Genomic DNA, 65841 nt, shown 5'->3' with positions numbered 1-65841 from the left:
GCCTGACAATAAGCACCTCCAAATGTGCTGTTATTTCGTTCTCGCGAAAAATTAAACCCATAGTCTGGAATTATCAAATCTCAAGGGAAACAATTGAAAGGACAAAATCCTTTAAGGACCTTGGACCGTAACCGTAACCTGGGATTCATATACAGAATATCTAGAGAATGGAAAGATCCTATTGTCTACGTTCATTATATTTCTCGCTCGTCCGGTCAGTTCTGGAAACAGTATCGATTGTCTGGAGCCCGTGTTCGTCTTATTGGTCTAGAAGGATCGAATCGGTGCAGTCTAGATTCATCAGGTATGCCCTACGCTTTCTGCCGTGGAACGACCCATATAACTTGCCAAATTATAAGGACCGCTGCCGATTACTTGCAATGCAGACCCTAGCTGAGCGGAGGATCATCGCAAGAGCGACTTTCATCGCGAAAATCTTAAATGGCGACGTCGACGCTCCAGCCCTTCTTCGTTCCATCAACATCAACGTTCGACCAAGAAACTTAAGAGGACAGGACTTCTTTCGTCTCGAATTCCGTAGAACAAACTACGGTCAACAGGAACCCATGCGAGCTATGCAACAAATCTTCAACGCATTCTACGAGCTTTACGGTTTTCATATCACTACTAGCCAATTTAAATCAACGATTAGTGTATCAAACCATTTAAAAACTCTTATGCAAACATTCTGAAAATTAATAAGTGAATAATCTCTTTGTTAGTTAGGATAGGAATTCATGAAGACACTGTAGTCAGATGAATGTAGTTTAATAAATAAATTTTCCAAAAACTCTTGAAATTTAAACTGCTTCAACTTCTGAAGTTCCAAATTTCTAACTTTTTATTTTTATTTTAGGAAGATTTAAAAAAAAGTTGGCTTCTATGGTATAAAATTTATTTTGCTTTCAAATTTCCATTACAAGTGATTAATTCTCCTATAGGCAATTCAGAAGCGTAGAACTTCCACTGGCAGTCTAACTGTCTTATTCAAGGTGTGTATATATAAGAGGTGTAACGATATGAGAAACTCCCGATTCAGCCATTTTGATTTGGCTACTGTGGAGTTCGTGGAGTTTGTTTACCAACAAAGCCCTCAGCTCGAACAAATTTTCCAATGTTTACAGACAAACTCACTGAACCTCACCGCGCTCTCCTAGCCTACTTTCTGACAAAGTCAGAGAACCTTGTGATCTAATAACCTGGGTCTTATCTTTCTTTTAAATATGGTTGCTACTATTTTATGTTTTTGAAATCTGATTTTTTATTTTGTTTTATAAAGTAACAAAATAACAACAGATATGTTTAACATTGAAAAAGCGACAACATTTTTTACTCAATTTGATATTGGTTTGGATATCATTTATGTTAAAAAAGAGTTAAAAAGAAAAAAAAATAAAATTAAGAGTTTGAATTTGTTTGCAATAACTTTTAAATTATTTTCTTTTACAAAATGCTATGTTGAAGATAGCGAAACTTACTAGACAATTCCTTTAGGAAGAAACATTCGAATTTCAGAATACCACAAAATAAAATTTATTAAAAAACCGAGTTTAAGGAACTGACAATTAACTCATATCGATAGAGTATGGCTTTCAAAAACTAATAATATTTTCATTTTCTTGCAAAATATTACAAATATGTAGGAAATAAAGGCTTTAACATAATGATAAATTCTCCCGAAACCTTAAGTAAATTCAACTTCTGGGTCAAAATTATAAAAGTATTTGTTTTTTTCCGCTACAGGAATTGTGAAATCATTTCGAACCAAAATGAATCTTAAATATATCTTGTAAGCTAAAGTCAAAACGCTTTGAAGTCTTCTACAAAGTAGTCAAATAGATTAAAATTTGCTGAAAAAAAATAATCCTTTTTTGATATTAGAAATAGTTCTAATATGTAAATCTGTTTAGTTTTGCTAAATATTGTAAAAACAGTTTTTTCTCTAAACAAGTTTATCTAGGTAAAATATAGGAATTTGCCACAATGAAGGATAATACATATATTCAAAATCTTTTTTTTTTCGTTTTTCATGTAGGTTAGTTACTTCATCAGTTAGCAATGATTGATTTCACTCTAAACTGATAAATTCTAAAACTTCTAAGCGTCATATCGCTAGAACTAGATGTAGTAGTCAAAGTCTGACAAAAAATATCAAGTTCAGGACGCAAAATCTTCCAAAATCAGTTTTTAAAACATAGTCAACAAAAATGAGCCAATGTTTTCATTTTTCCCAGAAGTTACCAGCAGAGTTCCAGCTATAAATTTTAAGTCGAAAATCCATTCTGAAAATGAAACTTTGGTTATTAAAATAGCAATTGATTAAGACTTAAAGATAGGTTTTAACTGTCAGAAATTAAACCTTAATTCCATTTTTTTATTATATTTAAAATTTATACAAAAAAAATGGAAATAGTATGTAAGTACATGAAGAAACAAAAACGGTTTTTTCACTTTTTTCATAAATCATGTGTTACTAATTTGTTGCTTTTTCATTCGTTTTAGTTCAAATAGAATCAGTGTGGATTTGATTTAAATCAAACTGATTTAAATCACGATTTAAATCATGATTTAAATCACTAGTCAGAAAGGCTTGATTTAAATCAATGATTTAAATAAAAGTTTCTACTCAAACTCAGTGAATGAAAAACCGGAAAGTCAGTTAATTTGGAATGGATTTTTCATTTATCTGGTAGATATTCCTCAAGTTGTGATTGACGAAGATTCTGAGCTCGCCAGGGCCCGAAATAAGATTTATTTCTTCTGGGATTGTTTCATTGTATATTCGTGTGACAGAGAACTTTCTGGGTCACAATGAGGCCGGTTCCGAACTTGATAGATTTACGTGAAGCACTTAGAAGCTAATCAAAAATCCCTTGATACGATCGTGGAATTTACATAATTGAATTAGTAAAAACATAGTCTCGTTTAATTTGCGTGAAAATCCATTGATTTGCCAAGTATAGACGTAGTATCTATCATGCATTCAAATCTAATTTTTAGAAACGTAATAAATATTTTTTTTGTGTCGGAAGTAAGTCGGAAATCGGAAGTCTAGATTCCCGAAGTAAAATTTATTTAATTCAGCTTAATTGGTTTCACATTTGTTTTTTTTTTTGAGTGTACGAAGGAATTAGATATAATTTTTGAAACGATCGTCAACTCGATCAGAATTGGCCGCTTTTTTTGTTTCGAGGCGTTGGATGTATACAATGTCGAATTTATGAGCTTTCTATGACTTTCTCTGCTTTTGGTGAATGTATAAAATCATGAATCATGAATGTCACACGTATACGACCTTTATTCTACAGTATTGTTCCGATTTTGTCAGCCCCATCTTGAATTTAGGGCTGACAAAACAGGGTACCTGACAAAATCGGGAAAAATAAATTTCTTGAAAATAATTTCAATTTTGATTTCATAACTGTCCGTTTACTTGTTATTTCGATATTTTATGTCAATACCGTGATAAGGGGTGACATTGACCCCTTTTCTTTATTTTTTACCCTTCTTACAAAGAAGGGTATATATGTCGCTTAAAAAACCAATTTTCGATCCGAGGCCCGGAGGGCCAAGTGTCATATACCATTCGACTCAGTTCGTCGAGATCGGAACATGTCTGTATGTGTGTATGTGTGTGTATGTGTGTTTTTTTTTTTTAGTTGGTAACCACAGGTGGTAAATCCCGGTTTACGGATTGTATTCCAAGGCACGGCGAGCCACCGCGTCCCCCCAGTTTGCTACTCTGGGTCCATGGGTACAATGGAGAGACTCATGATATACTCCGTGTATACCCCCTACTCCCTAAACTCCACCTGGGGCCGCAGACCTGGTTCCCACCTCGAACTGTTTGGTACACTATGCTTCAATAGTGGGAGGTCTATTCGCGCTAACGCGCTCATAGGCAATACTCATTAACGAGACCACTTTCAGCAAAACCTCTCATCCTTACGACTCGACGCCTGAACTCTCCTCTAACGACTTGAGAACCGACATCTCCTCGCAATGACTCGAGATTCCCACACAAACCTCTCCTCTTCGCGACTTGAGGCCTGATCTCTCCTCTAACGACTTGAGATCCGACCCCTCCTCGCATCGACTCGAGGTTTACCTCTCCTCTGCACGATTCAAGGCCCGATCTCTCCTCTAACGACTTGAAATCTTACCTCTCCTCGTAATGACTCGAGGTGACCACTTGTACCCCTCCTCTTGTTGGTAAGGAGCCTGATCCCTCCTCTTACGACTCGGGACCCGACCTCTTATCATAATGACTTGGGGTTGACCGCACAAACCTCTCCGCCTGAAGGTTTGAGGCCTGACCTCTCCCCTAACGGCTCGAAGCCCGACCTCTTATCTTCAGGGTTCGAAGTTTGCCACCTTGCCCGCCGTGTGCCAGATCGAGAGCAGCTTATCCTAGACTCGCGCCTGTCACGGCACACGCGCGGGACTTAACGCAACGACTCGGATGATTCCCGACGAAGACGTCATCCTACACCGACTCGAATGGCTCGCCCGGCGTCGAGAGCCACTCTACCCGTGGGTATTCCCCGAACGTGGAATAACCCTTTCCCAACGATTTCCACTGCGAAGAAGGTCATGTCTTATCCCCGCAGCTTCTGTCGTTGAGAACCGCTCTACTCGGATACTCCCCGAAGGTGGAGCATCCTACTCACGAACGCGGCCTACCCACGGCATCCGCTACGCAGAAGGTATTGTCTTATCTTTGTAACTTCAAACCGTGGGGTCGGACGCACTCTACTCGACAGCCCCCCGTCGATGGGGTCAGTCTACTCCGACCGTTGTCCGGTCTTCTTTATCCCCCTTTGGTTGGCAACCCTAGGATTTTTGGCCCGCGGATTTTCCTGCCCGTTGTGTGCCAGATCGAGAGCAGCTTATCCTAGACTCGCGCCTGTCACGGCACACATTCGGGACTTGGAACGCTAAGAGATATGTGTATGTGTGTGTATGTGTGTGTATGTATGTGTGTATGTGTGTGTATGTTACAAAATAATGTCACACACATTTCTCGATGACCGCTTGACCGATTTGAGTTCTTGAGGCGTTAAATGAAAGGTCTTGCAAATAGCAAAATGGAGGACCTGTTCAAGAACTCAACCCTAAGTGATTGTTTACAAACACCTTCATTCAATGGATTGTGTACATGCCATTTGAAAAACCGTTCGTCCGTAGCTGCAGGATTGATATGCAATTGCAAAACTGCTGAATTTGTTGATCACATAAGTTAGATCACTTTAAACTTAATACATCTTGAACCTATCAGCACGTGTTGACAGCTCACTGCTGCCAACATCACAGAAATGCTTCATGATTAGGTGTCAATATTCAACAACCTCTTTCTGCTTCCAACCGCCGGTGAGGTAAGTTCTAAATGCCAAATAAAATCTGAAAATACTGTTTCCTAATGCATACGTTTACCAATTTTTCCGCAGTAATATCGGAAATACCATCAAGAACCTTCGTTATAACTAACTTTAAAAAGCGTCACCATTAATAGCTAAGCACTGTGTAGAGCAAGGTTTGTACTATCCAGCTTTTTTTTTTAACAATTTACAGATGTCTCCAAAAATAGTGGCTATTGAGAAAAAAAAAAAGAAACTCACTCAGCCTCAAGGAAAAAGTAAAAATCCTTCGGAATCCTGAGGAAAAGGCTGCGAAGAAAGCAGACATCGCGGAGAAGTACAACATCCATCCAACAACCGTCAGAAAAATTCAAAAGAATGCTGACTCCATACTTCGTGCGGCATCCAACACCTCGCGTGGTAAGACTTTCAAATACGTTTCCACAGGTGCGTATAAAAATTTGGAGGATGTTTTGTTCCTTTGGTTTCTTTTAAAACAGTTTCTTCGACCATGCTCATAGTCAAAGCTCAAACATTTGCTGAAAGTTGCAACGTCCCAGATTCATTCAAATTTTCACTGCACTGGATACATAACTTCAAAAGGCGCTATGGTATCCGCAAGCTTAGGAAGTGTTGATGGTTTTTTGGAGAACTTTCACGAGGAAATACTTCATCGAGAGCTTAATGCTCAGATGGAAAATAATGCGGACGAATCGGGATTGTTTTTTAAAATGTTGCCTAAAACAACACTTGTTGGTTCGAAAGAGGAAAGTGCTCCAGGGCGTAAAATTATTAAAGAGCGCATCACTTTTATACCATGCGCTAATGTCACAGCAGATCATAAGCTCTGATCGAAAATCTCGGAATCCCAGAGCCTTTAAGAACGTCAAACTTCCCGTAACGTACCTTGTGTCCAAAAATGCATGGATGACCAGGGACCTGTTCCGTTTCTGGTTTTTTAATAATTTTGTTCCTGCAGCTGCCAACATGAGCCACCCAAGGCCATTTTGCTTCTGGACAACTGTTCAGCTCATCATATGAATGACAACCTGCAGAGTGATGATGGATTAATCACGGTGTTTTTTCTTCCACCTATCGTGACGGCAATTATCCAGCCAATGGATCAGAATGTGATCCAAAACATCAAGCTGCGATACAGGGAGAAGCTTCTACTGCATGTGATGACCCATGATAATGACAATACTGATGGATGTTTGAAGAAGGTTTCGTTGAACGAAGTCTGCTTTTGGGTACATGAGGCCTGGATCGAATTAGGTGACGTTGTCATTCAGCAGTCTTGGAAGAAGATTGGCATGGTGATTGGCGATAAATTTGTGCACGAAGACAACATTCCATTGGCGCAGCTGATGGAGGACCACCGCGAAGGAACAATCGCGATGATAGCATGATTGCCTTTAATGTGGAAGAACGATATGCGAGCAAGGCATACACCAATGCAGAAATCCTAAACCTTTTTCTAGACGACCAATCAGCGACTAATGAAGAAGCAGAGCATCCTGAGGAACCAGACCAGAGTGCATCTCACATCACTGAAATGGATGAATCATCGTATGAAGGGACAACCAGCCATGCAGAAGCTGTGGGAATGTTCGATAAAATCATCGATTGAGCAGAAGAATCATCCCTTTCGATTGATGACATCATGTGTCTGCGACGTATTCGTCAGGTAGCTATGGTAAATTCTTTGGGAAATTGATGTTAAATCACAAGCAATGGAGCGTTTTAATTTGAAGTATGTAATGGTTTTTTTTATGGATTTACAAAAATAAATGTTTTATTTTGAACCGTCCTTTATTTTTCTGAATTAACAAAGAAAGAAAAAATGTTACATGAAAAACCACAAATCCACGTGGTGTGTGGATAGTTCCCTAAGGGACTATCCAGTAGACTCATTTTTGGTCATTTCAGACCCCCCCCTCCCCTTCCCCCCTCGTATACTTTTGTCCATATAAAATTTCGAAAATTTGTATTTCTAATTCGCTTTCTAAGAATGAACGTTTTTTCACCAGATGTTGACGTTCCATTTTATTGAAAATTTTGAAAATTTGGATAATAATCACCCAGTCTTTTTTTTCATCTTGGCCCATTTAAATACTTTGCAGAGTGTGCAGACATAAAAAAAGAAAAACAAAATAAAATTTTGGCTGGGAGCTTATGGAGCTGTCAAACTTTGAACGCGTTTTTCTCGAAGCAGTGATGTTGGCGCATTCGCCGTATTCAAAATTCGATACCGAAGTGACAATTCCAATTTAATAAATTCAAAATAAATTTTCATTCTTAATAATAGTAGTTAAACCTATTTTGGGAGTTTTCCATCTTTATGATATCTTGGAAAACATTTTGATCTTGAAATAACAATATTTGAGCTTATTTTCTCAACAGCTCTCTGGAGCCACTCGATGTTGCTCTATGAATAGTCTTCTAAACAAAAAAAAATCCTGGCAAGAAATATTATTTTCTTTCCAGCTGAAATCAGCTTGAAAACCTTTTCCTGCAATTTTTTTTAATGTTTTTAGAAATTTCATTAAAAGAACTCTAAAAAACGAAAGCTCTCTCGTTACATTTCAAATCGATTTTTTTAAACAAATACCTAGTTTGCTCCAAACGTTAGCAGGTTTAATTTTTCCTCGTGAATCTATGTAACATTTTTTACCTTGGTGCACCTCTCCACGAAAGCATGTTCTTAATAAATATTCGTTATCTGCTAAATAACTACAAAACGTTTGTCACGTGCACTTGTTTTTTTTAATTTTATATGGTTTTCCGTCGTGAACTCGATAAAATAATTCAATTTCAATTTGTTCTAGAGAAATTAAAATTATTTTTACACATTTCTTTAAGAATTTATATCATCAAACAATGGTTATTTTTTGGCTCTTATCGACCTAAAATTTTGAATATCGTTCACAAAAAAATATTGCGTTGCACAGAACTCTAAAAATTAAAATTTTCCCGTGTCTCTGAAAATCATCTGACAAAATCATTTTTTCGCTAAAATGATTAGGGGGAAAAAAATTGAAAAATGTTTGGCACAATCAACATAAAATTGCACAATTTTTCAACACAGTAAATACTATGGCTCCAGTGTACATTTGTTCATATATCCTTCTAAAACAATTCAAAATTAACTTAAACGTTATTTTTCTTTTTCCAGGAAAGCATCATCGAACTCTGCGGTCGGGGGTCATCCTTAGTGGTGTCCAACTTGGTTTTACTAGTGTTGCTTGGCCTGCGGCGCTGCCTGACACTGGCATTCCACTGATTGTAGTAAGATCGGAACCGGGGAATGCACGGAAAGCTCAGCTTTTTTTCTAGCTGATGGTTTAGGTTTTCTTCAAATCTTCCACATCAATCAAAATACTACTGGCACGAACAAACGAGATCAACTGGCATTTAGATTAATCATTCTTACGTCAGCAATATTGCAGATAGGGGGAAATGCTATGGAGGATAAATGAAATGATTAGTTTTTTTTCTATCAGATAGATTACGTCTATGAATTGAAAATCTGAAATCGATTATGATTTGTGGAAATTTCCAGTTGTATACCTGCCATAGCGTTAATTCTTTAAAAATGGAATTTTCGAAAACTTCATCTTAAGCCAACACTGGAGTTTCCAAGCTATATTCTAAACAACAGAATTTGAACATAAAATCCCAAAAGCGAATCAAAATTAGAACCGTACAAATCATAATCGATCAGGCTAAACATTTTCTCAACAAAAAAAAATCTAGGCTTCATGAGAACACAAAACGCATTACTCATTATATTAAGTGCAATAATTACCGTTTAGGTATATTTCCAAACCCAACTAGTCAAATTTTGTTAATAAAAAAGATCGATATTTTACTAAAAAAAACACACTATATCACATCCTGTTGAACAGTTTATCTTACAGATCTGTACTCAACTCAGCAGAAACGCAGCAACATTATTCGCTAGGACATTCCGTTATCTAACGAACACAGTTTTCATATAGATTATCGTTTTATACAACTTATTAAACTAAAGGAAACGTTGTTAATCTTGCATTCAAGTAAAAAAAAAACAAAAAGTATAAAAACAATCCCGAACTACTAGCAGCCAAAACAAATTCTTATAAATTTTCTTCAAACAACAGAACGAAACTTATGTATATTAATTAATTCATGCGGTCACAGCATTAAAAACACATTCTCCTAAATGGAAAAGGAAACTAAACTAGGAAGGAAAACAAATGGAACAAAAACAGGTTGTTGTTAGGTTTGCACTCTTGATACATTGTTTTTGTACGCAAAAAATAGGAACAATTAAACGTGTTAAATGTCGTTTTTACTTGACCATTGATTGATTTGTTGTAACTGTACGCCATTTCGTTGAACCGATTCTTAGCAGTTGAACTTCTAGAAACTCGATACTTATAGATAAATTGAGCAAATTGTTATGCAAACCTAATTTTACGCAAATTTACAAATTTTTGTAAAAATTTTCCCTCACCAGCTAAGCTTAAATATTCAAAGTTATAAATCCGTTGCAGTCGAATGATTCCATAGAATTGTTCAGTTCCGAAGACACACTCTAATCCGAGATCAAATGAATCGTACGATAATTGCCTTTTTGTGCGAATCCAGCAGAAAGCATTGAAATATTTGAAAATAAAAAATCGCAGAAGCAAACAAAAACTTCAAAACTCTCTTGTAAAAAAAAACAAAATTAAAATACAGAAAAAGGGACTCGTCAACCATTAGCCTATACATACATTGAAGGAAATAAACAATGAACTAGCGCGAGTTAGAAACTAAAACCGAAATCATAAGCTGAACAGACAAGCAAAAATGGAGTCAAATAAAAAAAAGAAGAAACAAACAAAATGAGCTGCTCTTCGAAGGGAACGAATGAATTTTTCTATACCGTTATAAAAACTCAATCGAGAAATTTAAAAAAAAAATCAACACATCCCAAACGCAAGTGTTGAACTAACCAAAACTAGCGACGCTGAAAAACCAAATTTATAGTAAATTTTTCCACGCATCGAGAAGGAGGATCCCTAAACGAGACAACAAAATTAATCATTCCTCATACATAGACTTTTCGCGTTAAGAGCCAACAGCTAAATGATAAGAAAATTAAAAAAAAAGGAGATAAACGTGAAGCGCGTCAACTTTTGCTTGATACATTATTGCATGCTGTCTGTACTATATAGGGAGAAAGGGAAACTGACTTGCCCGGAAAAGCTAACAGAAGAGTTGTGTAAAAACAGAGAAACAACAGCTAAACAGTGAGTGCGTCAACAGAAAATCGTTTTTGTTTCCTGAAATTTAGATTGTCGGCGGCTGAGGGAACGAAAGGGATACATTTTTCATTGATCTTTTTTTGGTAATAAAATCTGTGATAAAACAATGCTAAAATCTGGAAGCGATTGATTTGGTGATTTATTTCTGTATCCGAAATACCTGAATTGCGTTATTAGACTGAGTCGATCGATCAATGATTTTTCGCTGAGTTTTTAAGTAACCTTTACATGAATAGATTTGAACTTTTTGTTTGTGTGGGAAAGTTGAATATATTGTACTGGAAAATTAACATCATTTTTGTTGCTTCTGTGGAAACGAGCCTGCAAATGATTTTTATGCCAATTTATAATTTTTTTTTTTTATTTACAAAAGGTTTTATTAAGGCATTTTACTTATAAAGTTTTTATGTGCCGGGAGTATTTTTCCTAACTTTGGGTTAGTAAGAGGGGGGCCGCAATCGTCGCGGCTACTCAACTGTTAATTCAACTTATTATAGGAAAGGAAAGGGGATTAACTGGGGTCACTTCCAAGAACAGATTCCGTTAGGGTCCGGTGGTGGCTTCCTGTAGCTGTGGTTTCGATAGCTACCTCAGGGTTTTCGACTTCCTGGCCAGCCTTCTTTGTGGTGTTGTAGGAACCGTCGGATGAAAGTTTGTTCTAATAAATAGACGAAACGAGCATTAGATAGAGTACAGACAGAGTGGAAGAGGACTAGACGACCAAGTCAGACATTTTAAGATATTTGTATATAGGGTACAAATATTCAAGATCTAAGTTTGCCAAGATGTCTCGAATTGGAACACCAGGTAGTTTACTTCGGGCCCTAAGGGTATCCAGTAGCCAAGCCCTCGATCGATCAAACCGTTCACACGTCCACACAACATGATCAATGTCGTGGTAGCCATCCCCACAAACACAAACATTGCTTGTAACTAGTTGTATACGAAACAAATGCGCGTCAAGCCGGCAGTGATTTGACATGAGCCGAGAAACCACGCGAATGAAATCGCGACTCATGTTAAAATGCTTAAACCATGCCTTCGTCGGAACCTTAGGGATAATCGTATGGAGCCAACGTCCCTTTGTGCCATTGTCCCAGCTAGACTGCCAAGCGTTAATCGCTAAAGTGCGAGGTATTGAAAAATTTTCATTGTAAGTTATTATCCTCTCAAAGATTTCACCTTGTAACGCGCCCACCTTAGCCAATGAGTCCGCCTTCTCATTGCCTTGTATAAGACAATGAGACGGGATCCAAGCTAAGGTAATCTTGTACGAATTTTCGATCAAAGCGCCCAATATCCCTGAAATTTCCAGCAAAAAATGGGAAGAGCGCTCCATCAGTTTCATCGATCGAATCGCCTCAACGGAGCTGAGACTATCCGAATAGATGAAATAGTGGTCTACGGGCAGTGTGCGAATGTGTTCCAAGGTACAATAAATTGCGGCTAGTTCGGCAACGTAAACGGAGCATGGCTCTCGAAGCTTGAACGAAGCTTCAAAGCGCTCATTATACACTGCGAAACCAGTCGCGCCGTCGATTCTAGAACCATCAGTAAAGAACATTTTTGTAGGGTCAATTTCACGTACTTTTGATGCAAAGATTGAAGGAATGACGTTGGGTCGGACGTGATCTGGAATTCCACGGATGTCAGCGGTCATAGACAGATCGAATTTTATTAAGGAACTGCTGATCGGGTAAAAGTGACTCGTGTCCGAATTTAACAAAGAAGGGTTTATTTCTAACTGACTAAAAGTTTGATAATTGTTTACATATTTTACTTGCGAATTAATATTCATAAGCCTTTCCGAATTTTCTATCACCAAAGGATTCATAGTAACACTTCGAATTAGGAAACGTAGCGATAAATCGAAGAACCGATTTTTCAACGGCATTATTCCCGCCAGTACTTCGAGACACATCGTATGTGTCGACTGCATACAACCCATGGCAATACGCAAACAACGATACTGTATTCGTTCTAGTTTAATCAAGTGGGTTTGCGCGGCGGACCCAAAGCAAAAGCTTCCGTATTCTATGACCGACAGTATCGTTGTTTGGTATAACCTGATGAGGTCCTGTGGATGAGCACCCCACCAGGTTCCAGTAATCGTTCGAAGAAAATTGATCCTTTTTTGGCATTTTTGTGTCAAGTACCTAATATGTTTTCCCCAGAGGCATTTAGAGTCGAACCAGACACCCAAATATTTAAAACTAAGAGATTGAGTTAGAGTTCTACCCATCATAAGGAGCTCTATTTGAGGAGGAGAATGCTTCCTTGAAAAAACTACTAACTCGGTTTTACTAGGCGAAAACTCGATGCCTAGGTTCCTGGCCCAATGTGATAAATTATTTAGAGTTTCTTGCGACGGAGGTTTAATTTGAGTGCCTTTTTTACCTGTGATATGAACAACACAGTCATCCGCAAGCTGTCTTAGCGTGCAATTTTGTGCCATACAAGCATCGATTTCTTGGACATAAAAGTTGTATAGCAGGGGGCTTAAACATGAGCCTTGGGGTAGACCCATGTAACTAATTCGTTCAACGTTTGTTTCTCCATGGCTAAAATGCATGTATTTTTCAGACAACAGGTTGTATAGAAAATTGTTCAATATTGGTGAAAGTCCGCAAGAGTTAAGATTACTATATAGCACTTCTATGGACACCGAATCGAATGCCCCTTTGATGTCCAGAAATACTGCCCCCATCTGCTCTTTTTGGGCAAACGCCAATTGAATGTCTGATGAAAGTAATGCTAGACAGTCGTTCGTACCCTTGCCTCTACGGAATCCAAATTGTGTACTTGACAACAGATTGTTTGATTCAACCCATTTATCCAGCCGAAAGAGAATCATTTTTTCGAGCAATTTCCGGAGACACGAGAGCATTGCAATCGGCCTATACGAATTGTATTCAGAAGCTGGTTTTCCCGGTTTTTGTATGGCAATGACTTTCACTTGTCTCCAGTCATGCGGAACAATGTTCAGTTCCAAACACTTATTGAATAAATTCAATAGACGTTTTTTAGCGGAATCTGGCAGATTCTTCAACAAGTTGAATTTGATTCTGTCCAATCCGGGAGCTGAATTGTTGCAGGACAAGAGCGCAAGTGAAAGTTCGACCATCGAGAATTGATCTTCCGTTACGCAACAATTCTCTGTACCCCGATAGTTTTTCTGAGCTGGTGCTGCGTCCGGGCAGACCTTTTTCGCGAACTGTATCAACCATCGACTCGAGCTTTCCTCACTTTCGTTCGAAGGAGTGTGATTTCGCATGTTTCGTGCCGTTCTCCAAAGCGTGTGCAAAGACGTTTCTCGAGATAACCCATCCACGAATCGCCGCCAGTACCCCCCATTTTCTTGCCCTTGATCAAGTTCTTGAACTTGTGTTCCAAGGCCAAGTAACGTTGGAACTTCTCTGGCAATCCGGTCCTGCGAAACTCGGCAAACGCCTTGCACTTTTCTCCTCGCGCACGTGAGCAGTCTCCATCCCACCACGGAGTGGGAGGCCGTTTTTGTATCGTTGAGCTTTCATTCCGTCTGACCTGTGCCCCGATTGCACAGTCCACAATTGTCCCGGAAATAAAACTGTACTCTGCCTCCGGAGGCAGTTCGTCTGTTGAGTCGATGGCTTCAATGACACCCGATGCATACTTTTTCCAATCTATATTCTTAGTGAGGTCATAAGGAATATTGATTTCTTCGGGTGGACTACGACCACTGGTGATAGAAATATTGATAGGCAGATGATCGCTTCCCTGAGGGTCTTGGATTACCTTCCACGTACAATCCAAACTCAGAGAGGAAGAAGCTAATGAAAGGTCTAAAATACTATGCTGTGATTGGGATCCATTAATTCGAGTCACTTCCCCATTGTTTAAGACAGTCATGTTGAAGTCGTCGCACAGCTCATATATCATGTTAGCACGATCATCATCATGTGAGCTACCCCAGCCCACGCCATGGGAGTTGAAGTCTCCCAGAACTAGTCGGGGTTCTGGAAGAAGTGAAATAATATTCGCCAATTGGTTCCCGCTCACGCTTGAATTTGGCGGAATATATACCGAGGCTAGGCAAAGGTCTTGGCCTTTAATTCTAGCTTGGCAACTGACGACTTCAATACCTGGAGATGGTTGTAGTGGAATACGATAGAAAGAGTAGCATTTCTTGATCCCCAAAAGAACGCCACCCCCTCTTTGCCCATCTCGATCCAGGCGAATAATATTGTGGCTATGGAAGTTGAAATCAGTGTTTGGAGAGAGCCAAGTTTCGCATAAGGCGAACACATCACAATTCAAATTGTGTACCAATACTTTAAAGGAGTCTAATTTTGGTAAAATACTTCTGCAGTTCCATTGCAATACAGAAACAATTTCTCTTACCTCAGTGGACGAGTTATTCATCAAAAGAAATTGCTTCTGCGATGAGGGTCATAGTACAAGCTTTCTTTTTCAAGACTTCTCTCAAAAGAGGTACAAACATATTAATCATAGTCCTCCAACCTGCTGGTACACTGAAAAAGTCCAAGATGAACGCAACAATTTCTGAAAATTTCATCTTACCATCAGATGAAAAGCTGGGCAAACTGTTCGACGATGGATCAGATGCAGTTTCTCTGGGAATTGTTGCATTCCTGTTTGCTACTGATGGTCCTGAATTCTGAAGGGAAGTCTGGGGTTTTGACTTACCAGAAAGTGGAGGGAAGTCCTTCGGGGACGGATTAAAACCCGGAGGTCTCTGAATAGGAGGGGTAGAATAACTATTTCCACTTCGAGGATTTTTTGTTTTATTAACTTTGCTGGCAGCTGATCGGGGTTGTGTGTTAGTTGTGCGTTTCCTTTTTGGAGCCTGTGAAACATTATTTTTAACAAATGGCCCAGCTGATGTTCCTTCACATGGATCCTCCCCTTCGGATTCATACTCACTTAGAAGGCCAAACTGGTTCTCTGAGACGATTGGCAAAGACTTCATCAGCATGTATCTATATGATTTCTTAGAGCGGGTTTTTAAAGAAGTCTTGATTTTTTCCCGGCGCGATATGTACTTCGGACACGCCGAGAGAGCATGAGATTTCTCGCCTGTGCAATACAAACACTTGCTTACTGCTTCTATTTCACACGAAGCTTCCTCATGCTTCTCCCCGCACTTAGAGCAGCGTGCCTGATTGCAACAGTAGGCGGCCGTATGATCCAACTGCTTGCAATTTTGGCAGTACATGACCGAAGGCACATAAAGTCTCACAGGTAGACGAACCTTCCCGATCGCAACGAAATCAGGAAGTGCAGTGCCGGAAAAGGTAACACGATAGGAGTTCGACAGGGAAAATGTTCGTTTTTCCCCCTCGTCATGAGCTGATTTTAGCCGCCGCGCGTCCAGCACCTTAACCGTGGGAAGACCAGGGTCTTTGAATCGGCCAACCCCGGACTCCACAAGATCATCGACGGTCAAACCCTCTTCGGTTACCACTCCGTCAATTTCCACGTCACGAGCGGGAACGTAAACACGATACTCGATCGTAAACTACGGGTCACAAGCAATGGCATTTGCTTCCTTCAGGCTACCAACAACAATGCGCATTTTGTGCGGTCTCATCGGCTGGTAGCTGATTACGGAAGGGTAAGAACGATCAAGGTCCCGGGCGATTGAAATCACATTGGGTGATTTCCCATTAGTTTTGGACCGGATGTAAACTACCCAAGGTCCCGTCGATTCAGGTTGGTAAACCCGACGGCGAGGGGCAGTTTGAAGCAACTCATTATCTTTTCCAACGGGGGAATTCGCTTGAGGGGTTGATGCTGGCGTGGAGTTTCCAAACACAAAGGGCATTTGTGGGGAAAGGGTCTTTGGGAGAGGAGAAGGGTCATCTTCCGTGTCCGTGAGGTACATCGGGTGGACCTGTAATCTTTCTTTGGAAACAATTTCCTCGGAAATATCCTCCCGTAAAGGGGGATCTTTGCCCGTCTCGCCGTCGTCATCCATCAGCCGGTGACTTTCCGAACTAACGGGCACAGGAGGAGATGCAACCGCAATTTAAAATTAAATTAGAAAAAAAAAATTTATATATAATATAAATAAAAAAAAAAATCTTTTAATTTAGAATAATAATAACGAAAGAGAAAAGCAAATAAAGAAAACCAAATAAATGAAAAAAAAAAATAAAAATAAAAACCCAAAAAACTTTTTGGGAAAAAAATGAACCACTCTATTAATGTGGACCACTCTATCAAACCTGATGCCAACAACGTGGTCCTTTGTTTGATGGCGAATGGATGCTGAACCAAGGCTATTGTATTCAGCCGGGATAATGATTTGCTGGGTGATTTGACGAACCAGCCGTTCTGAACTTAGCTATCCGGTGTAACGGTACATAAGTCCGGATAATTCGGATAGCGGCACTACACGGTAGGTATAAGGGGCAAATAATGTAAACTTTTGCCACACACGCGAGAGAAAACAAACTCGAGTCTCGACCGTCTCCAGTGAGTGATGCGAAACGAATGAATTTATAAATTCTCTGAAGGAAATTTTCCGCTGAACTATTTTGTCAAACGCCGTAACTTCAAATCTTATTAGGCAAAAAGTCGTTAGCTGTTTAATATCTTTTAACATTGAAAAATAATAAATTCAACTGACATCACTGCTGATGCCTCGCGAAGTATTGCAAGAAAAGTTAGTCTTGCAATACCTCGCTAGACATTCAGCAGTGATGTCAATTGATTTTTTTATTTTTTAATTCCAGAAGATGTGCCACTATTCAACACCTGATTATTTTTTTGTCTAATAAGATACGAATTTACGATCTTCGAAAAAGTTGTTCAGCGGAAAATTGCCTTGAGAAAATTTATAAATTTGCACAAAAAAAAAATTACAGGCTCGGTTCCACAGAAGAAACAAAAATAATGTTAATTTTTCAGTATTCAATATTCAATTTTTCCATACAACCTAAATGTTTAAATTTACTCATATAAACGTTACTTAAAAATGCTGCAAAAAATCATTTATGAGTTTTGAAGCAAAACGGAGCTTTTCAGATCCCAGGGTTTGAGAAATTCATAAATGACCCCAAATCGACTCAGTCTGCGCGTCGAATCATCGGAAGTTCTGAAGATATTCCTTCTTCGGCACAAAAAAAAGCCAATTCCAGATCATACCTATACGAAGTATCGCTTTCGTCGAACCTATGAAAAGGAAGCGATAGCTTTTGGAGTCATTTTTTCTCACATATTTAATGGGTCATCGACAAATCATTATAAACTACATACTTACTGGAATTGTCGCATCGGTAGATAGCCATCCCATCAAGACACGTAATATTTTTTTTTCATTTTTGTTACCTTTGGAACTTCTAGTGAAATAGTTAATTTTCGGCTATCTCTGGATCTACTAGGGAGACTTTCCTGAAACCTTAAAAAGTTTTTTTTTTGGTTTATTAATGACATTTTACCACCTTGGGGCATTCGTGTCTATTAAAAAATTATGAAACATGTATATTAGAGTAGTTTAAGAATTGCTCATACTCGAATAAATATTCTTCTCACTATTTACATTTACATATTTTACGTGGTAAAAATCGCCCAATTTGGGCTGTTTAAGCCGAGTGATGGACAGGATGTCATCTTAAATTCCACAAATCCAGAACCTTTTTATATTTCATTTCCACTTAATGTCTGTATCACTTTATTTTTCAGTTTACAATAGGCTATTAGTGTACGTGTTGGTTTTTTTTCTCTTGTTGTATTGTTTTAGTGTGAATGCATTTTGAGGGAATTTTCGCATCTAGGAGCTGTCTTACCATACCACACAAAGAAGTTTTGAAGGTCCAATATGCCGAAGAAACAAGTTAGTAAACGAATAGGTTTATGGAAATTGCTACCACAGCTACTAGACTCTGCGAATTACAATTGCAATCTTTAAATATTACTCTATTGAACGCATTTTTGTTTTCTTAGTCTACATTTTCTTATTTCGGGACTTACTTGTTACTACAAAAAGTATGTTAATTGGTTTATCAAATTTAATCTTTATCTGTTGGCATACAATGATAAAAACTGAACACGGGTGAAATTCGGCTCCTGTTTGCTACTTTTACAAAGCACTTTTATTCTAAACGATACATTTTAGAGACCGCAAAAGTAAAACATAAATAAATTTCTTTCTCAGATTTTAATCAACAAAGGCTCACATTCTGTTAGCATTATTACGAATCGTTTTGCTCCTAGCAAAAACAAACAAGAAACAAGGATAAACTAAGCCATTCTTGTAAAAGTGCTTTCTTTCTCATTATTTTTAAACAATCGTTTAAACTTTTTTTTTTCGGTATATACAAAACTAAAATCACTAATCGACAAAACAGAGCGAATCATTACATATTGTCTAATAAAAAAAGACGAACCTAAGTCTATTAGAAATAATCAACTAAATATAATAACTCCTACAATAATACTATTCCTTTAGCTTGCTCTTGAAAATCCTATCCCACATGTTGCCAATTTCTAGTCCAGCCAATCCGAATGTTGTCGGGTGATAATGTGTATTTCGCCGTCTCGATGAGTTAGAGATTTCTTCTTTGTTTACACAGCAAAATAGTTTATTTTATTTTCTACGTTATTCCTATCAACGCTAGTTAAACCATTAAGAATCAAAAGGAGAACGGAATTCTGTTAGTAAATTGTGTCACCTTCAATATACGAATACCAAATAGCACAAACGATATTAAAATCCGCAGCTTCTGTGGAAGGGCTTGGCAAACTAATTCTTGGTCTTGTATCACACGCCAAATTTTACAAACGAATATAGAAATAGAATTATCATAAGTCGCTGTGTGAAGGATAGTAGACAGTAAACTTTTTTTTGAAAAAACCTAACTTTAAACGGAAAAAATAGGCATTTACTAAACTGTACCGGAACAAAAAAATTGCTAACATCTTCGCGTTTTCAGCAGTGTATAGCTTTAGGGTATAGCTTACAGGTTCTCAGTGATAAAAATATTTGTGAATATCAACATCTGTTTCGTTTCGATAGAGGATACTGTATTACGGGTTGCCGTTGAGACACCTACACACGTCAATAAGAGGGCGTCAAGCTTGCAACGTTTCGACGGGTTGATAATAGTTCATCTGATTTATTGAGTCATCGAAAACCTCCGGTATTCGGACTATTTCTGCAGGGTTGTCACAATGTTTGCTTATCCTACGATTTTTAACCATATCGGGCAACTGTCACGTCTGACTGTGGCGAAGCGTGAGATTAGATTTTGCAAAGTTTGTTTGGTTGTTGTTAGGTGGTGGATAGATAATTGATAAAATCGAGCGTAGACCGGAAGAATTGTTTGCAGCAACAAATGCGATGTTCTCGTCTTACTTTTTGGTCGGAGTCCCACGCTGCGTAAGGCTCTCGAACCGTCTGAAGGTGTAGTTGATAAAGACCCAATCCTTGAGCACTTCTCCTTCCGGTGTTGGATGGGCAGCTAAAAGACGAATAAAGTTAATAAGAATTCAGTTGTAAGACTCTCAACTCAAAATTGGAATCCAAACTCAGATTCAGAATCATTATCGAGAGGGCATATGGTTGAAAAAAAATGATTGCCCTTTTCAATACTTACGAATTTCGAGGGCAACATCGGGGAAATCGTCGAAGTTGGATGTGTCGTCAATCGAGCGAACCTCAACCGGTATGGCAGCTGGCCGTTCTCGGATATGTTCCCAATCGACACCCCGGAAGAAAGAAACCAGCTTAAGGTCCTCAATGCCACGTTGCGATCCCAACCTACAACCAAAGAAATAATGTTAGGACGTAATCAAAGATTGATGAAGCGCTTGAATAGAATAATTTCCGTACCTTCTTTCCGCTTCACAACAAAACTTGACAATCGTGTCTCGAGCTTCCTCCGAGATGGGTGTTTCCGGTGGGAAAATTAAAGTCTCGCGCCAGTTCATCACCTTCCGATATGTGTCCTGAGGGTTGTCCGAACAGAACGGCGGATAGCCCATCAACATTTCGTACATAATCACACCGAGAGACCACCAGTCACAAGCCGGACCGTACCCTGTCTGCAAAAACACCTCCGGTGCAATGTAATCCGGTGTTCCCACCGTACTGTAGGCCAGAGCCCGTCGATTCCGCTTCCAGCTTTCGGCCCTTCTTTTGGAGTCCATTGGACTGGCACAGGTTCCGATGAAGTCAGATGGTTTGGCCTGGGACAGATCTCGATAGAAGTCGGTTCGGTGCGATTTCTTCAGCCCGGTACAGAGACCGAAATCAGATAATTTCAAATGACCACGGGCATCCAGTAGCAAGTTGTCCGGTTTGATGTCCCGATGGATGAACCCGAGTCGATGTATCGAATCGATAGCCAGCGCCGTTTCCGCTATATAGAACTGTGTACATTCCTCGGATAGGGTATCTTTCTTCATGAGCAACGTCATCATGTCTCCGCCAGGCAGGAATTCCATGATCAAATAAAGATTAACAGAATCCTAAAAAATAAAAACAATAATGTTAAATTACTATAGAAATTTAAAAAAAATAACTCGACCTACCTGAAAACTATAGTACATTTTGACAACCCACTGATGGTCGGCCTCTACAAGCACGTCTCGCTCTGCCCTTACGTGTGCCACCTGCTCCTTCTCCAACATATCCGCCTTCCGTAAAACTTTCATCGCATAAACATGACCGGTGTCCTTTTTCTGTACCAACCGTACTTCCCCAAACGCACCCCTTCCGATGACTTTCAGGGCTTCGAAATCCTCCACCCCTAGTCGGGATCGTTTCAACCGTAGGAATTCGGTCTCCTTTTGGGCGTGCTGCATCCGCTTTTCCTGTCGCTGGGATTCCGAGAGGCCTTCATCTTTGAGCGATGCCTCCAGCTTGGCCTGCCGCTGCTTGCGTTCCCCATGCTGGGCGATCAAATTACTGTAGTAGTTCTCGAGTGTCACCTTTGCCTTGGTCGCTTTGTCCAGCGTGTGGTCACTGAAGCGTATCGTGTTGTCCGTTGCGGTCATGTTTGTTTAGTTTGTTCTAATGTTGCCGCCGTTGGTGAATGCGACTGGAAACAATCTAAAATTCGAAATACGGTTGAGAAAGTGTTTGAATACACGCAGCGAAAAGATTTTTTATTTCAAAGGAAAGTGCCGCAAAAACAAAGGATTTTTTCCTTTGATTTTGAGATAGATAAAAATTCCTTTGATTCAAATGCAATTTCCTTTGTTCCGAAGAATTTTTCTTGTGAAAAATCTTTGAATCAAAATATCAATGCTTTGAAACAAAAAACAGTTCCATTTGATGCAAAGTTGTTCTCGTTTGCTACAATGTAATTTAGACTTAGATTTAAAAGGATTGGTTCATTGAACCATTTCCTTTTATTCCAATTGGAAGAAATATTTTCTGTTGTCAGAAGTTCCTATAAGGAATTTTGAATAATAAAAAGAAAGAATATAGATTTCAAATTCATTTTTATTCACAAAATTAACACTTGCACTAGTTGACTATAATTGAAACATCCGGTCCTAATTTTGGCCTGAGGGCATTCTTTTTGGGCCGCTTAATAGAGCTCCGGAAGCAGCTCCAGTTGCTAGCTTTAGTGGTCATCCAACTGGTGATTGCCGCTGAAGATCGGGCCGAAGATAATCAGACCGCTGGATTTGGGGCGGAATCAGCCGTGGTCCTGTAACAATGCAAGAGTTTATATAAAATCCTAAACATTCACTTTTTGATTAATGGATTAACACAAACTTACCATTCTTCATCCTGAATCCTCCTAAATAGCTATCTCTGATTCACTAGTTTCGATTTTCGAAACAACCGGACAAACTTTATTCGAAATTCGGTTCTTGCACAATCCAAAATATCTTCTAAGTTTAAAATTTTAAATTAAAGAAATTATTCTTTTCTGTTGAAAACAATTTTCTTTGGTTGAAAGAAAATTCACTTTGTTTTAAACGAAATATGCAATTGAACAAATTTCTTTTGAATCAAAGAATTTGTTTAAAATCAAAGTCCAAAATTATTCAGTTCAAAAAATTAATTCTTTCTTTCAAAAATTATTCATTTGAATCAGAACGATAATTCATTGATTCAATGAAAACGGGAGTTTGATTCAAAAAAATGAATGTTTTGAGTCAAAGTCAGTTTTGTTTTGTATCAAAATCCAAGTTTTCTCTGCGTGTATCTAAATTGACGTTCAAAACATATGATCAACATATGAAAAAATTTCAAGTTATGAAAACATAATACAAATCATACTTAACATCTATTAGAGATGAATCACAAACACAACACAATGGATGATCGTAATATTTTATCAGACATCAGATCACCATATAGGGGGAAGTCGTCTATGGCCGGACATCGCCTATGGCCGGACAACATAGATTTTTCGAAAACACAATATCCTTATAATTTTTTAACACCATGAAAATAAAGTAAATAGAAGCCTGATATAGTGTTAGAAATATGATAATCCAATCTGAAAAGGTAAACCAAAGATAGGCATCTAAAGGTTTTGTCTAGTAGTACGGAGAGAATCGCCTAAACTTTGCATTTGTATTGTGGTCAGTTTTTTCGGCTTGTAAAATTTGAACTGCACATGAACGACATCGTTGATTGGTTATCTTCCGATTACAGTAGATGTGAGATAACAAAACGGAAGTTCAAACGAAATATTAGGAACATTAAAAAAAAATGCGATTTGTCTATGACCGGATACCAAATTGTTGTCTAAAGTCTGCTTCATTTAATATTGGAACAAATTATTTTGCTCATTGTGGCGCTCCTAGTGGACGGATTTGGAAACTTTTTTCACCCACGTGTCGGGAAATTCATTACCTTTCACCATGTATTTATGTCATAACACCAAACGATAGCATTTTGTAAACAACCGCCATGGAAGCCGAAAGGAGAGATCAAATTGTGCACAGTTTTCTTGAAAATCCATTGTTGTCGGCATCGAAGCTAGCTAAACAGCTTAAAATGCCCAGAAATACCGTATGGCGTGTTATCAAGCAGTACAAGGAAACATTGACGACGGCTCGGAAGCCGCATTCGAAGCGTCGGAGTGGAACTGTCGACCGGAAACTGCGTGGGAAAGTCATCAAGGCCGTCAAGAGGAATCCCAATCTTTCAGACCGCGATTTGGCCAATAAGTTCCAGGCCGCACACAGTACGGTGCGACGAATTCGCCTCCGGGAAGGAATAAGGTCATTCCGAGCCAGCAAACAGCCAAATCGGACGCTGAAGCAGAACAATGTGGCCAGAATCCGTGCTCGAAAGCCGTACGACCAAGTGCTGACCAAGTTCGACGGACTTATTCTGATGGACGATGAGACCTACGTGAAGGCGGACTTTGGGCAAATCCCAGGTCAAAAATTTTATTTGGCGACGGCTCGGGGGGATGTACCTGCAAAATTTAAGTTCGTGTTTGCGGATAAATTCGCCCGCAAGTACATGATTTGGCAGGGGATATGCAGTTGTGGACAGAAAACCAAAGTCTTTCTCACTGACAAGACAATGACATCAGAAGTCTTCAAAAAAGAGTGCCTACAGAAACGGATTCTGCCGTTTATTCGTGCCCACGACCGTCCAGTAATGTTTTGGCCGGACCTCGCAAGCTGCCATTACAGCAAAACGGTTATGGAATGGTACGCAACGAACGGGGTCAGCGTAATACCGAAGGACCTCAACCCCCCAAACTGCCCCCAGTTCCGGCCGATAGAGAAATACTGGGCAATCACGAAGCGGAGGCTTAAGGCAAAGGGAAAACTTGTTAGGAACATGACTCAAATGAAGAACTGGTGGAATCAAATCGCCAAAACGGTGGACGAAAAGGGTGTGCGCCGCCTAATGTGCCGTATTACGGGAAAAGTACGAGAATTTCTTCGAAACAGCAATGAATAATTTTTTTAATTTTTTTTTATGAAAGAGTAAAGAAAATGCTACATTTGTATGAAAAACAAATTATGAATTCGTTAATAAATGACTGAACTACACGCAATTGTTTGTGTTCCAATATTAAATGAAGCAGACTTTATGACCGGACAAGAAAATATTCAAAACTATAGATGATTTCAACTTGAAACTGTAATTTTTTCATCTCTATAGCACCCTCAAATGGTTAGCAGAAGATAAGGATTCAATAACGAAACTATTTTGGTCCTCTGCGAAACTTTGGATTCTGCTGTCCGGTCATAGACAATTTTTATCTATTTTTTTCGAAACAAATGTTTCATTCAGGTTTGTCCATAAACTTTTATGACTGGCTTCATAGAACGTTCAGTATTGTAAAACCCATACTCACAAGGCCTGTGCAAGTGATGTCAGTCATTTTGCTACGTTTTTGTGCCATTGGTGACAACTTTGGTGAAGTAATTCGTAGTGTCCGGCCTTAGACAACACTTTTTGAAATGAGCGAAAACTAACATGAAATGATTTCTCTTACCACATGAATATGTTGTAAATTAATTTTTTTCTAATATAGTTAAGTGATCATAATATTGGTACTCTTCAAATCAGTAGAGGAACCAATATTTACAAAAATCTATTTTTGAAGTAATTGCTTGAAAATCTTAAGTGTCCGGAAGTGACAACTTCCCCCTACCATCCATTTATGTGATTGTTCAACTTTAAACATTTGTAATAATAATCATAGAAGATTAGCCTGTTTTCCTGTATAACCATTTACCTAAAAAAAATCTAGTATTTATTAAATAAAAAGTGATATTTTGATCGTAGAAAGGCTTTTAGCGATCTGGCGCTGCAGCATCCTGCAACTTTTGTGTAAAGCATGCTAAAGCATCTTCACTACTGCTTTGGAACATCCTATTGACTACATAACAGAGGTACGACTAAGTTGAAACTAGCTGAACCGATTTTTCACGGTCGCCTAACGAGAAGCACCACCGTAGTAGAAGAGAAGACTTTCGAAAGACTTTTTCAGAAGTCAGATCCTACTCAAATTTGCATGTCAACTTCTGCTAGGCAAATAATCAATTTTGGCCTGTAGTGCGAGAGATTTTTTATTCTTCCTTTACTCAGATCACTAACTCATCTTTACACTTTGGTATTTCAATATTTTTTAGGAAAACAAGCATTAATGTTATGCAATCATGATTTTGACCATTTTAAACCGATTTTCAAAAAAACCAGCCTCTTGAAATCTTAGTTTTAAATTGACATTTAAGGTTCATAGAAAATATTTTTTTTTCAATGTCCAGTCCAAAATCATCGATATTTTTTTTCGTTTAAAAAAATGCTTTTTTTTCGTTTTATATATAAATCAGAATATAAACAATACAACATTAAACTAGTCAAACGCAAAAGTAACGTTAACATAATCGATAGCAAACCTATGTGGTTTATTTATAGTTGGGGCCAACCAAAAACTTTAGTAATAGTTTGTTGTATCTAGTAAAACTACATGTAGGAGAAGCGACGTCTAAAACACAGAATTACAAACGATACAAAACCAACTGTCAAAATCGATTCCAATCGATTCGAGCTATCCGAGCTTTCATCGTGGAGCTTTGAGCTTTGTAATTGAAAACTCAAACAAGAAGAGTATTGTGATTGCTGTTTTAGTTAAAGCAAATAATTTTAAATCTCGTCATACGAATTTATGATTATGAGCTTTTTTTTCACTGCTCTGATGGGTCGTGTTCGTAGTTAGAAAACTATGTGTTTGTTATCAAAATTCAAGTCATTCATACCGTTTATCGCTATCAACTGGGCATCAAATTCAATATTGTTTGATGTTTTGTTGGATTTACTGAGCGTTCACTTTAGAGTTTGAACAGAGCTTCTCTTATATGCAGGTTCACTAGGTACTGAAACCTAGTGAACCTACATGTTAGAGAAGAGACGTCTGATTTCTGAAACCAAGGAATATTTAAAGAAGGTAGTGCAAAGGCAGACCTGCTCTAGTATTGCTACATACTGCGACGTCACAATCACGGAAAATCTTTTGATTTACAAGGAAACTTACATTTTTCGTTGATAACTCGAAGGATCTGCTGGAAATTTTCCACTTTGTAAGCCTGTTATTATAGAACGATTCTTGTTCTTCAAAATTGGTACTCAAAAGTTGGATTTTCTAGTGATTTTTCTATAAAAAAGGCTTTTGAAGTTCGAGAAAATGCTGAATTTTCCCAACTCAAATTTGCAAAACTTTAGAATTAGTCCCAAATATGCCATGAAAATGTTCAAATCTGTTCAGTTTTAGCTTCTGATTACAAAAAAGTAATCAAAAAACAAGTATTACTAACGAAACCATAATTTTTCATAGGTATTTTATTAAACTGAGGTAACAGTCATTTATTGATGTTAATTGTTCTACAAAAGTATTGTATATGTTAAACCGGTTGGATAAAAATCATGCCAATCAGTTCAACACTCGAAAATTACCAGCTAGATCTTGTAAAATCTGATTTTTTTTTTCATTTTAGCACGTTTAAGCTTCAAGATGCATCAAAAAATAATACAAGAAAAAGTACATAATGGAATCTTTAAAAGACAAAAAAAAACTGTATAACATATTCAATTGCAGGCTGCCAATTTTCCTTTAACCCTCATCCGCACTAGATTTCGTTACCCTTATCAGACTTAGGAGTGTCAATTTAACGCTCCAAGCTAAAATCGTTATAACTCTTTTCATATCTAACCAATTACAACTAAACTTATATCACTAGAAACCTTGTAATGTCATTAAAATATGTTTAGAACATTATATACAGCTACTAGTTTTCTCGTTATTCAGCAGGAAAGAAAAAAAAATCCGGAAAAACATGCCTCAGAAAAATTACTGCAGCTCATGCATAACATACTCAAAAAATATCTATCTTATGCATATGAAAGCTTGAATTATGGTTTACATAATGAAGTCAAGAAATATTAATTTAAATTTTTTGAATGAAAGAGTCCCAAAAAGTTCAAAAAGTGGTTGATACTTACGGTGTCAGCAGAGGAAATCTGCCGCTCCGTCGGCGAAACCAAAACAGTTTGTTTTGGTTCCGCATGCTTTGAGTCAATTCACAATTGAAACAATAGCCGTGATCAGTGATGTCAACCTTCCAGATTTTGTCTGGATCTTCCAGACTTTTTGGACCAGACATTTTTTTAGGTTTCCAGAATTCCAGACTTTTGGCATTTCTTCCAGACAATTCCAGACTTTTGTGTTTGGACATAAATTGTTCTAAGATTCTATGAAAATTCAATTTTGTCATGGTGTAATATGGCAGGAAACAGGGTGGCCACGCATTCGGGAAATGCGGGAAAAAGACAGGATTTGGAATCCACCGGGAAAAATGCAGGAAAAAGCCGGGCTCGGTGAAAGTCTGTTCAATGAAGTTTGAACGAAAAAGGCGAAACAAGTAAAAATTGATACACAGTTGATCATCAATCTCTTTCCGATTGGCTTCGACCGATTTCTACCAGGTCGAAATGGATCCTGCTACCGTGTTGGATCGGTTTTGACTAGTTTTAATTTGCTTCATTGAACAACGGGAATAACCGTAACGAAATCGTTAATCCAGTATGCTCGTTATACTCACTCGAGAGATGTCGAGTCCTATTAAAACAAAAAAAGGAAAACAATCTGTTATTGAAACTTTTGCAAATCGGAAGCGAGAGGCGGCCGAGGAGGCGAAACAATTGAAGCTTCTATCCGACGCTCATAGAGAGGAAGCATGATGGACGAAAAAATTTGTACTCGGCCAACGGCCAAATACCGAATATTGACCTTTTAAACTATTCGGCCAAACGAATATTCGGTCGAATACTCCAGAGAGTTTTTAATTTTAAAACCAAGAGCGATTATTTCATTTTCCTTATATTTGTTCCATTGTAATACCCCTCATGTTTTGAATCGATCATTTCCAATCAGATAATATTACCGTATGATGTATTACGAGGTCTTTTTCAGGTAGGGGTTTCTATGATATTCAAAATGTCTCAAAGAAAAGGAAAGGACATCAGATGACTTGTCGCTGCTAGGGCGTTGGTTACTAAAGATATTTGGATCCTGTGAAATCTGGATCAAAACATGTCAGAGCAGGTGCTAAGCAATTTGAAATTGCTTATTTGATATTGAATTATTTGAAGGTCGAATTTGAGCAAAATATCTTCAAAATAGTAGTTTCAAAGAACGATGATTTTTAACTTAAAAATACCATACTTTCCATCACACGTTTCTACATGGTCGGGCAATTCAGGACGATTTTTGAAAAAAATATAAAAACAAAGGCAAATCTTAGAAATCTAGGTCTAGGTAGGTGGTTTCAAAAATAAATATTCGGATTTTTGTTTTGTTTCCTGTTTTACAAAACCGGGAATTTCATGTTAACATGCGGGAAAAAGTCGGGAAAAATGCGGGAAATCCAAAATGGATTTCGAGTGGCCACCCTGAGGAAATGATTAGTAGAACCTATGAACTATGAATTCAATAAGGGTTCGAAACCTTGGCAAATGCTTTGAGGATGTATGTTAAATTGAGATTCAGACAGAGCACGTGACTGATTTAGTGACAGAAAAATACTATTGTAACATTGAGATCTGGGGACCAAAAAAAAGGTCGCCACCTTCAAAACTTAGGTTTCCAGACATTTGCAGAAATTTCCAGACATTTTATAAAAATCTTCCAGACTTTTCTGAAAAATAGTTGGCAACCCTGGCCGTGATGATTGATGATGACAGCTGATGATGGTAAACACGGTACAAATGTTTACATCATCACACTGTGAAGCCAAACAACTCAATTTAGGTTCGTGGTAACTCACCAGTGTTGCCAGATATTCTGAGTGGTTAGCTCAGAATATCACACGAAAATGAGAAAACTAATAAATGCGGATATCACTTCAGTGAATAATGTAAATAGCTATCGCTTATGTTATAAGTAGTTATTAGAGGACTGGACGAACAAAACAAATAAAGATTAACTCTTTTCCACCACTGAAACCTGCGTTTTCAACACTAACATTTTGTTGTTTTTAGATTTTTAATACAACGAAAAATGATTTACTACAATTTTTTAAAGTTGACAACTTTACGCGACTTTTTTACGTATTGAAATTTCATCTTTTTTTTTAGTTCAGCGTTAGGTTGCATCCGGATTTTCAGTCCTTTCTCGCCGTTTGAAGCAATTAAAGCTTTATCCGTTGGAAAGGAAATTTAATTTACATTCTAATGAGACGCTGCTGCGAGATTTCACAAAAATATGGAAATTATAAACGTAAAATCATTCCTGAATGTCTAGAACCACAAGCAGAACGCGTCCAGCAGAACGTGTTTGTTTGCTCTTCGAGTCCTACGGTGGGAGGCTAGGTAGAATGTTAAAATTAGAATAAATTTTGTATTCATATTTTTAGTCTTTACAAGCAATCGAATGAAAAGAAGGTTTTTCAGACCAATTTTTTGAACTTTTTGTGACCCTTTCATTAAAATTTCTTGACTTCATTATGTAAACCAGAATTTAAGCTTTCATATGCATATGATGATATTTTTTTGAGTATGTAATGCATGAGCTGCAATAATTTTTTTGAGCCATGTTTTTCGGATTTTTTTCTTTCCCGCTGAATAACTAGAAAACTAGTAGCTTTAGCTGTAAATAATGTTCTAAACATATTTTACTGACATTACAAGGTTTCTATTGATATAACTTTCATATGAAATTCATAATAATTCAAACAACTTAGATAGATTTTACTTTTGGAGTGTCAAATTGACACTCTCAGCCGGAAAAGGTAGTTTTTCTGACCAGGCCTACCAGGGTTCGCCCATAAAAAAGTGAAGATGCAATATTAAAGAACTTTTGAATTCATTTAGGGTCCCCGAAGAAATTTTTGTTTTTTGAAGCTTCTGAAAAAAATTACAAGCATTCAAACTTGCAATAGTGTCAAATTGACACTCTAATGCGGATGAGGGTTAATAGTGTATTGATATAATAGTGTATGGATGTATTGCAAAAATGTTATGATCGAATTTTAAAATTTTTTGTGCGCTGCTCTGCGCGATTTCATTCTTTTTCTAACGCAACTGTATGTAGGTACTTTTTTTAGCTTGGTAAATAAAAAAACAGGATTTTTTCAACAAATTTGTTAAAAAATATATTTATACAGTTTCACATTACTATTTTTGAAATGCTTATTGTTGCCGTGATTTCCTATAATGTTGTTTGCTTTCTCCAAATGTAATTAATTGACAAACTTTCACAAGATTTTCACACAAATAGAACAGTCTAATGTCGTTTTACTTGAAATACACTCTTTGACTTTTGCCCAGCAAGAACACGTTTGTTGTTGATTTGACGCTTAGCAATAGCAGCGTCTCAGCTTAGCAATGGTGATCTTTGTTCTCTTTGCGCTTGGCGCTTATTAACCTGGACTGTGACCGACAATTACTCACCGACTTGACGCGCAGCTGAAGCGAATTTGAAGTCGAACGGCCTATTTTTATGGTAGCTGATCCTACTGTGGCCAAACAACTTGAACAAGCTCTCTGTTGTAAGCAGTTTAAGGTGTTTGGAATACGAACGAAACAAACAGTGGCATTCAAAAGAACGAAAAAGAACGATTGCGATACGGACAGCAAACTAGTGGTTCCCTCACTCTAGTTCTCATATCAAGACGCATATTTGCGTCTATTTGCTTTCTTCAGCTTGTTTCTTCCAAAGCAATCCAACAAACCTACCGGTAGCAAACAAACGCTGATATGGGCTCCATGCCTCATCCATCCATCCATACATGAAACTTCACTTCGCTCGTCAACATTTGAAATTAAAGGTCAAATCACTTACTACCCATCACAGAGACAGCTGAAGTTGGATGATGGCAGCAGCGATGGAACTTTCTGGTTCGAAGCTCTATCGATTGTTTTGAGACCAATCGTAAAGTTGGAACAACCCGATTCGGATAGGACTTTTGCTGTTGATGCAGTAAATTGGGTTTGTCTTCTCACATGTTACTGTTACACTTACAGACACAGTTAAGGTGCGGGGTAATCGCAGCAAAGATACCGAGATTTCTAAATTTTTAACAGATGTACCTTTAGCATGATTTTAGAAACTACTGGAACTAGCTCATCCGCTAAACTTGGTTTTACCCTGAATTTATTAAATCACATTAATTATAAATATCACAGTAAAAAAAAACTGTGCTCTACTGTGAACTTTCTGCTTTCAAGATAAAATAGCTATGCTCCTTTTTTAAGAGCTTATTAATTGCTATCCAAAGTTATTTCTAATCCGCAATCAATCACATTTAACTAAGTCTGTCAGTTATAAGTTCACACTTTTGTTACACAGACTTGTGGAGTATTAAAAAAGGTGCATTCCAGTATTCCTGTTATCTCTGTTTCTAGAGCAACTTTGTGAAATAAGGAGTTTATTTGAATTTTTTTTATGTTTTCCAAAATAATATAACGAAAAGATTCATGCCAAACCAATTCACCAAATAACTATTTGCCATTTATGTTATTTAAGTTATAAAAAAAAATTACAAACAAGGTCAAGGATATTGCAGTGATAAAATATAGGTCAAGGAGTTTAATTTCAAGAAACCTTTGAAAAAGTTGTATCAAACTTACCACCCTTTTAAGTTGCTAGTAGATACGATTGATCCGGATAAGTAGCCTATGCCTTCAACCTTGCAGATCTGCTGTTGGTAGGTTACTTTGGTTGTGTTGTGTGGTGTAAACAATATGCCTTCCACTTTTACTCTTCTTGCGAACCCACTCAATCAAACAAAGCACTCGGGAGAAAAATCTATTCAAGCGTGTAGACCGCTGCGATTCACATGAATCGCTTTTCTCAGATTTCCACTGATTCTGTACAACACCAATCGATCGGGTCGTAGCTTACTGAAATTTACATAGCTTTGAGATTGAACTCACTTGTGGTGACCCAATCTTCTTGTACTTCAGACCTTAGTATAAAATTCACTTCCGGCTGGATTATTTTACTGCAACACAGAAAGTACCATGACGTGATACTTTGATTCGTGAAAACTTTCACATAACTCTTTCACTGCCCCGATGTTATATTGCACAATAGTTTCTCCAATACCTGCGACACACGAAAATGATGTCAACAAAATACAATTTTCGCTTTCCGCACTTCCCCCGACATGTATTTTCACACAATCCTCGCCACCCTCTCTCTTGGATTCAAGTATACCAAATTATGTGGAGCTGACCGAGTGTGGCCTGTTTTCTTTATATAATCAAATTTTGAACCTGGAAACAGCACCAGGCCACCATTTCTTTGTTTAAAAATGCGATTTTCTTCCTCCTTGGGGGACGAACCTTGGGATTACAGTTCGAGATCAACCACTTACGGATTCTCAATTTTTCACCCACGGTAACGGGATTTTCACACGATGGCCTCCCCCAGCAGAAACGAAGAAAAAATAGTTTTTCCTGGTACTCCACACGGAATAGATGTGATGGCTTTCCCCTCCCGCTTGGCTCACAACTACCCCCACAGAAATCGAGTATGTTACTCGATCGATTAGCACTGATTTTCACCGTTTCGCGTAAATAATTATTGAAACCGTAATCCGCCAGATTTGATCTATCCAGAAACAGTTACCGAGAAAGGAAACTATCTATTTTCCGGACGCAAAAACCTCACGAAAACGACGACGACGACTTTCGATAGGAGCAAAGTGTTGGACGTCTGCGTATTTTTCCTTCTTCTGTCTGGCGATTTCGTTTTCTTTTTCAGGCCCGCCTGCAGCGCTGCTGACGTATTGGCGGACAGCACGAGAACTGCAAGCGTATGAAAAGGCTTTTTTACACTGAAAGAAAAAAATAACTACAACTCGAAGGAACATCCATAATTTAAAAATTTTTAAAGCATCGCCAAATTTACAATTTTTTTAACCACACTTGCACCTCTTCACAATTCTGCTGGCTTTCACATCGGAAAAATTTTGCCATATGATTTTGTAAAAAAAATACAAATCCTTTTCCTAAATTCTATATACAAATTTATTGGTCCGATAAGTTGATTTCAAAGTTTATTGTCTATAATCCAAGGAATATTCAAAGCTGGGGGAGGAAGACTGAAATTCGCTGTATCGTTTTCGGTATCGTTTTTTTACTGTTTGGCAAAAAGCCAGTAATTGTTGAAAAGATTTGTAATCGTTCAAATTTCAACTTTAGATGATCAGTTTCGTGTAGCGAGTCATGTAACTCAGTTGTTAAGGTGCTAAATTTAAGTCCTCTGAATTAATTGCTGCAGATTCAAAAGTAAACATTGAAATCGAATTCAACAGCTAGATTATTCAATACCAGTCTGTCAACTCTGTCGTAAATATAAACTTTGAACTATATAAAAATGTTATTCGGACCATGGGAACTACCCATAATGTTATTCAAGCTGTTTTCAGAACAATCATTAATCAAACAATTTTTATTTATCAGCTTCAAAAACTTTAACGAAATTTGAGCGACTCAATACGCCTTTTCATGCAAGAATTTGCCAGAGCAAAACAAAACCTAATTAAATCATTGTATTATGCAAAACAAGTGCTTTTCAGCATCAAACATTTTTTATTGAAATTCACTTAATAAGAAAGTAAATTTTTGAACCTTCGCACTGGTCGGTAGATTGATGAGAAAAATTTGACGTCTGAAAGATTTTTTTCTTTTTTTATTCAGTCTTCCTCCCCCAGATTCAAAGAAGGTAGTGCCAGCGTTGCCAGATTGAAAACCGCTTAAGTCCGTAGATTTCACGAAAATCGAAAAATGTACTGTTTTCGGCTAAATAAAACTTGATGACCTTTTTTTTTTTGGTCGTCAGGTAGAATTTTCATTTATCCGCAGAATCCCTTGAATTTATTCGATAATCCGTAGAAAATCCGTAGATTTGGAGCATCGATCCGTAGCTCCGTAGAAATGGTCAAAATCCGTAGAACTACGGAGAAATCCGTAGATCTGGCAAGGCTGGGTAGTGCCAAGGCAGCCCTGCTCTAGTATTAGCACAGAGAACAGACATACAAGCACAGAGAACAGACGTACAAGCTAGCCCACGAAAGTTGTGTAAAAATTACAACGACCGTTTTTAACCAATTTCTGTTTTTTGGCTGGGCCACCAGATGTCTCCAAACACACCAAAGAGAACTGTCAAAGCCAAACTGAGAAAAAAAAACAAAATTTTAGTCAGTTTTGAACAGGTCGTATGAACCGTTTTTCATGTTTCGAGAGAATCGCTTTTGATGTTTCGTAACACTTTCGTCACGTTGCATAATGAAAAAATATCTTAAAAGTAGATCGCTATTTCTTTCAAGGTAGAGGCACAGAGAACAGACGTACAAGCTCGAACAAAAAATCGTCAAAAAAGTGTGTAAAATTTCAAATGCTGTCACAAAAAAATACGTTAGAAATTCACTACAAACAGTGCCATCTATTGCGCCGTTCAAAAGTTACAAATCAACTTCAAAGTGCCCAGTTTTCAAAGAGGCGTAATCGAATATGAACTCACAAAAAGTCAATCCAATGTCTCAGTAAAATGGACGGCTTTAATTTATTGCTAAATAAATGAAATCAGAGTTACTTTTTTTTTTTATTAATTCTTTATTTGAAACGGCTCATACCTTTAGGCTTTAAGGAGCCAAACTCTTTTTGTTTGATTACAATAGTTTGCTTACTTCTAGTTCACTTTTGTTAAGATAAGAAAATAGATAGGGAAATATGAAAATAAAAAGAATTATAGACGAAGATCAATAGCTTTAAGGAAAAGATATATTTCGAACATGTAGTCCAAGTCTATCACTGCCAACACATCTCTCACTGGAACATAGGGTGGTTTTATCAGAGTTACTTATAACTTTTAACTTCACTTTCTTTATTTTTGCACTACTATGACAGTTAAGATAACTTACAGCTTTGGTATAAGTTTTCGCACTTCTTGAACATTTAAGTATGTTAGAAAATGCGTCACCTATGTCCAGTCAAATACAAGAACATTCTTGACAATCAGTCTCACCCAGCAGTACTAATTCTAGGCATCTCAAAGCGGGTTAATTTCACATATCACTTTAGCATCCAACTGTTTTAAACATATTTCTAACAAATTTGATGGAAAAAGCTTATAACTTTTGTGATTATTTATTTCATGCAACATGATGAACGTATTACGAAATTTCAACAGCGATTTTCTTGAAGCATGCTAAGCAGCTCATACGACCTATAGAAAACTGACTGAAACCTATAGTCAGCTTTGTTTTGACAGTTCTCTTTGGTGTTTTTGGAGACATCTGGTGGCCCAGCCAAAAAACAAAAATTGGTTCAAAAAGGGTGTTGGAATTTTTACACAAGTTTCGTGTGCTAGCTTGTACGTCTGTTCTCTGTGGTAGAGGTACTGAATTTTGAACAATGGGATGCAAAAGTGATACTTGAAAGTAACCCGCTTTGAGATGTCTATAATCAGTTCTGATGGATAATACTGATCGTCAAGAATGTTCCTAATTGAATGGAAATAGCAGACTGTCTTCTGTCTGACGATAACCGGTCAAGAAGTGCAAAAATTTATTCCAAAACTATTAGTTATTTTAATTGCCTCATCAGTGCAAAAATAAAGGCAGTGAAATTCTGTCCAGTCGAAAGTAACTTTTCCAGCAATAAATCGAACCCGTCTATTTTAGAGCGGCATTAGTTTAATTATTAATGAGTTCATTAACAATTACGCCTTTTCGAAAACTGGGTACCTGAATATTTGATGTGTAACTTTTTTTTGTAAATTATTTATTTGAAACGGCTCATACCTTTAGGCTTTAAAGAGCCAAACTCGTTTTGTTTGATTACAATTGTGTACTTAGATCTAGTTCACTTTTTTTTTTTGAAGAAAAAGAAAGATAGAAAGGGAAATATGAAAATAAAGAGAATTATAGTCGAAGATCGATAGCTTTTAGGAAAAGGTATATCTCGAACATATAGTCCAAGTCCATCATACCTAATACATCCCTCACTGGAACGTCGGGTGGTTTTCCTCGGGCCCGAAGGGAATCTATAAAGTTCGCTCTGGCGAATAGGTGGTCCTCACACGACCAAACAATATGCTCGATGTCATGGTAACCTAGACCACATCCGCATAAATTGCTGCCAGCAATATTTAAACGATAGAGTACCGCATTCATGGAATAATGATTGGACATGAGACGGGAAAATATACGAATAAAATCCCGAGTCAGGTTCAATCTATTAAACCAGGGTTTAAGGCTTACCTTTGGGATAATCGAGTGGAACCACCGACCCAACTCATCCTCGTCCCATCTACGCTGCCAGTTGACAAGAGAGTTTCTTCGAGCCAAGAAGTAAAATTCGTTGAATACGATTTCACGCTGGTAAATGTTGCCTTCCATCGCACCCACTTTTGCAAGGGAATCTGCCCTCTCATTGCCTGCTATTGAGCAATGTGAGGGGACCCAGATAAAGGTGATAGAAAAGCAACGTCTTGATAAAGTGGTCAATATATCTCGTATCATTTCGAGGAAGTACGGCGTGAATTTTCCTGGTTTTATAGAGCGGATTGCTTCAACAGAGCTGAGACTATCAGTTATAATATAGTAGTGTTCAATAGGTCGTGTGGCGATACTATTCAAAGCCCAGTGAATAGCTGCTAACTCTGCAACATATACAGAGCATGGTGACTGGAGACTGTGAGATGCGCTGGATATTTCGTTGAACACTCCAAATCCTGTTGTTTCCTCTATAAGTGATCCATCGGTAAAGTACATTTTATCAGCATCGACGTGTCTATATTTAGCTTCGAAAATTCTTGGAATCAGAAGAGGACGATGCGGATCCGGGATTCCACGAATTTCCTGCTGCATAGACAAATCAAACTGGACAGAAGAATGATCGTAGTCTGGGCTACAAACACGAGTTGGAGAATACGAAGAAGGGTTTACCTGCATTGACATGAGGATATGGTATATAGACATAAATCTGGTTTGAACATTTTGCTCAAGTAACCTTTCGAAATTTACAATCACCAATGGGTTCATGACCTCACACCTGATGAGGAACCGAAGTGATAGTAAATTGAATCGATCTTTCAAAGGGAGTATTCCTGCCAAAACTTCAAGACTCATGTTGTGTGTTGAGGGCATACAGCCCAAAGCGATACGGAGACAACGGTATTGGATACGCTCTAGTTTGATGAGGTGAGTTTTGGCAGCTGACTGGAAACAGAAGCTACCATATTCCATAACGGATAGAATAGTTGTTCGATACAATTTGATAAGATCTTCTGGATGGGCTCCCCACCAGGTGCCAGTAATTGATCGGAGAAAATTGATTCTTTGTTGGCATTTTCCTTTCAGATACTCAATATGGGCTCTCCAGGTACACTTGGAATCAAACCAAACCCCAAGATACTTGAAACTCCTCGATTGAGTGATCGTTCTGCCTAGGAGTTGAAGCTTAGGTTGAGCAGGTCTACGTTTCTTAGAGAAAACAACCATTTCCGTTTTCTGAGGGGAAAACTCAATCCCAAGCCCCAAAGCCCAGGAAGACAATCTGTCTAAAGTATCTTGTAAAGGCCTGTGCAGATGAGACTCAGTAGATCCTGTGACAGACACTACTCCGTCATCTGCAAGTTGTCTTAGAGTGCAGCCTTCAGAGAGACAGCTGTCGATGTCACTCACATAAAAGTTGTACAAAAGTGGACTCAAACATGAACCCTGTGGGAGGCCCATGTAAGATGTTCTTCTAACTGCAAAATCTCCGTGAGCAAAGTTCAAATGTTTCTCACAAAGTAAGCTGTATAAGATGTTGTTCAATAGAGGAGGCAGACCCCGGGAGTGCAACTTGTCTGACAAAACCTCTATTGAGACTGCATCAAAAGCTCCCTTTATGTCTAGAAACACTGAAGCCATTTGCTCACGTTTTGCGTACGCCATTTGTATCTCTGAAGACAGCAAAGCAAGGCAATCGTTTGTCCCTTTGCCCCTTCGAAACCCAAATTGAGTATCTGAAAGGAGACCATTTGTTTCTACCCATTTGTCCAAACGAAACAATATCATTTTCTCCATCAATTTGCGTATACAAGACAACATCGCTATTGGACGGTAAGAGTTGGGATCAGACGCTGGTTTTCCGGGCTTTTGGATAGCAATGACTCTCACTTGTCTCCAATCTTGGGGAACAATGTTATGCTCCAAGAATTGGTTAAATAAATTTAACAAGCGAAATTTTGCAGCATCCGGAAGGTTTTTCAACAAGTTAAATTTGATTTTATCAATTCCCGGAGCTGAATTGTTGCAAGAGAGGAGGGCAAGTGAGAATTCGACCATCGAAAAGCTTGAGTCTAGACCACTATCAGACCTATCAGGAGGCACGTTCCGGATTATTTTTTGCACAGGTGTAGAATCTGGACAGACTTTCCGTGCGAATTTAAATATCCACCTATGTGAATATTCCTCACTTTCATTTGTAGATGATCGATTACGCATGCTTCGTGCCACTTTCCACAAAGTACTTAAGGATGTTTCACGCGATAACCCACTAACAAAATTCCTCCAATACGCCTTTTTCTTCCCCTTGGTTAACTTTTTAAACTGATTTTCAAGGGAAACGTAAGCTTCAAAATGGACAAGAGTTCCATGTTTTCGAAATTCTTTAAATGCTGTTGATTTGTCCTTATAAAGCTTAGAACACTGAGGGTCCCACCATGGATTAGAAGGCCTTCGATGAATAGATGATTCTGGGATGGGTTTTGTTTGAGCGTCAACTGCACTATCGTGTATCAGACAAGAAAGAAAGTGGTACTCCTCCAAAGGAGGTAAAACGTGCATAGAGTCGATGGTGGTTTTAATTGTGTCCGAGTACTTTTTCCAGTCGATGTGTCTTGTAAGGTCATATGTCATATTTATTGTGTTCGAAGAGCTGACCCCATTGGTGATAGTAATTTCGATAGGTAAGTGATCACTACCATTCGGATCATGGACTACCTTCCACTGGCAATCAAATGATAGTGAATTTGAGCAGAGTGAGAGGTCAATTGCACTTTGTCTTGCAGGAGGTTTAGGTACCCGTGTTTTTTCACCCGTGTTCAATACTGTTAAATTGAAACTGTCGCAAATGTCATAGATAAGAGTAGAACGACTATCGTCAATTTGTTCTCCCCAGACAGTTCCATGTGAATTGAAGTCACCCAGGATCAACCTTGGCTCAGGGAGCACTGAGCACAGGTCCTCTAGGTGATTTCGATCCACTGCAACTCTCTGAGGCCAGTACAAACTGACAACACATAAGTCCTTACCTCTTATTGTTGTATGACATGCAACAGCTTCAATTCCGCCTGATAAAGGAAGGTGAATTCTATAAAAAGAGTGGCACTTATTGATCCCCAAAAGCACCCCTCCATAAGAATCGTCACGATCCAGACGGATAATATTAAAATTGTGGAATGAGATGTTAGATTGAGAAGATAGCCAAGTTTCGGACAATGCAAAGATATCACAGTTTGTTTTATGAAGTAAATAATTCAATGAATCCAATTTTGGAATAAGACTACGACAATTCCACTGTAGTACAGTGATATCTCCGACCTCTCGGCGTAAATTAGCCATCGAGAGATACAAACACTGAAAGGAGGGGCCAAGTTTGCATCAATTGCTTTAAAAATGTCTTTAATACAGGAAGCATTGCAAATACAATGTCTTTCACGGGTTCTGATACATTAAAACACGAAAAAAATCCGTTCAAAATGTCAGTCAACTTAAAGAGCCCAGACTGAGTCGTTGATTCTGGCATCACGTTTGGGGTTTGGGTTTGCGAAGCTCCCGCAGCTGTTGGTTTATTCTGCAGTGGTGCATTTCCGCGGAAACCTGGAGGAACTTGTTTTTCCTTTTCAGCAGCAGTCGACTTTTTCTCGTTTCTATTTGAAGAGACAACCGTAGCTATTTTAGCTGGTATTTTCGGAGAAGGCGCCTTTGTTCGCTTCCGAGAGCCTCCTGCAACGAAGACTGGCTGAACTTCATCAGCCGTATCTGTGTCTTCATTGTCAACTGACAGCACAGAAAAAATGTTACAGGTCTGAGGTTGGACCGGTGGAGAGGCGCTCTTTAATATGGCGGCATAAGAACGCTTGGAGCGTTCTTTTAAAGAGCGCCTCTGTTTATCCCAGCTTGCCTGAAATGCCTCGCAGGAGGAGATATCATGGGGTGAGCCCCCGCAATAGACGCATTTTTGCTCAACTGCTGAGCATGCTCCTTCCCCATGATTCTCCCCACAATGCAAGCATCGCTTCTTGTTGCAGCAATGCGAAGCAGTATGCCCCAACTTGATGCAATTCTTGCATTGCATTGGGCGAGGCACATAAAGGCGTACTGGAAGCCTTAAAATTCCGTCAATCAAGACGTAATGAGGGAGGGCTGTTCCTGCAAATGTAACCCGAATCGAGGCTGAAGGCGAATACTTGGTAACGCCATCAACGACGGAGGCAGTCATGAGTTGGCGACAATCCAAGATTCCAACCGAAGTCGAATCAAGGCTCTTGAACTTACCTACGCCGTGAGACTTAACGTATTCAGCCTCCAAACTCGATTCGGTGATCACACCCTCGATCTCTACGTCTCGAGATGGAATATAGAGCTGATACTCTAAATTAAAAAAATTACTGGCAAGAATTCCGTTTGCGGCCTTCCGGTCGGCCACAACAACGCGCAATTTGTTCGGACGTACTTTGGAAACACTGGTAACGGAGGGCCACCTAGCCAGATCTTTCGTGATCTGCACTAAATTTAATGGTTTTCCGTTAGTTTTGGGCCGGATGAAAACCACTCCCGGCCCAGAAGAGGATGAATTATCAGGATAAACTCGGAGTCGGGTTGTTTTTCCCGCAGCTGCAGATGGAGTAGCAATATCAACTGGCGGAGAAGGATGAGCATTCGAAGAACCAGCTACAGCTGAATCCTCCAGATGCTCCTCATCCTCATAGATGATTTGCTCACCATCCACCTCTGGCGGGTCCGACCCCCCGCCTTCGCTCATATTTCATGAAAATAAAAGTGAAGCTCAATTTGATCGAAATATATAATAGAGAAAAAATAGAATTAGAAATAGAGAAAAGTAAGAAAAGTATAACAAACTTGATTTTTGTTTTGATTGGCTCCTTCAGTGGTGATCCCAACCACGTGGTCCTTCTTCGAAGATGGCTGCCACGTCAAGTCTCGGCTCGAGCAAGAACGACCAGATTGATGATGATGATGAGTCAAACAATGGCGGCGGCCCTCGTGGTGACCAGTTGAGGGCAGTCAGCTAGCCAGAAAAAAACCTTTTTTTTTTTTTTTTTTTTTTTTTTTTTTTATTTCCTACATCTATTTGGCTTAACCTCTGTTACATAGCTGGCCAAGTGGGTATTGGAAGCAGAGAAAATTACAAATCTATTTTACATTCTACGAAAAATTTTGCTACTGTTTTATAAATTTCAATATCACGTTTCTTCAACAAAATTTGTGTATCAGGAACAACGCCTTTGTTCACAAGAATCCTCCATAGAGCATTTCTTTTCGCACTGAAGTTCGAACAAGCAAACAGGAAGTGATCAGGGTCTGCGTTTATCGCGCCACAGTTGCAAACATCACTGGGGATTATCCTATTCCTAAACAAATGTGCAGGTAACCGTGAATGGTTGCTTATGAGTTTTGACAAAATAACTATTTCTCTCCTATCGAGTTGCAGTTGATGGAACCATGGATGACTTGTAACGCTGGTAAGGATACTATGGCAGAAACGGCCTTTGGCTCCAGCGTTCCATGCACTTTGCCACCGTTGTCTAGCGTGTTGAACAATTGGGAAGGAGACATCATGCACAGTGAACGTGTAATCGTCCGGCAAACCATGTCTGCAGGCCAGTTTTGCTTCTTGATCAGCCCATTCATTCATCTGGATTCCTCGATGTGATGGTACCCAAAGAAAATGGATTTCAGAACCTTGTTGTTGAGCCATTGTGGTCATCTTTTTAATATCGTACCATGCAACGGGGTTCGATGGACTCATTTTGTTGTTTTGAAGGCTAGAAAGACAACTCATACTATCAGTGATAATCACATATTTACCTGCTGGCAGATCAGAGATGATAGAAACTGCCTTCCTGATAGCAAGCAGTTCCGCCGTGTAGACACTCATTGTGGAAGGGAGTTTGATACTACATGTTGGAGCACCAAAATTGTTGACGACTGCATAACCAGTGCCTAGTAGATCCTTGGAACCGTCTGTTGCTATAATAGAACTTTCTGAGTATTTTTCCTCTAACAAAGTGTCTATTAAAGCAGCGGTAGAAGCTTCTTGTGATCGTAGGTCCATCACCGAAAGATCGATAGAAAGCACTGTTTTCCGTACATCCGGTTTGTACAAAAAACAGGGCAGTTGTTCCAGCGTGTTTTGCAGAGGAAAAAAATCGTTGACGTGGTGGAGAGCTCGTTGCAAACCGGTGGTGAAGGATCTTGTTTCCAAATTTGGATTTACAAACTGCTGGTGCCATGTGTTCAAACAAGCTCTTCTGTTAACGAACCGCAGCGCCGAGGAATCTCTTCTTATGCTTAGAGGACATAAACCAGCTAAGACATCTAGCGATCCTGTATGAGTAGTTTTGGTTGACCCTAAACATACACGGATACCTGCCCACTGAATTCTGTCCAGCATTAGACCATCCTTATAATTCAGTTGTGTCATAAATATTGAACCATACTCAATGATCGACCGAATACATGCTTTATATATGTGTATCATTGTCGAAGGGTGGGCTCCCCAATATTGGCCGGCAATACTGCGAAGGAAATTGAGATACGGTGCTGTGCGTTTTTTGATCTGTAGAATATGATGTGACCAGGAGAGATTTGTCGATAGATTCATTCCCAAAAGTTTTATAGAATTAACGAATTCTACAGGTTCGCCATGAATTATTATATCCGGTACAAGTTCAGTTTGTCGTTTCGAAATAAGGAGGCACTTACTCTTAGTTTGAGAAATTTCAAACCCAAGAAGCGTTAAACCGTGAACCAATGTGTCGATCCCTGATTGAAGTGCTCGGTGTAGGATACAGATGAATCGTGAAAAAATGAACAGCTCAAAGTAATGGTTAAAGATTTTGATCAATAAACACATTCGATTGAATGTTTCTTTTATGAGCGTGTAAAAGGCTTTTGTAGAAACGGTTAGGAAAGAGAGAGATGAAAAAGTCAGTCGATTAACGAATTTTGGCGTGAACGGACGCGAGTGCATAAAACCAATTGCTATTGTCCGGAACAATCAATCGACGAATCCGACATGGCGCAGTAGTGGCTCCCTGATGAATAAGTTAAGTATCTTTCGTGAAAAATGATGCAAAGTGTCAAATAGTGTATTTTATTCTGGATAAGAAGTTTATTCCCACATGTGTTTAAGATATTAAAAATAAAAGTGAAATCTAAGATGCCATTTTTTAAATCAGGACTTCGATGGGAAGGCGAAGATCCTAAATGAATAATTGAGTAAGAAAAAGAAAGAAATTTGATGTTATTTTGCTAATAATTGGGGCTTCGATGGGAAGGCGAAGTTTCCCAGAAAAAAAAATATGAAAAAAAATAATAAAAGGAAATTGAATGGACTTCGATGGGAAGGCGGAGTTCATAGTATATAGTGTTTGACTTCGATGAGAAGGCGAAGTTGAATAAATTAAGTAAATATAAAGGAATTTCGATGAGAAGGCGAAGTTCTTATAAGAGAAAAAAATAGTAATCAGTTGAAAAATAATTGCATCAAAAAAGGCATTAATTAAAAAAAATGGCTGCTTAAATTTTTATGAGAAAAAAATATTAACAATATGCTGAAAAAATAATAGTATCAAAAATGGCAATAAATTAAAAAAAAAAATGGCTTCTTAGGTTTCATAAAAGAACTTTTGAGAAAGAAACATACTGTGTGCGTTAAACAAAAATTGAATTTGGAGAAACATGTGTTTAAAGTTGTTTAAAAAAAGATCCTCTAAAGATTCGAAGGAGCTGAATTCGATTTTTTCAAAATTCAAACACTTCATAAAATAGTGAAAATGTTTAATGTGATTCAAATAATAACGTGGTTTTAATTTTTTTTGTTTAAATGAATCAATCATAATTGGTTTGAAATCCATAAAACAATGTATCGATTCAGAGCTAAAAAAATAAAAATCCTGAAACAAACTGTTTTTCACTCAAAGTATCAAAACATATAGGTCAAACGCAGTTTATTTTCCAAGCTACTAACAAAGAACAGAAGAGAAAATATTTATGAGAGTGCACTTGTGATTTAAGCCAAATTTTATTAGTTATATCTGATAATATTTCTATATTTGTACAGTAATTAAAAATTAAATTAAAGGTTGATGTGGCGAATGTTATGGAGTATTAATTTTTTGTCCTAAAAAGATGAAAAGTATTGTTACATCTCAAAATCAGTATTCAAAAATGAGATAGAAGTTCATGAAACAATAGCAAAAATTACTGCTGATAGATGAAAGCATTCTAAATCAAAGACCGCAGAATCATAAAGCATTGAGTATTCAAAGAATTTAAAGTCATAAATTTAAAAAAGTAATCAAGCAAAAAAAAAAAAGAAAACATGAAGCTATACTCTAGAGTGGAAAAAATAATAATAGCCAATGTTGTAAAAATCTATAAGTTTAAATGTGAAAGTTTTTGATAGGAGTAAGGAGTTTGAAATGAACATTAATAATCAGGTGAAAAATCAATAAAAAAAAAAATAATCAATGAAATGATACAAAAGGCAAAAAAAAATATATCCTTAAAATATAAGGAAACAAAAAAATCCAGACTCAAAAGTAGAAAAAGTAAATAAACAAAAGGATTCCAGAGTCAAAGTGAAGGTGTCATTCTGGAGCAAGAGCGAGAGTTCAAAAGTAAAAAATATATAAAAAGTAATGAGTAAAGAAACAATTATGAAGAAAAAATAATAAAAATAGTGAGGAGTCGAGAGTCTAAGGTCAAGAGTTAAACAAAAAGTCAAGAACTAAGAGTGCGAAAGGTAATATTTAAGGGTTAAGAAGTTAACTTTTTTTGGAGGTGGAATTTCAATGAAAAGGCAAAATTTGAAAAAAAAAAAAGAAAAAAAAATTAAATATTTACCAATCCGAAAAGATATAAAAAAAAGCTACTAAGGTTTTCAAATTTTCCATAAATAAATCGAGCTAAAAGCTGCTCTTCCTAAAAAAAAAAAAACTAAAATTACACTCTATACATTTCTATTCTCAAGTACAAACGATATAAATATTCTATTGGAACTTTATTTTTTTAAATAAGAATTTGAGGAAAAGAAAAAGTTTTGTAGAGTCGATACATTTGAAAGATTATATGCTATTAAAATGATTCATAGTAGAGCAGTCAAACAGACAACTACAAAAGTGCAAGTATTCGGCAAAAGCAACTTGGGGAGGAATATTGATAGAAAATTTATGGAATAGTAGAAGCAAAGGTAATAAAAGAAAATTATTTAAAAAAAAAAATTAAAAGGACGTCAAAAGAAAATGCTGTGACATTGAACAAATGAACGATGAAAAATAAACGAAAAAAAAGAAAAAAAGCAGAACGGAAAAAGTGGAAGCAAAATAACTAATCCTTGAAAAAAAAAAATGGAAGTATGAAAAATGATGAATGCTGAAAAAAAAGAGAGCCAATGAAAACGATGATAAAAAAAAATCAACTTTAAGACAAGGATGGAGCAAATTAAAGATTCAGAACTTTGATGTCCAAGATTTATGTAAATGGGCTCAGACGGTGAATGTCTTAAAAAAATTTCTGCTGTAAAACAAGAGGATAACATTGAAAAGAAAAAAAAAATGAGTTATGAAAAAATAAAGTTTTACATGAATGGAAAAGATTGGAAAATAATAATACAAAAGAAATGAAATTCGACACGAATGCCATATGGATGGTATTGTGTTACTAATAGAACTTGAAAAAAAGGTAATGATAAAACAATTAATAATAAAATTTATGGTAATTGAACATTCAATAAATATTTTTTTAAATAAAAATAAGTGAATTAAAATGGTCCTGAAAAAAGAAAGCCTAGTAAGAAAGTGTTAAAGTTAATATAAGTAAATTAAAATAAATTGAAATAAAAAAAAAATGAATAATGGGAATTGAATTTGAAAAAAAAACAGAAACCAAACCAGTAATCAACCCAATTTTCATTCAAACCAATTTAAAACTTACTCATATTATACAAATTTCCAACAATCAATAATAATAAAAAAATGGTGCGTATCACAAGTAAGAACAAGTTCTAAAAATCGAGCGCTACCCGCGGGCCACAGGTTGCTCATCAATGTCCTAGAAGTATTTGAAAAAGACTAAATATATAAATTCAAAACAAACCCTAGCTAAGAAAAGAATCAAGAATATTAATTTAAAAAAACTTATGAAGGAAGAAGAAGATAATAAAACAGAATTATTTGAAAATAAAAAGTCTTTAGACGCAAAAATATGTTTAAAAAAAAAGTTGCAGAAAAATATGCAAACATTAAATTGATAAATAAAAGTTGAAATCTAAAAAAAATCAACGCAAGCCTGATTTCAGTACATGCACAGGTAACCAAAGCGACCATGAGACCTCTGAGATGGAATGAATAACTATTTCTTGAATATTTTTTTATGAAATGTACTTTAACAGAAGAGATTAAAAATAATGATATGATACGTGGAAGATCTTTTAAAAGATAATTATATCATCTTCAACCATTCTCTTCATTTTTGTAAGAACTAGTTTTAATATTATGAAAGTATAAACCTTTGGAGAGTAGGGGCAAAGGAGATTGTAGGATACAGATGAATCGTGAAAAAATGAACAGCTCAAAGTAATGGTTAAAGATTTTGATCAATAAACACATTCGATTGAATGTTTCTTTTATGAGCGTGTAAAAGGCTTTTGTAGAAACGGTTAGGAAAGAGAGAGATGAAAAAGTCAGTCGATTAACGAATTTTGGCGTGAACGGACGCGAGTGCATAAAACCAATTGCTATTGTCCGGAACAATCAATCGACGAATCCGACACTCGGCAGCTATTATTTAAATTATTTCCTCTGACAGCAAGCGTTGTATCATCGGCGTAGTTTATTTTAATAACATCATCTGGTAAATCACGCAGAAGTCTTGTCAAAACGACGTTGAAGCAGATAGGGCTGAGGGGTGAACCTTGCGGGAGGCCTTTCCAGGTAGTCCTTTCTATCAAACCAGAATTCCCAGTGATTGACAAAATTCGTTCTTCAAAAAGTTTGTAGATACTTTGAGTTAAGCATTCAGGAGTCCCTAGTGCTCTCAATTCTTGAACAAGTATTTCAATTTCAACATCGTCGTAGGCACTTTTGATGTCCACAGTGCACACGACAACGTGTTGTTGCATGTTCAGAGCTTTTGATGACTCTTCTATGAGTGGAAGCAACGCGTCCATAGTGCCTTTGTTTTTCCTGAAACCACAAATTTCATTAGGAAACAAGTTGTTGCTTTCAATGAACCATTCTAATTTTTCCTTAACCATCATCTCGTAGATTTTGCGGAAGCATGATGCTAATGCTATTGGGCGAACACTGGACACTGTAGGTAAATCGTGATTCGGTTTAGGAATGGCTACTATTTTGAAAACCTTCCAGGTGGGAGGGATCGTTCCATTGGAGAAGATATCACTGTAAATTCTGGCTAAACATCGAATGGCGACTAAGGGGAGATTTTTTTTGTCGACCAACACTATAATAGCACCACTTTAGCGAGCTGGGGTCTGCCTTTGGCAGAAAAACGTATAGCGCGGTACAAAACACCGTATTAAACGCCCGAACGGAACGAAACACCCGGATATATTGGACGAAATCTCGAAACGCGACTGTTCACTATGAGCGATACGAGACGAATCTCAGATGTGTAACTTTTGAACGGCGCAATAGATGGCACTGTTTCAAGTTAATTTTCAACGTATTTTTTGGATGTCGGCATTTGAAATTTTACACACATTTTTGAAGATTTTTTGTTCGAGCTTGTACGTCTGTTCTCTGTGATACAAGCTAGCCCACGAAACTTGTGTAAAATTTCCAACGAAAGTTTTGAACAATTCGAATGTCAGCATTTGAAATTTTACACACTTTTTGGAAGATTTTTTGTTCGAGCTTGTACGTCTGTTCTCAGTGGTATTGGTACAGACTGTGACATCATAATCACGAAAAAAATTGTTAATTTACTAGGATACTTGCCTTTTTGATGATAATTAAAAAAATCTGCTCGAAATTTTCCACTTTGAAAACATGTTATTTTCTAGAAGGATTCTTGCTCTTCAAAATCAGCACAACAAAAGTTGAATTTTCGAATAATTTTCTATACAAAAGACCATCGAGATAAAAAACATCTGATTCTTCATAAAATGTTATAATAGTTGATTTAAACCTTTAGAAATTATTTTTCCGAATCATAATTTCAGCACAAGCAACAAAAGTGATGGAAGGTTTCGAACTAACAGCGTGTTCGTAAACTGATTTGTTTGGGTGATGCATCGATTTGTTTGGTCCATCACCTTCCAATGCTTTTGCATACAGTTTGTTTAATTTACGAACGCCAGCATCGATAGAAAAAATCACTTCGATACGCCGTAAGTGATCGACATTTACTCAGTTGTCGCCCTCAAGCACTCGAATTCGCTGAGTAGCAATATTCGGGTCGTCTGAGTAGCCGCTTCTAAGTAAAAAAATGAGTCGTTTTAGTTAAACCGACGGCTGCTTCAAACTCATATGTACTCATTTATTCAAAAGACAATGTCTTGAATGAAATGGAGCCGGGCTCTGGGTACTTCAAAATAAGCAAGTATGTTTGTGTTCAGCGTGTCGGCCTTTTGTTTACAAACACCAAACGGTTTCAAATAATCTGAAATTTTGTCAAAAAATTTATGATTTCTACGTAAAATCGCTAGTTTCCCTTCGTAATTTCTTGTCTCGTGCCTTGTATCCCGGAATCAATATTTTCGAAACATTCCCAATGGAAAACATCCTTGAACCAAGCAGTTCGGACGACAACATGCCCTCGGACGGCGGAAACAAAAAAGATATCCAGTCGCTACTCTCGTCAGAGGATGATCTGTTCGATGGACCGAATCCGGTTTCCACCATTAAGATCGAACCTAGCCAAATGCAGGACTATCATCATCATCATGCCGGATCTTCCAGCTCCCGTGGTGGCGCTTCCTACTCGATGAGGACGGAATTCGAAGACATTATTATGCCGGAAATCGGTCGGGAGAGCGCCATGTCTTTAAGCTCCACCGAACTAAGCAAAGCTCAAAAGGAACTTGAGCGAGCAAAACGGAAAGAAATGAAAAGCAAACGTGTTATGGAGGAAGAGGAGCTGGAGAAGATGCAGTAAGTGTGCAATTATATTAACTTGAATGCAATATGCCCACATATTGATTTAATAAAACTTCTTCCCTCAGGGTTCTAGTTTCCAATTTCACCGAAGAGCAACTGGATCGATACGAGATGTACCGGCGAGCGGCGTTTCCAAAGGCGGCAGTCAAGCGACTAATGCAAACCATAACCGGCTGCTCGGTTTCGCAGAACGTTGTCATCGCCATGTCCGGTATAGCGAAGGTATTTGTCGGGGAGGTTGTGGAGCTGGCCCTAGATGAGATGGAACGAACAGGGGAAACTGGCGCCATTCAACCGAAGTATCTGAGAGAAGCCGTTCGATCGCTGCGGTCACGGGGACAGATTCCGAACGGTCGGGGGCATAAGCAATTTTTCAAAATGAATTAAATGGGTGGGTTTCTTGCGATTTTTTATACATACACTAGCTGACCCGGTGTGCTTTGCTACACCTTTCAAAGACAAATGGTATTTTCAGAAATTATTCAAATTTTTATTGTTTTGTTGGCATTATTTTAAATCAAATTATAACATAATTCAAAAGCAGCCGCAATAAGAGCTGCAGCTGGAGTTTTGAATTGCAATACAAAGATGACTTAAACTATTTTTTTGAATCTTAATCTATAAATTTGTGTAAAGATCTGATAATTTTTATATGTTTCTTTAAGCTTCGCCCTGAGCTGGAAAGGTCTCAAATTAATCATACGCAAACAATCTAACTTATGAATTATGGTTATGTTCTGAATTTATGCAAAGAAACTGATAAGAAAACCCCCCGCTGTCCTTCTCGTCACCCCCTGCTGAATGGAGGTCGGGATCTTTAATAATCATACCCATTTTTTTCGAACCCAAAAATCCTCTTATATCAACTATAGTTTCATTGGTTGATAAGTTTTCAAGCTTTACAACAAAATTTATATGACCCCTCCCCTCTTTCTTCCTCTCTCTACACTGTAAAGCGTAAGGGTATAAGGCTATAACAATCGTAGAAATATATCTCGTAACCAAATACCTTTCCATGCCATATGGACCTCCTCCCTCCTCCTATGTACCTACTTACTGGAAGGAGGATGGTGTGTCAAATAATCATAGAATCATACCAAAACGATTTCCATGTTAAGTTTTGTCCATTTTTCGGATTTTGTTAAAAAAAAAATGAAATGTTAGCTTTCCTCTGCTCTTTCTATATTCCCAATTCTACCCTGCTGCAAGAAAGGAATTGTTTCACATAGAAATATTTCTCGTTTTGAAATACCATCCCAGGCTCAATTTGGTTTTATTTGGGGAGAACCATCCCTCCTTCCGTCCTCCCCATTGAATGGAGGGGTGAGAACTTAATATTCATAGAAGTATTTTTCGTACTCAAATACTTTTTGATGCCAAATTTGGTTTCATTTGCTCGAATAATTCTCGAGTTATGCAAAAATGCATTTGTATGTAAGCCCGCTTTCCCCCTTTATCTATATTTTTCCGCTGAAAAAAAAAGTGGGGCTTCAATTTATATGGAAACCTTTCTCGTATCCAAATACCTTTACATACCAAATATGTTTCCCTTCGCTCGATCAGCTCCCATTTATACTGAAAACTGTAATGATTACCCCTCCTCCACCTTTTCATTCGCCTCTTTGAAATAATGAGGTATACCAAATATTCATAGAAGCATTTCTCGTACCCAAATATCGTTCCATGCCAAATTTGGTTCCATTTGCTGTTGTAGTTCTCGAGTTATGCAGTAAAAATTGTATGAAACTCCCCTGCCTCTTTCTTTTCTCCACACTGGTAGAAGTAAGAGGTCTCAAACAATTAATACATGTCTCGTTCCCAAATACTCTTCCATGCCAAATTTGGTTCCATTTGCTTAATTAGTTCGCCAGTTATTTAAAAAAATATAAAAAGCCCCCCCCCCTTTATATGTTTCTACTGGAAAGAGGCAGGGGTCATAATTAATCATAGAAACATTTTACGTATCCAAATATCCTCCCATGTCAAATTTGGTTCCATTTGCTCAATTAGTATTTGAGTTATCTAAAAAATTATAAGAAGGCCCCTCCCCACTTTATATCTTCCTACTGAAAAGCGGAGGGTTCTCAAATAATCATAGAAATATTTTTCGTATTAAAATACCCTCCCATGCCAAATTTGGTTCCATTTGCTTTATTAGTTTTTGAGTTATGTAAAAATTATAAAAGAGGCCCCCTTCCCTTTTCTACTGGAAAGAGGGAGGGGTCCCAAATAAACATTGAAATATTTTTCGTATCCAAATACCTTCCTATGCCAAATTTGGTTACAATATATTGATTAGTTTTCGAGTTATATGAAAAATTGTAAGGTAGCCCCCCTCCCTCCTTTCTATCTCCCCACTGAGAGGAGGGAGGGGTTCCTTATATTCATAGAAACATTCTTCGTACCCAAATAACACCACATGCCAAATTTGATACCATTTACTTGATTGGTTCTCGAGTTATGCAAAAAATTGTCTTTTGTTTGGGAGGCCCCTCCCTCCCTTCATGAGAGAGGGAGGGGTCTCAAACCATAATAGGAACCTTCCCCTGCCTTTAATACCCCCATCTGCCAAGTTTCACGCAAATCGATTCAGTAGTTTCCGAGTCTATAGGGAACAGACAGACAGACAGACAGACAGACAGACAGACAGACAGACAGACAGACAGAAATTCATTTTTATATATATAGATTAGACACTTAGAGAATTGAAAGAATAATTTGTCACTTAAAAACTTCGATAAATCTATATCTATTATATAAAATTCTCTTGTAACGGTGTTTGTAGTACTACTCCTCCGAAATGGCCCAAACGATTCGAATGAAATTATTTTTGGAATATTCTGTAGGCATGCGAATCGGTTTATATTGAATAAAAATAACAAAAAGTGGCATCAATTGTCCGTAATAATTAAATTTGTAGTTTTTTGAATCAAATTAAAGTCATGGCCTTCAATTTTTTTCGAGATTTTCTTTCCATTGGGCGCCGGGCGGGCGGTTTGTTTTTCATCTCCATGGTTGAGGCGTCGCCAGCAAACGTCGAGAAAGGATAGTAACGAAGGCATAGCATACTGATTAGTTGAAATATTTGGGCGCGCATTTCTAAACCAAGCATAATTTCAATGCATGTGGTGGCGATATGAAGCCTAGATGTGTTTTTATCTACACGATTCCTACATCATTTGTACAGCACATGGTAATGCATGACGCCCAGATTGATATTTTACCGATCAAATCAAAACCATTTAAACGATTAAAAAAAATGAAATTATTTTTAGTTCAGAAGAAATTGTTGTCTGAAAAATATGAATTTAGTACTGATACATATAAAATAATGGTACGACTCTTTGCGGACATTTAAAATAATGAAAGTGGGAAAATTTACAAACAATTTTATTATCCAATACCCCTAGAATCATTTTTCGAACATGTACAACTGTGCTCAACTGAAGATATATGAAGTGCTTACAATTTACCGAACAACAATAAAATCCGTTGAAGACACACACTTGAACTGAACAAGAGCCTGTCCTTCAAAATGGATTATACACGATTGAAGTTTATGAAGGTCTAATGCATAGATTTTTTTTGATTTTATGCAAGCTTTAGTGAAAGTTATCAATAAAATAAGAAGAATTTTCAGTTAAAACATACATTAGAGGCTTTTATTTAGAACAAGTGCAAACGTTCAACATTTACAAAAAAAAGGTATACATTATTTCTTCATCTATAAATGGTTGAGCCCAAACAAAAATCGGACTAAAAAAACTCAACTTTTTTGTCAAATCATTCACCGAAAAACTGTTTACAGGTTCACTGTTTGTACGTACTTAAATTAAACGTGTGTTTTTGTTTACTATATTTTGACTACAATGACAAGAATTTAGAACCGCTTTTTTGTGATTGATATTCCAGAAACATTATTTTTTGATAGGAGAAGCAGAATTTAATTTTTTAATTATAACCTGCCGAAAATAACATTCTTTCCTGTCATTTCACACGGTGAAGCAAGTGGCAATGCGCCTTTCAGCCATTAAAGATATACCTTTCAAGAATTTTTTTTTCCAGAAGGTCAGAAAGGGTATCCCGAGTGTTAAATCTGAAGCGGATATTCAAAATTTTTAAATGTCTTTGTAAATGAAGGTCATATGGTAAAACAGTATTCAGTGAAATTGAAGTACCAAGCATTATTTCATTTTGGAGAAAAACTGCAGATATATCAATAAAAGTTGATTAAAAAGACAAACAGGAACAAGAATTTAATTCATTTTGAAGTCTTTACACTGACGCATCTAAAAAAGAGTAAAGTGTTTCCACTTGCGTCAATAAATGGGACAAATGTATACTAAGATATTTCTTTTTGAAGGAATATGAAAGTTGAGCTGTGATGATAGCCGAAAGACACTTTAATGTTTTCAAAGATTTCGAGGTATATTTACATGAAAATTTCCAGAGAAAACGAATGAACTCATGAAGTCATCGTAGCCTTAACAGGTTACCTCTTTTCGGTCTTTTTAATTTTTAAATTGCAGGTTTTGCAGGGTAAATTTGCAGGTTGCATTTCAATCAAACTTTATTGAATCTTGAAAATATCACATGATCTTAAGGGGGGGGTAGGGTCTAACGGGTATAAAAAAACACCATTTTCACGATTTTTTTTCTAGAGCTATCGTTCAAACAAATGTATTCAAATTTTTTGCATTATACAAAGCATTGTTAAAAGAAGATTTAGTAATTTTTTCGTAGAAAAATATTGAAAAATGAGCCGGTGACGGAGCATTTTCGAGGATGCCTTTTAGAAAACAGGATTTGCGGTGGACACTTTATCTCAGCACAGAATCATCTGAATTGAAAAAAATCAGAGCAAAATATTTTTAATAGATGTTTTTCTGGACCCCAACGTTTTTATTTAACTTAAAAATATTTTTATGAAATTTTTGTGGCTGTTTGAAGTAAAAACTACGATTTTTCATTTAAAAATCCGCCATTTTTCACCTATAAAATCTCCCCAAAGTAAAAAAAATCAAAAAGAAAAACGTTGGGGTCTGGTATTTTATATGTAGAAACTATGTTCCAAATTTGAAAAGAATCGGATAAGTAGTTTTCAAATGACGATGTCCACGGACTTTAAAAATGTGCTTTCGAGAAAAACGCGTTTGAAGTATCTGCTCTTGCTTTCTTGCAGTATTAGATATTTGGAGATAAAGGCCTATAACTTCTACAGTTTTGCTTCAATTGACTTGAAAATTTGACACAACATTCTTGAAATGTTTTACAATAAGAAAATAAAAAAATAAAAAAATCGATTTTTTTAAAGTGTTAGACCCTACCCCCCCCCTTAAATAAAATAGCAGATCACCTCCAACACTGTTCAGGAAATTTTAAAATCAGAACACCCCAATGCTTCAGTAAGAATCTTTAAAAACAATGGTTTAAATTGGCAGATATGTCCATTGGGATAAAAATCCAAATAAAAATGCTGTAATTCGGTTTAAGTAAAAAATCTAAACACTTTTTCCCCCATTCAAAACTGATCGTTTTCTTGATAAATTGGGTAAATGTATAAAGAATTTTTTTGCTTAAACAAATAATAAAACGGCGAACTTTTTTTTTGGACATGGTTTTGATGAACATATGGATATTAATTTCCACTGCTGCTTGAAAATGGTCAGTAAAGAATCACCTCTAATGTTTTTTCATTTCTGCAGTTTTAAAAAATATACCATCCAAAGTTACTCGGGAGCTGAAAGTGCTGCGATAGGTAGAATATTGGGCAAATACTCCAAAAATGGTCCCAAAATTTAAAATTCTTTTTCCATAAAGTATCATATGCAATAAATTTCAATTATTGAAAAACTTTTGATTTTGATTTCAACCTTAAAGTGAACTCGAGCAAAGCGGAGTAAATCAACTAAATAGTATTCAATAAATGAAACATAGATATTTTCAACATATAGTTATTAATGGAGCAAGTTACAAAAAGTGGATTTTTTTAGCATGAGTCTTGCCAAGTTTGATGGTTAGGTTGAGTGCTGAAAAAATCAAATTTGCAACGGAAAGCTGATACCTGATACCATTCGGGAATATTCAAAGCATACAAATCAAAGAAAAGTAAATGAAAAGTATTCATGTAAGATGCACGTAAGATTCACTGAAGGTTATGTTTTGATAATTTATGCAAAGACCCGTAGAATTGAGTTAAAATTCTTAGGTTTGATTCCAATAGATTTAAGAGGGACAATTCGAGTAAACGGAAAAGAAGAATATGTAGAAAAACTAGGACATGTTCACGAAAGCGAGACGATTAACAATCAAGATTTGATGCTTTTTTAAAGTCAAACAGCGAAGAAAAAAATGAAAAATGGACGCCAAGTTTCACATGGTAAGACGAAGTTTACCGGGTCTGCTAGTCTATTATATAAAATTCTCTTGTAACGGTGTTTGTAGTACTACTCCTCCGAAATGACCCAAACGATTCGAATGAAATTATTTTTAGAATATTCTGTAGCCATGCGAATCGGTTTATATCGAATAAAAACAACACAAAGTAGCATCAATTGTCCGTAATTATTAAATTTGTAGTTTTTTGAATGAAATGAAAGTCATGGCTTCCATTTTTTCGAGATTTTTTTTTCCTTTGGGCGGTTTGTTTTTCGTCTCCAAGGTCGAGGCGTCTCGACCTGACGTCGTTAGAAGATAGTAACCATAGCATAGCATACTGATCAGTGAGAATATTTTGGCGCGTATTTCTCAACCAAGCATACTTTCATTGCAAGTGGTGGCGATATGATGCCTTGATGTGTTTTTTTTTCCTTGATTCCTAGCTCATTTCTACAGCACATGGTTATGAATGTCGCCTAGATGTGACTCAGGTTGGAATTTTGCTGATCGAATAAAACATATAATATTTGTTTTGCCAAAATCTGAATTGAAAAGTCAGGCATCCATTTTTAGATATGTTCTTTTCTTCGAGGGGTTTGTTTTTCGTCTCCATGGGCGAGGCGTCGCTAGCAAACGTCGTTGCAAGATAATAGTAACCAAAGCATACTGTTCATTGATCACTGGAAAAATTTTAAAATTAGGCGCCTATTTCTCAACCAAGTACCTATATTTCTTAAGCACGTGGGGGCGATATGCAACCTAGATGTGTTTTTTTTCTTGCTTATTTGTACACAGCACATGGTAATATATAACGCCTAGATGTGACACGGATTGATATTTTATCGATCAAATCAAAACCATATAAACGATTTCAAATATTAAAACCATTTTTAAATTCGTGTTAATTTAAGTAGTAAATTGTTGTCCAAAAAATATGAATTTGGTAAAGATAAATATGAAATAATGTTATGACACTTTGCGGACGTTTGAAAATAAGAAATTGGGAAGCTTTACATTCAATTTCGTATAATTCAATACGCCTAGAACGCTAGACACATTAACTGAACAAGAGTCTATTCTATTCTATTTTGTTTATTTATAGAGGATTTTAACCAACTTGGTCATTCGTCCTCTCAACAAGAGTCTGTTCTTTGAAATGGATTAGATAGGATTGAAGTTTTAAAAGACCGAATTCGATTTTTTTCAAACGTAAATTGAAGTTATCAATAAAATAATCTACTTTTTAATGACAAAAAGTGAGGATATGCATTTTCTGGAAGAATTTTCAAATAAGAAAGTAGACTAGAGCAAGTGTAAGCTATCAACTTTTACAAAAAATATATACATTATTTCTTCATCTAAATCATTGTTGGGCCAAAAAAAAATTTAATTAAATATACTTAACTCTTTTTTTAAAATCATTCACCAAAAAACTGTTTACACGTTAACTGTTTGCTTACACACAATTCAAGTACAAACTTAATATGAAAAGCGTGTTTTTGTTTTACATATTTTGGCTATATAGAAGAGACTTTTGATTCACTGTTTTGTTGAAAAGTTGTTTCGTGATTGATATTCCAGGGGCAGCAGATTTTTATGATGAACTTTTAATATGACCTGAAAGTGTTTAAAATAATATTAATTCCTGTAATTTCTTAGATGGAATAAGTGAAAACGCGCCATTTAGCTATGAAACATCTACAATTTAAGAATTTTATCTCCAGAATGGCCAGAAAGGATATCCCGAGTGTTGAATCTGAAGCGGATATTCAAAATTATTATAAAGGTCTTTGTAAATCAAGGTCTTTTGGTTGAACAGCAGACAGCATTCAGTGAATTTGAAGTACCAAGCATTAATTTATTCCGGAGAAAAACTTAGGATATAGCAATGAAAGTTGATAAAACAGACAAACAAGAACATGTATTAAATTAATTTTAAAGTCTTTTCACTGACGCATCTGAAAAAGACCTATGTGTTTTCACTTGCCCCAATAAATGGGACAAATGTATACTTCGATATTTCTTTTTGTCAACATAACTTTTTTTTTTAAATACCTTTTTTCAGAGAATATGAAAGTTGAACTGTGGTGATATTCTTTAGGATTTAACCGGTGTTTAAATTTTCAAAATTGAGATTTACAGTGAAATAGACACATAATTTTTATTAAGGTTTTGTTTATATGATAATTTCCAGGAATTAAATGAAACCATCGAAGCCTGAAAAGATTATTTCTTTTCGATCTATTAAATTTAAAAAAATCTGCTTTTCAATTGAATGTTATTAAGTCTTAAAAATATAACGTAATCCTAAATGAAATCACAGATCACCACCAACAATGTTCACGAAAATTTGAAATCAGAACTGCTTCAATTAAAATCTTTAAAATAATGGGTGAATATATCTAAAAATATATTTTCCTCTTTTCAAAACCAATCTTTTCTTTGTTCAAAGTTCAAAGGAATTAAAAGGAATTAATTAGCATTTTTTGCTTGAATAAAAAAAAAGGAATTTGTAATACGCAAAATCGCCAGATTTAATGCCATGACAAGTGCTGTTTGGGAACACTTTAAGTTGAAATGTGTTAAGTCTATAACTTAAGAATCAGGCGAATCTTTTTGGAAATGATTTTGGTGAAAATATGGATTTTAATTCAAACTGCTTCGAAGGATGAAGATGGTGAATAAAAAGCTGTTTGAAAAAGTTTAGTAAAATTTATTTTCTTATGTTTTTTTTATTTCTTCAGCTCTAAAAAATACACCATCAAAAGCTAATTGGGAGCTGAAAGCACTGCGTTAGGCAAAATATTCGGCAAATACTCCAAAAATTGTCCCGATATTAAAACAATATAACAAAACGGAATAAATTTACTGAATGGAATACAGATTTTAAAAGACCCGTTGAGTTTAAATTCTTTGGTTTAATTTTGATAGAATTTAGCGGGACGATTCGAGTAAAGGGAAAGAAGGGAAATGTAAAGAAAACTAGGAAAAATAGAAAATGGACGCCAAATTGAACATGGTAAGACGAAGTTTACCGGGTCTGCTAGTATATATATAAAAATGAATTTCTGTCTGTCTGTCTATCTGTTCCCTATAGACTCTGAAACTACTGAACCGAATTGCGTGAAACTTGGCAGGTGGGGGTATTGGAGGCCGGGGAAGGTTCCTATTATGGTTTGAGACCCCTCCCCCTTACAGGAAGGGGGGGAGGGGCCTCTCAAACAATAGACTTTTTTTTCCATAACTCGAGAACCAATGAAGCAAATGGTATCTCATCAAGCATGGGGTGGTATTTGGGGACGGAGAATATTTCTATGAATATTAAGTACCCCTCCCTCTTCTCAGTGGGATGTTAGGAAGGGGGGGAGGGAGGCTATCTTACAGTTTTTCATATAACTCGAAAACTATTCAAGATATTGGAACCAAATTTGGCATGGTAAGATATTTTGATACGAAAAATATTTCAATGATTATTTGAGACCCCTCCCTCTTTCCAGTAGAAAGGGGGAAGGGGGCCTCTTTCATATTTTTATACATAACTCAAAAACTAATAAAACAAATGGAACCAAATTTGGCATGGGAGGTTATTTGGATATAAAAAAAATATTTCTATGATTATCTAGGACCCCTCGCTCTTTCCAGTAGGGAGATATAAAGGAGGGAGGGGGCCTCTTTAATAATTTTTTCATAACTCAATAACTAATTAAGCTAATGGAACCAAATTTGGCATGGGCGGGTATTTGGGAACGTGACATATTCTTATGATTGTTTGAGACACCTTCCTTTTTTCCAGCAGGGAGAAAGGAAAGAGGGAGGGAAGTTTCATACAGTTATTACTGCATATCTCAAGAACTACAACAGCAAATGGAACCAAATTTGGCATTGAATCATATTTGGGTACGAGAAATGCTTCTATGAATATTTGGTATCCCTCGCTCCTTCAAAGAGGTGGATGAAAAGGAGGAGTAGAGGTCTCCCTTACAATTTTCAGTATAACTGGAGAGTTGATCAATCAAATTGAACCATATTTGGCATGTGAGGGTATTTGGATACGAGAAATGTTTCTATTATAAATTGAGGCCCCATCTTTTTTAGCGGAAAGATATAAAGGGGGAAAGGGGGGCTTCCATACATTTTTTTTTGCATAGCTCGAGAATTAATCGAGCAAATGAAACCAAATTTGGCATCAAAAAGTATTGAGTACGAAAAATACTTTGTCTATGTGAAACCATTCCTTGCTGGCAGTAGGATGATAGAATTGGGAATATAGGAAGGGAAGAGGAGGCTTACATTCAACCTTTTTTTTTTACAAAATCCGAGAAATGGACAAAACTTAACATGGAAAATCATTTTGGTATGATTCTATAATTATCTAACACACTTTCAGTGAGTAGGTACAAAGGAGGAGGAAGGTGAGCCCAATACAATTTTGTTAGCATGAGTTCTCAACGAATAAGTTCTAACGAAGCCAACAAATGGACACAAATATGACATGAGGCCCTTAGAGCCAAAGGGGTATAAGTGCATAAAAGCCGATTTCGAGAAAAAAGCACTTGAACTTAGTTGTGTTCCAGTAAATTCCATAGATATTTTTTATGAATTTTTTCCATGTGAATAATTTTCTTAAACAAAAACAAAGCATTTTACAACATTTTTCCAAAAAAACAACGTTTATTTGACGTTTATTGAGGCGACACATATTTTTTTGAATGTGGCACTTATACCCCTTTGGCTCCAAACACATGCACTTATACCCCTTTGCCACCAAATAAATTCACTTATACCCCTTTGCCACCAACAAATTTTCACATCCAGGTTTTGATCATGTTGATATGGGTAAGAAACCATAAATATTCATTGCTACAAGAGTCAATTAGTTTTTGTATAAATATATTTTTTGTTGTTTTGATGAGAAATATACTCTGGTACAGTAGGTTAAGAGATTTCATGGCTGAAGATCGACCTGGTCTTGACAACTTCTAGTAAATCTCTCCAAACAACATTTTTTCATCAGGATAATTTATAATAATTCGTAAAAGGTATTTTCCACTAAATTCCAATCACCACATGTTTTGTACGTCTTTGCCTAATCAATTGGGTATTGGAATGGGACTTGCGGCCACTCTGAGTTGGTTTTTTACAGTAAATTAACGATAGACGCTTCAATATTAACCCAATTCGTACAAATACATTTTTTGTACTTTATAAGCCTTTAATCCGTGACACACTCCATATATCCAGAAATCAGAAGTTTGTGATCCGCTAATTTGTTATTGAAATAGAAAAAAATAATTAAATATATTAATTTTATTTTCTACTAGAATTATCACTAAATGCAATCAGATGAATCACAGTTGATGGTAAATTTTGAAACATCAAGAAAAGTGAATAACATTTATTTTAAAATTTTTTGGTCCCGATGAAAAAAACATTACTTTCTTGAAATCAAGTTAGGGTTGGGGGCAAAGTGGTATAAGTACATCAGTTTAATGGACTTTGGAGGCAAAGGGGTATAAGTGCAGCACTTATACCCCTTTGGCTCCAAACAAAAAGTAAATTTCAGTTTGCATGATTTTTTCAACGAGATCTAAACATAACAAAATAATGGAATAAAATTATGATTAAAATAGCATATGATGATTGACAGTCAAGGATTCGTTCTAGATGGTTATCTCGATTTTTTTCATTTTGTCACTTATACCCCTTTGGCCCAAGGCCCTCACATGGAAAAGAACTTGGTTACGAGATATGTTTCTATGATTGTTATAGACCCTTATGCTTTACAGTGTAGAGAGGGGAAGAAAGGAGGAGGCTTCATATACATTTTGTTGTAAAGCTTAAAAACTTATCAACCAATGGAACTATATTTGATTATTAAAGATCACGACCTCCATTCAGCAGGAGGTGAAGAAAAGGACAGGGGAGGGGGCTCTGTTATCAGTTTTTTAGCATAAATCCAGAACATGTCAAGCAAAAACAACCATATTTTATAAGTTAAACAAGCAGACCCGGTAAACTTCGTCTTACCATGTTCAATTTGGCGTCCATTTTCTATTTTTCCTAGTTTTCTTTACATTTCCCTTCTTTCCCTTTACTCGAATCGTCCCGCTAAATTCTATCAAAATTAAACCAAAGAATTTAAACTCAACGGGTCTTTTAAAATCTGTATTCCATTCAGTAAATTTATTCCGTTTTGTTATATTGTTTTAATATCGGGACAATTTTTGGAGTATTTGCCGAATATTTTGCCTAACGCAGTGCTTTCAGCTCCCAATTAGCTTTTGATGGTGTATTTTTTAGAGCTGAAGAAATAAAAAAAACATAAGAAAATAAATTTTACTAAACTTTTTCAAACAGCTTTTTATTCACCATCTTCATCCTTCGAAGCAGTTTGAATTAAAATCCATATTTTCACCAAAATCATTTCCAAAAAGATTCGCCTGATTCTTAAGTTATAGACTTAACACATTTCAACTTAAAGTGTTCCCAAACAGCACTTGTCATGGCATTAAATCTGGCGATTTTGCGTATTACAAATTCCTTTTTTTTTTATTCAAGCAAAAAATGCTAATTAATTCCTTTTAATTCCTTTGAACTTTGAACAAAGAAAAGATTGGTTTTGAAAAGAGGAAAATATATTTTTAGATATATTCACCCATTATTTTAAAGATTTTAATTGAAGCAGTTCTGATTTCAAATTTTCGTGAACATTGTTGGTGGTGATCTGTGATTTCATTTAGGATTACGTTATATTTTTAAGACTTAATAACATTCAATTGAAAAGCAGATTTTTTTAAATTTAATAGATCGAAAAGAAATAATCTTTTCAGGCTTCGATGGTTTCATTTAATTCCTGGAAATTATCATATAAACAAAACCTTAATAAAAATTATGTGTCTATTTCACTGTAAATCTCAATTTTGAAAATTTAAACACCGGTTAAATCCTAAAGAATATCACCACAGTTCAACTTTCATATTCTCTGAAAAAAGGTATTTAAAAAAAAAAGTTATGTTGACAAAAAGAAATATCGAAGTATACATTTGTCCCATTTATTGGGGCAAGTGAAAACACATAGGTCTTTTTCAGATGCGTCAGTGAAAAGACTTTAAAATTAATTTAATACATGTTCTTGTTTGTCTGTTTTATCAACTTTCATTGCTATATCCTAAGTTTTTCTCCGGAATAAATTAATGCTTGGTACTTCAAATTCACTGAATGCTGTCTGCTGTTCAACCAAAAGACCTTGATTTACAAAGACCTTTATAATAATTTTGAATATCCGCTTCAGATTCAACACTCGGGATATCCTTTCTGGCCATTCTGGAGATAAAATTCTTAAATTGTAGATGTTTCATAGCTAAATGGCGCGTTTTCACTTATTCCATCTAAGAAATTACAGGAATTAATATTATTTTAAACACTTTCAGGTCATATTAAAAGTTCATCATAAAAATCTGCTGCCCCTGGAATATCAATCACGAAACAACTTTTCAACAAAACAGTGAATCAAAAGTCTCTTCTATATAGCCAAAATATGTAAAACAAAAACACGCTTTTCATATTAAGTTTGTACTTGAATTGTGTGTAAGCAAACAGTTAACGTGTAAACAGTTTTTTGGTGAATGATTTTAAAAAAAGAGTTAAGTATATTTAATTAAATTTTTTTTTGGCCCAACAATGATTTAGATGAAGAAATAATGTATATATTTTTTGTAAAAGTTGATAGCTTACACTTGCTCTAGTCTACTTTCTTATTTGAAAATTCTTCCAGAAAATGCATATCCTCACTTTTTGTCATTAAAAAGTAGATTATTTTATTGATAACTTCAATTTACGTTTGAAAAAAATCGAATTCGGTCTTTTAAAACTTCAATCCTATCTAATCCATTTCAAAGAACAGACTCTTGTTGAGAGGACGAATGACCAAGTTGGTTAAAATCCTCTATAAATAAACAAAATAGAATAGAATAGACTCTTGTTCAGTTAATGTGTCTAGCGTTCTAGGCGTATTGAATTATACGAAATTGAATGTAAAGCTTCCCAATTTCTTATTTTCAAACGTCCGCAAAGTGTCATAACATTATTTCATATTTATCTTTACCAAATTCATATTTTTTGGACAACAATTTACTACTTAAATTAACACGAATTTAAAAATGGTTTTAATATTTGAAATCGTTTATATGGTTTTGATTTGATCGATAAAATATCAATCCGTGTCACATCTAGGCGTTATATATTACCATGTGCTGTGTACAAATAAGCAAGAAAAAAAAACACATCTAGGTTGCATATCGCCCCCACGTGCTTAAGAAATATAGGTACTTGGTTGAGAAATAGGCGCCTAATTTTAAAATTTTTCCAGTGATCAATGAACAGTATGCTTTGGTTACTATTATCTTGCAACGACGTTTGCTAGCGACGCCTCGCCCATGGAGACGAAAAACAAACCCCTCGAAGAAAAGAACATATCTAAAAATGGATGCCTGACTTTTCAATTCAGATTTTGGCAAAACAAATATTATATGTTTTATTCGATCAGCAAAATTCCAACCTGAGTCACATCTAGGCGACATTCATAACCATGTGCTGTAGAAATGAGCTAGGAATCAAGGAAAAAAAAACACATCAAGGCATCATATCGCCACCACTTGCAATGAAAGTATGCTTGGTTGAGAAATACGCGCCAAAATATTCTCACTGATCAGTATGCTATGCTATGGTTACTATCTTCTAACGACGTCAGGTCGAGACGCCTCGACCTTGGAGACGAAAAACAAACCGCCCAAAGGAAAAAAAAATCTCGAAAAAATGGAAGCCATGACTTTCATTTCATTCAAAAAACTACAAATTTAATAATTACGGACAATTGATGCTACTTTGTGTTGTTTTTATTCGATATAAACCGATTCGCATGGCTACAGAATATTCTAAAAATAATTTCATTCGAATCGTTTGGGTCATTTCGGAGGAGTAGTACTACAAACACCGTTACAAGAGAATTTTATATAATAGATTGTTTGCGTACGATTAATTTGAAACCCTCCAGACAAATTAAAATTATCAGATCTTAATTAATAGAGCAAGATTCAGAATATTAGTCTAAGTTATCTTTGTGTTGCAATTCAAAACTCCAGCTGCAGCTCTCATTTTATAGCGGTTGCTTATGAATTATGTTATAATTTGAATTAAAATAATGCCGATAAAACCAATAAATTTATTTATAATTTTTGAAGATTTAATTTGATTTTGAAAGGTGTAGCAAAGCACACCGGGTCAGCTAGTTAATAATAAAAATATTACATAACGAACTAAAATTTCGAGTTTAATAAATACAAGACCTTTATGTTGAACATTATTCAAAAAGATAATATTATTAGTGACGGCGTGTTCGTAAATTGATTTTTTCTATCGATGCTGGCGTTCGTAAATTAAACAAACTGTATG

The 65841-nt window shown here is 36.6% G+C and overlaps 2 protein-coding genes across 4 annotated transcripts; one reads left to right on the top strand and one right to left on the bottom strand.

Moving 5' to 3' along the window:
• Nucleotides 1-19740: 19740 nt before the first annotated feature.
• On the bottom strand, nucleotides 19741-33328 carry LOC129754476 (serine/threonine-protein kinase tricornered). 2 transcript variants are annotated; one of them, XM_055750576.1, is made up of 6 exons: nucleotides 32966-33328; nucleotides 32217-32694; nucleotides 21188-21707; nucleotides 20487-21124; nucleotides 20251-20414; nucleotides 19741-20115 (listed from the first exon to the last, which is right to left on the bottom strand). In XM_055750576.1, exons 3-6 carry the CDS (start codon nucleotides 21650-21652, stop codon nucleotides 20006-20008), a joined length of 1377 nt encoding a protein of 458 aa, XP_055606551.1. In that variant the 5' UTR covers nucleotides 21653-21707; nucleotides 32217-32694; nucleotides 32966-33328; the 3' UTR covers nucleotides 19741-20005. The 2 variants fall into 2 exon arrangements, with proteins under 2 accessions (XP_055606551.1, XP_055606552.1); XM_055750577.1 differs by having other exon boundaries at nucleotides 33220-33295.
• Nucleotides 33329-47597: 14269 nt separating this feature from the next.
• On the top strand, nucleotides 47598-52415 carry LOC129754477 (transcription initiation factor TFIID subunit 11). 2 transcript variants are annotated; one of them, XM_055750579.1, is made up of 3 exons: nucleotides 47598-47826; nucleotides 49654-50007; nucleotides 50079-52415. In XM_055750579.1, exons 2-3 carry the CDS (start codon nucleotides 49667-49669, stop codon nucleotides 50398-50400), a joined length of 663 nt encoding a protein of 220 aa, XP_055606554.1. In that variant the 5' UTR covers nucleotides 47598-47826; nucleotides 49654-49666; the 3' UTR covers nucleotides 50401-52415. The 2 variants fall into 2 exon arrangements, with proteins under 2 accessions (XP_055606554.1, XP_055606553.1); XM_055750578.1 differs by lacking the exon at nucleotides 47598-47826 and having other exon boundaries at nucleotides 48252-50007.
• Nucleotides 52416-65841: the final 13426 nt, after the last annotated feature.

This window comes from Uranotaenia lowii, chromosome 3 (assembly GCF_029784155.1).
Source record: "Uranotaenia lowii strain MFRU-FL chromosome 3, ASM2978415v1, whole genome shotgun sequence".
Lineage (NCBI taxonomy): Eukaryota > Metazoa > Arthropoda > Insecta > Diptera > Culicidae > Uranotaenia > Uranotaenia lowii.
Note: the sequence above shows the minus strand (reverse complement) of the source record. Positions and strands in the feature narration are given on the sequence as shown.

Bases quoted from the DNA above. Each gene is read 5' to 3' on its own strand.
- LOC129754476 (XM_055750576.1), bottom strand. From the start codon at position 21,652: ATGACCGCAACGGACAACACGATACGCTTCAGTGACCACACGCTGGAC. The intron at 20,415-20,486 runs GTACGGAAATTA...CTTTGGTTGTAG, and splicing joins TGTTGTGAAGCGGAAAGAAG to GTTGGGATCGCAACGTGGCA. The intron at 20,116-20,250 runs GTAAGTATTGAA...TTCGTCTTTTAG, and splicing joins CGATGTTGCCCTCGAAATTC to CTGCCCATCCAACACCGGAA.
- LOC129754477 (XM_055750578.1), top strand. From the start codon at position 49,628: ATGGAAAACATCCTTGAACCAAGCAGTTCGGACGACAACATGCCCTCG. The intron at 50,008-50,078 runs GTAAGTGTGCAA...TTCTTCCCTCAG, and splicing joins GAGGAGCTGGAGAAGATGCA to GGTTCTAGTTTCCAATTTCA.